Raw genomic sequence first — 71,031 nt, 5'->3', positions numbered from 1 at the left:
CCCTTGTATCTAGTCCAGCCCACCAGGGGCCCTTTCTAAGTTAGGGTTTACACCCCCCACGCCTCTTGGCTGCTTCCCCACCTATATAAACCACCAGCAGCCATCATTTGAGACTTGGGTTTTGCTTTGTTGTAAGTTTAGCTTCTGCTAATTCCTGGTGAGCGCGTGTGTTGATTAGACCACCCGTTTGCTTGATTCAGAACCCCAAACTTGTGTGTATCATATTCATCCTTTGGGCAAGGTCTATATGTTGTTTGCTTGTTCACTTGTTCTTACTTGTTATTCGATTTGCTTGCAGGTTCAAGGTTGATCTTGGCACAGCAAGAACAACACAAATTGGAGGCGGTGTAACTGTCGCTAAGGCGCAGCGCAGCCCTTGTGGTGTTGTAGTCGGGCAGCAAAACGTCAATCCTCCTCAAATCGAGTTATCTCCCCACTCTCATCGAAAGATCGGGAACAAACCCCAGTGGGTTCCATCACATGGCAAGGGGACATGACAAACATATGTGGCTCTACTGTATAGTCAGCTTTCTAAACAAACATCAGTACCGAAAGATCGGTGTTAATTTGACAAAAATGATAGGTTTCTCCCTCTGTATATTCAGCTTTCTGAACAAACATGAGTACTGCATTATTCAGCCCATGCTATAGAACTAGACATCCTTTGACATTCAGACGACAATCTACTATCCATTTGGCCTTTGTAGTTTTTTTTCAAAAGGACTGCTCTTCACTCTTCAGTTCACAGAATGCCAAAAAGATAGACAAAAAGTTGTTCAGCTCCTTATTATAGCCCAGACAACAATAATTGAGATCATATTATAACAGTTCAACTTCTTCAAATTTGTGTAGTTCTTCTTTGTACTTCCGGCCATCACTGTATTACGTACACAGAATCACAATCCTGCAATTTAGTATGCGTATTCACATGAACATATGCTTCTTCTCTAAAGATTGGATGGTACATGCTTCTTTCATTTCTCTCTCCCATGATTGATTCATAATCCTGCAAATTTCCAGGATATTTGCTCACATCCAAACATGCTGCTTCGCTGAAAATTCAAATTGCACTCTCTTGTCATTTCTCTCTTCCAAAAATCAGATTCAGGGTGCACTGCTTTCTGCAGAGCAGAATGACTGTACCATTTATTCTTGACTAGCTCTGTCAGACTTATCCTTGGTCTTCAACACAACAACGACTGTGGTTTTCTTGATTAACAAATAGACATGAATTTGAACGAAACTGCTCTCAAATTTTGCTCCTGCATGCGATGGCCGCCGTCGAAGTCGAAGCTTGCCAACCGCCGGGGCGTCTCCCCAGGCCAGCAGACGCTTTCGCCCAGAACGGATCGTGATAGCTCCGGCAAGGTTCTCGGGGTCCTCGACGCCCGGCGGGCGCTCGCCGACGAGCCCGAGCGACGCCGCGTCGAGCTCCCTCATCCGCTTGACGAGGAGTCGAGGACGAATGAGCCGCTGACCAATGTCCACGACCGATCTGGACCGCTCGTGCTTGATCTAACGGACGACAGGGCCACCAGGGGTGGACGGTGTTTCAAATAGCGTCCACCCCTGGTGCTTGTTCCGCTCGCCGTCCGCTCCTGGTCTGCGGATCGTCCGCCTCCGCTGCACGCCGGAGCTCCGCGGCACCCCAGGACCGCCGCCTCTTCCGTCCAGGTCTCCTCTCCCGTGACCTTGTGACGAAACTCGCATCTTCTTTCATGGCCACGGGCAGTAGGCACTACTACAAAAAATCATTAATCGAGGCGGGCGAAAACAATTAACCGAGGTGGTTTTCGCAACCGTCTCGGAGGCGCCGTCACGGTTAATCGGGTTTTAACCGAGGCGGTTTTGCTACCCGCCTCGGTTAATGAAAAAAATTAAAAAAAAGGAAAAAGCCCGGCAGGCCCATTCTGGGCCCGCCAAGCCCGTCGTCGTCGTGCCCCCACCGGGGAGCCCTGCTGCCGCCACCCACCCGCCGTCGTGCCGGAGGTCCGCCATTGCCGTGGAGGCCCCGTGCCGCCGTCCCACCGCCGCCGGAAGGGAGCCGGACCTGCCCCCCCCCCCCCCCCCCCCCGCCGCGCCATCCGGCGCGACGGATCCGCAGCTCTAGGCCGCCGCCCAGGCTGGCCGGTGTCTGGATGCGCCCCCCGCTGCTGTGCCAGGCTCGCCGACGCCTTGATCCGCAAGCCTGACGTCGCGCCGGGCTCGCTGGAGCCTCGATCCGCCCGCCCGCCGCCGCGTCGGGCTCGCCCGCGCCTAGATCCGCCCGCCGACCGCTGGAGCCTGGATCCGCCCCCCGCCGCCGCGCTCGAGGCCTTGCTCCGCCCTGGCTGCGGACGAGCGAGGGTGCCGCACAAGGACGGCCCACCATGCGGATCCGCTCGGAGGGACAGGAGAGGAGGGAGAGCGGTGCACATCCACTTAGGGAGGGAGAGGAGACCGGCGCGCAAAGGGAGGGGAGAGGAAAGCGGCGCGGCAGGGAGGGGAGGCTGAGGGTGAGGGAGAGTGAGGAAACCCTAAGTTACCGTATATATATTTAGTAGGAGGTACCAGGCTGAGATGGGCTCTCTGGCCTCTGACATGGGCCAATATTATTCGAGGCGGGCCTTATATTGTACCCATCTATGTTAATTGATTTTACAAGGCGGTTTTTTGTAATCACCTCCGTTAATAAAAAATGACCGCTTTGGTTAATCGCGGGCATTAACTGAGGCGGTTAAAAGCTCTGCCCGCCTCTAAGGCAAGTTTGAAGTGCCTCGCAAAATATAATTTTGTAGTAGTGAGGCAAGGAGCAAGGAGCAAGGAGCGGAGTTCATGCCGGCCGGGTTCAGCAGCAGCTGCGGCAGGCGCTCGGCACCGTGCATGGCCGCGCGCGGCGACGGCCTCCGCTGCTTAGTAACAAGCTTGCTATTTCCAGGGGCGTCGACGGCCGGCGGGCCCGAGCAAAGCCGCGTCGAGCTCCCGCGCCTGCCTGCCTGACGAGGGACGAGGACAAACCGAGTCGTTGACCAAAGTCCACGCCCCATCTGGGCCGCTCGTGATCAATCCGACGGACGGCAGGGGCCGGACGGTAATTGAAATACCGTCCACCCCTGGACCCTGGACCCTGGTCGGTGTTTGCTTCGCCGTCCACCATGACCGTCCCGTCCGCCTTCGCTGCGTGCCGGCGATCTCGCCGGCCATGCGATTACGCTGACGTCGTCCGCGGTGACGCAGGAGCAGGACGGCGCCGACGTCGCGCCACCGCTGCCTGGAGAAGCTGGACGGTGTGAGCCAGGCGGGAGTTGTCGGCGGGGCTAAGAGATGGAGGGGTGGCACTCGGAGCGCACAGCGGATGCGAACTGCCACCTGCCAATTGCGGCGGCGGCGGCGCGGTGTGCAGGACAACAGGAGAAAAGACGCCATAGGCGGTGGTCTCTGGGAATCGCCGGCGCTCGGGCGAGCCATGGCGTGCCTCGGAGACGGCATCCTCGCGACCCCGCGGGGTGGACGGTGTTTGGGATACCGTCCGGGTGGACGGTATTTGAAACACCGTCCACCCCTTGAGTGCCTAGTAGCCGTCCGTTCGAGCATATGGCCCAGATCAAGAGAGTCTCTTCCTCTTCATCTTCCTCATCAGCCTTGGACTCTGACGGGTCCATGCCGCTCGAGTTCCCCGCCGGGTCAGAGCTCCGCCGCCGGCCGGCCCCGCTCCTTTATCTGCGGCTCCTCGCTGCCTTTTGCCCAGGCAGAAGGGAGGAGCTGAGACGGCGGCCGCATGCCCATGTGCAGGCGCTGACCTCGCCGGAAGGCCGCCAATATGGAGAGTTAAATTTGTCATATCCTAAAATTAGCCTTTTATTTTGCCATGTCCTGTTCACCAATGGCATGTGTGTCCGAGTCCGGGAGAATCGAGTAAAGACGGTGGCGAGCTGGTACAGCTGAGTTAAATGGAAGGTTGACAGTAACAGCAACAGCACCCTTCCTTGCTCTCTTGTTAAGGTTCATTGGTTACACCATACTTCAGAGCTAGTAACAGTGCAGGGCAACACTAGTGAGTCTGCAGACAGGTCAGTTGGCATCATATCTTACGAATTTATGCAAGATTCCATTTTCTCGCTGGATGATGCTTCAGTTGGAAGTGCTCCCTGGGACTATATTTCAGCCGGATCCTCTGTTTCTGAATCCTTTCAGTTTGGTAAGCAAAAAGTTCAGTATCCTGTTCATAATGGGCTCAGATGTCTTGTTTCCCCCTCCCTCTTCTCTTTAGTAATTCTTGATTTACATGTCTTGGTGATGCACGCATTTGCCGTTTCATGGACAGCTAAGTGAAAAGATCTTGTTCAGAGCAAAGTAATTTTGCCACCGCGCATACTGACATCATTTTGTATGGACGACGTTTTGCATCCTTCGGCTCTGCTCCGCTCAGTTCATCCTTTCTGTTTGGTAACCAGAAAGTTCAGTAGTATCTAGTCTATAAAGGGATCAGATCCTGCTCGGAGCAAAATAATTTGGTAAATGTTTCTTGTTATCTGCTAAGCCATTCTGGCCGTGCTTCAGTTCACTTGTATGTTGGTTTCCTTCTCTTGGTCATTGACAGATAGTCCTTTAAACAATTCTGTAGATTTGTTTCTCCAAGCAGTTGCTTCTAATCTCCTTGGCCTCACTCAGTCAAGACAACCAATGGAGGATTGATTAATATGAATAAACTGTTTCTGAAAGATGATTACTATCCATCCTTGTTATCAATTGCTTTTCTTTGTTGGGTAATACGATTTCTAAGGTAGGACTTCCAGCTGTGGTTCAGATAGTGCATCCCTGTTTACTTGGTCCCATGATGTTGCTGCTGTGAAATATGATAGCATGACACAGAGCAGAATCAACAAGGATTCACACGCTGCGCCCTGATTAGAAATATTTTGTTTGAGCAAAAATTCAGATAATATCACCACTTCACCAGTACCTCTCTCTCTTCTGTTTTGGATTTTGGCCACTCTTAAAAGATCGCAATTTTTCTTTCAAAAAAATAGATCGCAATTTGGTTTTGTACCACTGAATCTTTTTTTTAGTTCCCTATATTAATACGGCTGTTGTCACTATTTTTTCATTGGTCTTACCTTTGATTCTTTTGACAAACAACAACAACAACAATCTTTTGTCCCAAGCGAGTTTGGGTAGACTAGAGATGAAACCCAAAAGACACAAAGATCATGGTTCAGGCACGTTGATAGCTAGTCTCCAAGCGGTCCTATCCAAAGCTAACTCCTCAGAGATATCCCAATCTTTAAGGTCTCTCTTAACCGACTCGTCCCAAGTCAGTTTAGGTCTACTCCTAGCCCTCTTTACCTTATCAACACGCTTTAGCACCCCACTACGCACCGGCGCCTCCGGAGGCCTCCGTTGGACATGTCCAAACCATCTCAACCGATGTTGAGTAAGTTTCTACTCAATTAGTGCCACCCCTACCCTTTTACGAATAGCTTCGTTCCGAACTCTATCCCTCCTTGTGTGCCTGCAAAACCACCGTAACATCCGCATCTCTGCTACACTCAGTTGCTGGACATGTCGCCTTTTGTAGGCCAACATTCAGCACCGTATAACATCGCCGAGCGAATCACTGTCCTATAGAACTTATCTTTTAGCTTTTGTGGCACCCTCCTGTTACAGAGGACACCAGAAGCTTGAGCTACCACAAAATTTGGTAACTCCCTAATTATAATTTTCCGGTCTCAGTAGTACCTTTTGATACATACCAAGGAGTAAAAAAACTCAAATTAGTATGCTATACCACTAATGAAGTAAGCAGTTCCATGTCCTTGTGGCATATGCATTAAGCATTGGAGATGGTAAAAAAAACTCAAATTAATTAGTATTCATGGGCAACCGTGTCAAGGCGTTGAGACTGGACCTGCCGGAGTTCAAATCATACAGCAGTAAGCACCGAAGACGGTAGAAAGGCAATATTCTGGTACTTGTCATGGAGAAAGGACAGGGTTTTTTTTCGCGATCGTGTCTGAGCACGTTTTTCATTACAGAGTAAAAGAAAGGAAAGTTTTGTTACAAAAGAGTTGGTTTCAGAGATATTCATTACGGAGTAAAAGAAAGGAAAGTTTTGTTACAAAAGAGTTGGTTTCAGAGATAAAACACCAACCCTTGAGTTAAGTTTTTTTTTTCAATAGGAGGGCTGCAGAGGTGCCCCCGGTGCCAGCCCTGGGGATCGAACCCGGGCTGCCGGCGTGGGAGGGGGCTCTAGGAGCCACTCGGGCTCAACCCCCTCCTCAACCCTTGAGTTAAGTTAGCAGACTATTACATGGTACCGAATGCGCAACCTGTAAACCTACCAAAAGCAGCTACCGCCGGCTACAGCCGTCTGAAACCGGCATGGAACCAAGCCAGAATCTCATTGCCCGCCCAAGCTAAGACATCATCTACCGTGCGCATGCGGCGATCAAATGTTCTATCGTTCCTCTCCTTCCAGAGCAGCCAGCAAGTCAAGACGACAAGTGTGACAGTCCCCGTTTTAAATATAAACCTAAGTCGGGAAAACAGTTTAAAATGCAAACCTCAATTCAAACCCAGGTGAAACTTCCCGAACATACCCCAAATTGATGGCACAACTAAGTCATAACAAAACAATGGAGACAAGGTGAATTTATGCACATGAAATGACAAGTTAAACCCCCAAATTTTCAAATACTTAAATGCCAAAAATCTGTTTAATTAGACCGAAAAGTCAACTCTCACACCTTAGCTCAAATGAACTTTTTCCCAAAACAAAAGTTGTAGAGTTTTACAAGACAAACAACTTTCGTATTCAAAGTTTTTCAAGTTACAACATGAAATTTGGAGAAAAACCCGAGAACAGTAGGTTTAGGGGGTTTTCATTTATACTTGAATTCGAATTTTTAACTTTCAAACCGAGCCTCAAATGGGAAAACGTCTGAAACCAAAGTTGTATATTTTGACACGAGGAACAACTTTGGTATTCAAAACTTTTCAAGTTTAGTTCAAAATTTTTGAGTTTTCCTCAGTCAAACCACGCTAGGCACTGTTTGCTTCTTTTCTCTTTCTTTCTCTCTCTTCTCTCTCCCCTCACTCTGCTCCTCTGCTTCGGCCATGGCAGAGCAGCTCGCTGCGCCCTGCCGCTGCCACCACGCTGCGACCACCGCCCGGCCATGAGTGCCTTCGCCAGCTGCCCAGCTCGCCCCGTCCCGTCACCACTGCGAAACCACCTCCCTCCTTGCTGCGCTCTGCCCCGGCTTCAATGCCGCACCACGACGCCGGCTCCGCGACACGCGCTCGCGGCCAACACTGCGCACGCCCTTGATACGGCCGTGCCCGGGCCGCTGCCCGCCTGCCCGGGCTGCCCGGCCTCCCCAGCACCACCTATATAAGGCCGAGCTCGGACCCTGCTCGCGCGTAGCCCGCCATTGCCGCGCCCTGGCCGCCGGCCCTCCATAACCCGCCGCGGAACCCCCTCCTCCGCCCCACCTCGCCCCCAACGGGCCCCCAGCCACCTTCCTCGTGCCTCGGTGAAGCTTCTCAGCCAGCTCGCCGCCGTCCAGACTCGACGGAGCGCCGCTGCCGCGGCCTGTTGTCGCCGCCGCCCACTGCTCGCCGCGGGGAGCACACCTCCGGGCATCCCCAACCTCGTTTGAGCCCACAAACGGGTAGAGCTCGGTCTCCTCTAGCTCCTCCCCCACTTCCCCCTCGCCGCCGGCGACAGGAGCCGCCGGATTTCTGCCGGGAAAGGCCGCCCCTACCCTCCCCTTCTTCAACCTCCGCCCAGGGACCTACCTGTGAATACTTTTAGGATTCCAGGGGGTTTTCCGCATGAATCCAGGGGCCTGTCTGCATTTCTTTTATTCCTTTTTGTTTTCCAAAGCAGTGAACTTGTAAAATCTATATAAATTCTCAGAAAAATAGGAAAAATTCAAACTCAATTGATCTGAGTTCCTTGTTACTAGATCTACAACTTTTGTTACATCCACTTTTGCTTTTGACCAATAGTTTTATCTCTAGATTAAATATTATTTTAATCCACATTTGTATGTATCTCAAGTTCTACCCATGATATTTGGCTTATTTTTATAAAGTGTACTGAAACATAGATGAGTAGCTTACTGTAAAAATTTGAGGACTTTTTGACAAATCTAGCTATGGGTTTCCTTAGATCTTGTTTTATGCCTATGATAAATAGAGTTAAATCCACAGGGTGATATACTAGTTTTATTGAGCTTACATTTTTAAAGAAGCCTTAACTTAGTTTCTAGATTCTATAGAAAATTTTTTGGGAATTTTTAGTAATGTATAACTAGTCCTTTTGATTTATTCATGAATAAATTTTGTAAATCGAAAGCCCTAGTTTACTTCATTAGAAAAATCTCATATTTTTAATAGAGCCTGATTTTCAGTACATGAATATGTCTGTAAAATTTTAGCCACTGAAACTAAGTAGTTTACTCTGTAGATTTTTAGTTAGATAAATGCCTAGGAAAGGAATCTAAATTCCTATGCTTTCTGTATAGCTCAATAAATTATAAAAACTTTACCACAAGCTCATATTAGGGAATATAACCTACTGGTAAAATTTCATTACCAGAACTTGCATTATCTACCCTAGAGATTTGTTTTTGTACACTAGTAGTAATAGATTCATGAGTTTTTCTGATTTATTTGTTACATCAAAGAACCTGAAAATTTTACTGCACCCTATTGACCCAGTAAAGCATCTCTCATAAAAATATCAGCACCATTCTATGCTTTTAGCTTTAGTTATAGTTTTCCCTTGTTTTCCATGTGTTAATATGATGAAAAACACTTTTTCTGCATTGTTCTAAAAGAAAAACAGCAAACCCAGCTCCTTTGTGAGTTAAGTATAAATAAAATACTACTCGATGAACGTTTTCCCAATAAATTATTTATGAAAGTGTTTCATTCTCCAATTCGGGTTTTGTTGGACTACAACTTTACAGTGAAAAATGAATAAATGAATAATATCACCAAAGTAACTCATATGTATGCATTTCATATAGATTCGACTACTCTCGCCGACAGTACGTACGAGCTGGTGCCGGAGTCCAAGAGTGAGTAGCGTGAAGCCCAAGCTAATCTAACTGAAGCCGCCGAAGACTCGAACCAAAGTTCGGAAGAGCCCAAAGCTAACTTTGCTTAGCAAGGCAAGTCCCGGAGCATGTTCTATCTATTTTAAATTTATGCAACTTATTATTTCTATCTACTTGCGCATTTAAGTTTAAAGGAGTTGCTTGGAACCTTAGCTGCATGATTCCTAGGTACCTATGCTTGAACACTAGTATGTGTAGGTCGCTAGATGGCTAGGCTAATGGTTCGGTAGAAGTCGAGTGATTTCCTGTCACTCGCGAGAATTATAGGAGTTGAATGTTTACTATATACTGCAACTATAAGGTTCACGGGCGGGATTGTGGTACTTGTGATACCCCGTCTGTTTAGTGAAAATGGATAAGGCCGCAGTGTGTGGTAGTGGTGGTTAAGCTTTTGAACGTACTAACCACATGCCGAGAAATATGGTAATCGGTAACCTTAAGTACTGGATTGCACCGAGGCCCGAACATACTCCCCACCGTCTTTGAACATTGTTCTCATGCGGCCACATGCGGGTGCAAGAAGGCTCACGACCCAGCGTCGTACCGTGACGGAGATTCTTGTTGTCGAGGGCGGTGGGCCTGTTCCGTGCAGCGGGAATTGAAGAGAAAAGTCGCGTGGGCAAAGCGAGACATCGATCCCCATGCGTGTGTGTTAGGTCTGCCTGGCCAGGTTAACAAATTCGATTCGAATCGTCCGCTTCTCACGGTTTGGGACTGCTTAACCCTTTTGCCACATAGAGTAAGAAGTGAAAGATGATGATGATGAATATGGTTGATTGGATGATAAAAGATAATTGTTTTCACCATATATGCTATTGGATAGATGCTTATCTAGAATGGTTAATTGAACTAGAACCTGCAAGCTAAAACCTGCAATTAAGAATCTACTCTTACTATTTTTCGACAAACCAAACCCCTCAAGCCAAAAGCCATGCATGTCTAGATAAAGGGCTAAGTATACCCTTAGTCGGATAAGCCTTGCTGAGTATCAGTATACTCAGCCTTGCTTGTGGCTTTGTTTTTCAGGTGGTACATCTGAGGATGTGATTGATGTCATGTACGGGCTTCATCATGACGTCTTCTATCGTCGCTAGACTATCATGTATTTTTTTTTCTGCTGCACTCGAACTCTGTTGTCTTTTTATAAATTCAAACTTGGTTTGTAATAATAATTCAATTTCATAATCTGTGCTGTAAAATTTGTGGAATGTTGCACACTCTGAACTGCTTTGTCGATCCTGGTTCAAGTGGTTTAATCGGGATTTTACCCGACAGCACTGCCGGATTACTCTGTTTTAAGTGCGTGTTAACCCTAGTTACCGTTTCGGTAATGGTTAGCGCACTTAAGCCGGATTAATTTGGGTGGTGCTGCCACAACAAGGGTGTCAAAGCACTGTCGCTCATCCTTCTTGATCTTCTTCCTCGCACTACTCCTCCAGACGACAAGTTCGCATTACTGGGGATCAGGGAAGATAGCTTCCCAACCGAGCTTACGTAGCAATATGAACCAAACTTCCTTGGAGAATGGGCTGTCAGATAAATTTTTAGGATCACTAGCTCAAGATAGAACCACAAAATTAGATGTAGAGTAGCACATACCTTAATTACTTGAGCTACCCACTTCTATTTAGAGCTTATAATCACGTCTAGGACTTGTGATTGTTCTTCCCATGGTTTCTTTGCAATAGCTGTGGTTGGGCAGCTTAGGGTAGAGGGAGATGGTGAAGAATTTCTTCTCACATTCATAAAGGACCTCTCCCTTATTTATAGGCAAAGCCCCATGGGGGGACAACACCAATTTGGAGTCTCTTAGAGCCCTCCAACAAAGGGCACAAGTTCAAATTGAACTTGTTCATTGACAGCTATTATTTAGCTGTCATTTATCTTAATATTGCTAGCACAATGACAATTATTATTTAGCTGTCACTTATTTTGATATTGCTAGCATTACTGCTGATATGATCAACCCAACATTCTCCCCCTTGATCATAAAACTGAACTTATAAGCCTATTTATCAATGAAATAGTATGCCGAGACAAAATAATTGCAGCGGTCAATTCTGTGCCACAGAACCCAGTTACTACAGCATGTAATCTCATCTTAAAATAGACTTCTTTAACTTATGAGCTCCATAAACCTTAAAACTTAGTTAAAACATATGAGCCCAGTTTTTGTTGGAACTTGCATAGAGACAATAGATTACAACAGTCAATTAAGTACTGTTGAACCAATTATCTACAGTACTTCATTCCATCGCAAAATGGACTCTTCTTAGGCTTATGGGAAGATGGTGCTATAATAGTCCCAAAGTGCAGTTTAATTTATATCCTTATGAACCTTATGTGCGCACTACAAAATTGAAAATCAAATATGTTTCCAGAATCACACTTTTGTCCCTCCAAAAAAATTATAGGCTGTCATTTAATCTTTATGCCAGCAACGTCAGAAGGCAAGCCGCTTAAACTTAATATGATACTCAGCATTTATATCTTGACACTTAATGCTTATATACTGAGCATCAAACATCAACTTCAATGCTCAACACTTATGTCTTGCAATTTATACTTATTTGTTGAGCACTTAAACTTTAAAATATTAATACATTATTAAGGCCTTGAAACATATAATGTTTGATTCTGGAATCAATCTTTCACAATGTCTTGGGCCTGGCAATACCCTTTGACACGTTACTTGAATAGAACTGCACTCTTTACATAATAAGTTCCGGGATAAATTTCTTAAGAAATTCCTTATTCTCTTAAAATAATATGGATTAGGGACATAAATCCATGTCTAAACTTCTAGGATTAAACATGCCATAATTTAATCTTCATCTTTAATGATGTCTTGAGTTGGGTGAAACCATTCCATAATATGGCTCCCCAACAAAGGTGCAACTTTTGTGGACATTAATACACCTTTGATAAGAAACATTATTGTCTGGACACCCCATAATTTGGTGGTTATCAGACTTCCTCAAAAAATGAGCATGTAATCCCTTAGTGCTATATTTATAGCACAAAATTGCTTTAGCATTTATACCTACAAGGCAATACATTCCGAACAATTTTCCAGGGATCCAGTCCTGGACTTATGTTTGCCAGATATCCCAGTCATTAAAATTTTTAGGGCACATTATAATTTAAGTACATACATCACTTATGTTGCCACAACATAAGAAAACTTATTGCCCTTAATGGGAGTAAACATAATTTTGGGGATAAACTTAATACTCCCATTTTTCTGGATCAATCTTGGTGAATCTTAATATTCAACGAACATAAGGGATATCACCAAGAATAAACTTAATTCCCTGAGGATACATCTCATTCCTTATAATATATAATATCTCTATTGATTATTGTCAACAAGACGTTGACTAATCCAAATTTCTTATTGAACTTTATTTTATTATTCAAAATACTTATACCCTCAAAAACAACGAGCAGTAAATACAAAATACCACTCTTCTTTTATTTTGACCATTCTCAATGAGAAGTTCAACTCTCTCTCCCCCTCGAAATATGGACTAAGCAATAGAGTCATATTTCGATAAACTTCACAACAAATATTTCATTATTGGGATGGAGGATAAAAACTTAATTTTGTGCTAATGGAAAAGATTTCCAATAGCCTCACATTAACCTCCATTCCGCATTTTGCCTTATTTATAAGGCTTTACCTTAAATTTTCTCCTTTATGAGGTCATAATATCGTCATGCTCACAATATCATATGAGCATAAACTTATTTGAGCTTCAATCAAAATGCCTTATGATTGACAACATAGTAAAATGAAACCAGAAGGTTCCCATAATTCTTTATGTCTTAGTTTTATTCTTATGATCTTTAGGCTTTGAGAATTACTTCTCCATTATTGCCAGAGAAAATTATACATAATTGAACTAAGGGATTTACTCCCCCATTTTTTTTTTGCATTGATCATAAGTTAGCTTTCCTCAAGTTCCTCCCATTAATTAGATATTAATAGACAAGAAATCGATCAGATTTCTTATCAATTTCTTAAGCATCAAAACTTCTCTAACAGAAGCTCATTGTGTTTATTCACGCAACAAATATTTATGAACCCATAAAAACAATAATCTTAACTTATTTCATTTCGAGGGTTGTTAAAACAGCCAAGAAAACTTATGGCTTATTTCTTAATCATCATTAATAGGGATACTGATATCACAATAATTTCAATATTCACAAAAAAATGTGAATAGAATTTATCATGGCATAAACCCCACACTTATTATTTCCATGATAAATATAACCTCAATAAATCTACTTTGCATCACCTTTGGGCAGAAACAAAGTAGAACTTAATATCATGAGAAAGAAAATTGTGATTAAATATCATTTAATTCTTCTCATGAAAACATAAATATGTAGGGAATAACACAAGAATATAATCAACTTTGGTCAGAATATATTCGTGTGTTATATCTTATCCCAAAGACAACATCCAATCTCTAATCAAAGTCTTTTGACTTTATATTGATTAGAGACAACTCAACTTAATGTAACTTAGTGACCATAAAAGCCTGATACTCCACAAATTTATTGATCTGGGAAATTAGCCTTAAGTCACATATAAACTTATGAAGTCTCAAGACTACTTTAATCAGAGGCACTTAGTTGTAGAAGCGTAAATATTAGTTGCTAATATTCACTTATGGTTACTCAAACCTTTGCCTTTAACATAATTCCCCAATAATACATCAATCATTTTGCGGCCTTATAAAAAATAAATCCAAAAGCTATTCATGCATAAATTTTTTTTAGATATTAACTTCTTTTATTGATCCAATCCACATCAGCTTTGGCCCGAAGTAGATAGGAACAACAAAATTCTATGAACAAGTATTCATTGATCAGCTTTGGCCAGAATAACAAATACAAGTCACACTTTATTTGACTTTTGCCTTCTTTTACTGATCTAGCCCATATCAGCTTTGGCCAGAAATGGATAAGAGCAGCAAAATTTTGTGGTCAGATATTCATCAATCAGCTTTGGCCAAAATGATAAATATATAAGCCACACTTAATTGAAATCACATGTCATGTACTTCTTTTATTGAACTAGTCCACATCAGCTTTGGCCAGAAATGGATAAGAACAATAAAATTTTATGGATAAATATTTATCAATCGGCTTTGGCCAGAATGAAAAATACAAGCCACTCTTATTGAATTTGAGTCATGTTTAATGAAACAATCTAATTAAACATGTATGGCTTAAGGATATAGATTCATTATTAATGGGCAATGAAATTATAACAATCCATGATTATACAAAATTTTATATATAACCATGAAAAGTTAACATTAGGTATATTAAGCCCAATACTTTAGTCCAGAATTAAATTTCCCATTAGTTTAATCATAGTCTGGACACTTAATTAATCATAAAAGGCCACAACTTTATTTAACGATAAGTCAATCATTTAACAAAATTTGGGGAATAACATCATAATTCATATATAAATATTAGGCAATAAATAATAAAACTAACCAAAATATGGGCTAACGTTATCATTAATAAATAACATGAAATATTATTTATATATAAGAGGGATTAAAACTAAGAGTCCATGAAATAAGCTTTATTGCCCAACAAAAAAGGATATTCAAACTTAACAAAATTAATCATTATCCTTTTAAAAATTAGAAAACATATCATCATATGCTATAGTGGAGTTTCATATTACTGTGCATCTTTATGCAACCCAAAGAGAAAAAAAATATCTTATTGCTCAGCCCAGTAGTGAAGAATGGCCCATTATTGTTGCAGCCCAACATCTTATTTCTTAATTTCCAGAGAAAATTTGTTATAAAAATTGGCCCAAAGCAACTTATTTCGGCCCGGTCGATTTCGGCCTGGCCCATTTGGCCGAACCGCCTCTCTTCCCGGGCCCCAGGCCCAACAACCTAGGCCTGGGCCAGGAAAGAGGCAAGCCCCGCCGGCCTGCCACGGCCCGAGCGACGGTCGACGCGCGAGGGGCAGCACAGCGGCGTCAGATCTGGCTGGCGGCCGGCCACCGCGGCCTCGTGGCGCGCGCGTGGGGTCGGCGCCGACCGGTGCGGGGCCCCGCGAGGCCGCTCGGGACCAAGTCCCGAGCGCGCGCTCGCCGTCAGATATGGCCATGGAGGCCACCATGGCGACAGCGGTGGCCATGATGGCCCTCGGGTAAGCCCCCTCGCCCTTCTCTTAGATAGGGTTAGGGTTCTTAGGATTGGGGGGAAATTTGGGGATTTTTCCTGTAGCTAGGGTTCCTGATTTGGGGATTTGGGGAATTTCTTAGGATTAGTACTTAATTGCTTCAATTCCCCTCCTTTCTATCATGATGCTTCGTACCACTGAAAACCTAGGAGTACTAGGATCTTACTTCAATCTTGTATGAACTAAGATGAATCTAATGTACTTGGAATGAATTACAACATGAACAGGGGCATATTCATGAACAACAGCAAGAACCCTAGCTTTTGATGTTCACTGATGTGGCATGATTACATGATTTGGGCATGAACTTTATGAAATTTAAAGCATGAACTCATGAATCTTGATGCACAGGTCAAAGATATACATAAAACTGATCATGATTTGCCTCTTCAGATATGAACTAGGGCTTATTCCTAGGAAGAACTTGAACATAAGTATGAACATCATGATGATGAACATGAAATTGAGCTCTTAAAGTGTTCAATCTTAGAGCTAGATGGCTCTGGTGCCACTGTCAGATAAATATTTAGGATCACTAGCTCAAGATAGAACCACAAAATTAGATGTAGAGTAGCACATACCTTAATTACTTGAGCTACCCACTTCTCTTTAGAGCTTATAATCACGTCTAGGACTTGTGATTGTTCTTCCCATGGTTTCTTTGCATTAGCTGTGGTTGGGCAGCTTAGGGTAGAGGGAGATGGTGAAGAATTTCTTCTCACATTCATAAAGGACATCTCCCTTATTTATAGGCAAAGCCCCATGGGGGGACAACACCAATTTGGAGTCTCTTAGAGCCCTCCAACAAAGGGCACAAGTTCAAATTGAACTTGTTCATTGACGGCTATTATTTAGCTGTCGTTTATCTTAATATTGCTAGCACAATGACAGTTATTATTTAGCTGTCACTTATTTTGATATTGCTAGCATTACTGCTGATATGATCAACCCAACATGGGCAACATAGGAGCAAAATTGATCAATTGTTTCTGGGAGCTGAGCACAGAGTGCACAGGAGTTATTGTCTTGCAGCCCATGTCTTTTCCTATGATCAGCGGTCCAGCATCTGCCATGTAAGACCAGCCAGATGAAAATTTTGCATTTGGCCGGCACACGCACTTTGCAAAGTAATTTTGCTCCCTCAATCGGGTGCTGACCAATGAAAAAAGATAAATAAGCTGAGGAGGTCGAGAAGACCTTGTTAGCCGACCATTTCCAGCAGATTTTATCCTTATGGCCAACCGTAAGCTGGATCTCCCGTGTCAGGTCCCAAACACGTAAGTACTTGACAAGGACCTGTAGTTAGCGCCCCCTTAATATCAGTAATCCAGCAATTACTTTCAGCAGAGTTGGACAGGGTGGTCAGGGATGAACTAATAATGCACCAGAGTTGGACAAGGGACTTCAGGCTTGTGGAGGATGGACTCAGTTCAGCAGATGGCTAGCTTTGTACAATTATGGGATTTGGTGCAGCAGGTGGTGCTATCAGATGAGCAAGATCAGACTGCCTGAAAATGGATCAACCCATGGCATCCAATTTTTAGGCTACAGTACTACTGTTCCGGGTACGACAATATGGCAAGGTCAAGCAGAAGGGAAGCACAAATTCTCATGATCTTGTTCTTCGACTGGTTTCAGTGCCACAAAGACTGCACGCGTATTACTACTTTCTCATGGTTCTTCTCTTCTTCTCTTGCAAACAAGCGCGAACTGTTCCCGACAGCAGCAGAATCTGTTGTGATCACGTCGTCTGTTCAAGAATTCAGAAGTTAAGAACTGATGCAATGCCCAATGCATTATGCATAGTAAAGTTGAAGCACCTCTCCGAATTTAATCATGTATGGATTCCCTTGCCCTTGAGTGCTCGGTACAATGGCTGCTATTATGAACTAACAGCTGAAGATCGATTCGCCTGATTGTGTCATCAGGTGTAGCGATAAGCATCTGGAGCTTGATGTCTGATTGGACTGGCATTTGATCGATGTTCTGTCGAACGAAATCCATCCAAAAGTGGCCGACTGAAATCAGCGATAGACTGCAAAATCCACGCTACTGGCTCGCCGCTGCAGAGCGAGATGGTGGTGCCGGGCCGTGCGTGAGTGCAGTGGGAGAGCACGACGGACGCCAGCGCACGGCGGACGCGAGCGGCGGCGGCGGCGGCGCGGTCTTCAGGAGCAAAGACGCCATAGGCACTGGACTGGTCTCCGGGAGTCGCCGGCGCTCGGGCGAGCCATGGCGTGCGGCGGAGACGGCGTTCTAGCGCCCCCACGGGGGTGGACGGTGTTTGAGATACCGTCCGGGTGGACGGTATTTCAAATACCGTCCACCCCCTGGGTGCCTAGCAGTCGTCCGATTGAGCATGTGCGGCTCGGATCGGCGCTTTGTCAGAGAGTCCTCCCCTTCCTCGCGAGACTTGGAGTTGGAGGCTTGGAGTTCGATCGGGCCGCTCGCTCCGTCGCCGTCCCCCGGCCGGCCCGGCTCGGCTCATGACGCTCCTCGCTGCTGCCAAGCACGACGCCATGTCTGCCGGCCGCGTTCATCGTCCGCCCCCGGCTTCCGATCTGCCCCATGTTGTCGATCGCCGTCAGCGTGCTGCGCGGGCGCCGCAGGTGATGGCCACAAACAGGATCAGCATGTCCACGCTCACCAGAGCCTGTGGGATGGGGTAGTCCGGCCGGCCTCCTCCCCGTGCACCGGCGGCTTGAATGTGCTTGTGTCAACCAGGAGCCGGGGCGACAAGACGGCGGCGGCGTAATCGCAGGTGGCGTCATCCTCATCACTCGTCAGGGGCAGCAGCCCGTGGCCATGGCGAGCTTCCCCTCCCTCTGCCGGCGATGGTCTCCGCGGATTTTGTCGGGGTTTCGTCTCCGTCGCCGTCGCCAGTGGGCTGCCATGGACGACGGTCAGTCTCCGTGCCCGAGCAGAAACCTGATGCGGCTGTTATGGACAGTCCAACCCGGCCGCAGTCCTGCACTGGGAGCGCACGACGCCAGCGCACGGTGGATGCGAACTGCGGCGGCGGCGGCACGGTGTGCACGAGCAGAGAAGCAATAGGCGGTGGCCTTCGGGAGTCGCCGGAGCTCCGGCGAGCCAAGGCGTGCGGCGGAGATGGCGTTCTCGCGACCCCGCGGGGTGGACGGTGTTTGGGATAGTGGCCGTCCGTTGGAGCATGTGCGGCCCAGATCAAGAGAGTCTCCTCTTCATCTTCCTCCTCAGACTGGGACTCTGACGATCAAGCCAGCGCCCAGGTGAGTTGCTCGCCGGATCGGAGCTACGCCGGCGGCGGCCCCGCTCCTTTATCTGGGCCTCCTCGCTGCTGACCACCGCTGTCTGGTCTGGTCTCTGCGGCGTCTGTGCCCAAAGCCCCGTACCGTCCTACCTATTGGCGTGTGTGTCCGGGGGAATCGAATGAAGATGGTGGCGAGCTGGATACGAGGGGGAGCTGAGATGATGCTTCATCACCCGGATCATCTGTTTCTTTTTTGTGTGTGAAACCCGGGTCCTCTGTTACTACAACATTTCAGTAAGCAAAAAGTTCAGTTATATCTAGTCTGAATTGTTCTGCACCCTCTCTTCTCTACATGGGGTTTTGTGCTGCTCATGTAAAACTAATTGGTTGGTGTAATGTCCAATCTTTTTTCTTCCATCTCCCCTAAGACTACTAATTTTCATTTGACCATTCAGGGGATACATGTCTGCAGTCCTGCAGAATATATCATGGAAGGCATTGTGTCCAAAATGTATGATGCTTACAGTTTCTGTGTCATCCTCCTTGAGACCACAGCGGAGGGAGCAAGAGCAAATTTGCTCCCTCCTCGTTTCCCACGTCCTCTCTGTCTACAGTGCCAAACAGTGCGTCTACAGTGTCAAACAGTGTATTTGCTCCTTCATTTGCTCCCTCCACTGTGGACGGTCTTAGCGGTATGTGCAGATCTGAACCAGCTCGTCACCAAGCTTCATTGAATGGGCATGTAACTACAACAATTAATTTCGTCATGTAACTAAATATATGAACTTCTGTGCAAGCTTGATTGTGCTATATCTATACTAGAATGGCCAGATGAGGATATGTCAACCTCTGTACAGCAACCTTGATCGTGTTACATCTATACTAGAATAATTTTCGTCATGTTTCGTCCATCCAAATTTTTAGCTAAAGTAACTTCCCTGCATTCTCATGATTGAGTTCTTCCCTTTTAAACCATAACAAAAAAGGTTCTTCCCTTTCATGTAATCTGAAGAGGAATCTTTATTTTTGAATTTTGACAGCAGTATGAATCATATTGTTTGTTAACAAATTTGCACTGTTATAAATTTATTATGCATACTAATGTTGGCTATAGTAGTACTAGTTTTATGGCATTTTGAGTTTGGCAAAAGCTGTCTAAAAAGATTGGAAAGTGTTTTTCGGTTTGCAAGTGTCACCACTATTATGTTACTATCATGCAGAAATTATTATCCAATCGACAATTTGGTAAGTGAAGTCGTAATTGTATCTTATTTCAATTATGTATTGCTTGTCTTGCATATTTGTATCACAAATTCACAAAGAAAATATGTATGCTTATGTTTGTTTTTCTTAAATTGTTTGAGTTTTTCTTAAACTAGTTGAGATGTATGTGCCGTAGACACATTTTCAAAATAAAATAGGCAAAAAAAAATATTTACAGTAAATTAATAAATATTGGACATCTTAAATTAATAAAAAACTTATGATGCTTTATATTTAATTGCACCAAACAACATTTGAATCAATAGTTTCTGAACCTTATATTTATGAGCGAATCCTTAATTCTCAAATTTAGAGTTAAGAAAAAACAAAATCATTTGATGATATTATACATGTCAATATAAAAAAAACACAGAAACAACACTTGAATAAAGTCACTGCAAATGCAACAAGAAATGAAAAAATACAACCGAAAGGTTATCATGCAAATCAATTGACCAGTTGATATACGGTCGCTTGCATGATCATTTTTACAATAATGAACAAATAATTGAGCATCCTTAATCATTGTAAATGCAATGAATGAAAAAAATGTAAGTGAAAGGGAATTGCACAGCAAACAATTAATTAGTCGATTGGACAGCTGCTTGCACAATCAATTTTTCATCAGAAGGTTTTTGGTGGCAATCAGATAACTTTATTTAATAAAATAAATCTACACACTAAATTAGCATAGATGGTAACTGAAAACACATGTAAAATAATTCCATTAAAAACATTTATGAATGCGTGCATACATAGCTAGTACCTACTTTTAAGTCAAACTGTTCTAAGTTTGGCCAAGTTTATAGAAAAGAGTAATAATATTTTGAATGTCAAATGAGAATAATTAGATTTATTATGAAATATATTTTTATAACTTACTTATTTAATGTGTTAGATGCTAATATTTTTTCTATAAATTTGGTCAAATTTAGACTATTTTGACTTAGAACAAAACAAAATGTCTCACATTTCAGGACGGAGAGTGCATGTCTAGATTGGTTTCGGAGCTATACTCTCCTAACACCTATGGATGGGATGGAGATGTCGGAACAACTACAATAGAGAAGAAGATATGTTATGTATTTATGTGTCTGTTTAGGTAGAGCTACGACCTCCTTAGCTTATATAGGCTCGAGGAGAGGAGTCAGCAGTATTGAAGGCAACTAACTGTGGAAGAAAAATAATAAAAACAAGTATTATAGAAGGCTACAAAGCAGACTGAATTCTATGTGAAAGAAAGAGAAAAAAGAAAAGAGAAGAGAGCAGGCGTTTTGCTCGCCGCCGGCTCAAAAAGGCTCTCTGCTCCCTGCAAGTGGGCCCGTATGCACTGAACCGCTGGTATGTGGGCTCGTATGCACCGAACCGCTGGTATACAGGCAGTAGCGGGCGCAGAAACGGACGGATAGCCCCAAGCCGGTTGCATGTTGGGTATGCGCCAGCTCCTGTGCTTGGTGCAGGCTGCATGCCGTCTGTTGAGGGCATGCGGGCCCAATAGAGCGCCGGCTTTAGCTGGCGGCCAGTGGAGCACCAGTTTTTTCTTCTCTCTCTTCTTTCTTCTCTCCTCCAAATAGAATTCGGCTTGCTTGCAACCGGCTATAATACTTGCTCATTATCCCTGCTCTAAGAGCAAGACTAATAATACAGCTAGTTGTTAGCTGTAAAAAATTTTATATTCTATCTCTCAGCCAACTAGTATAGTAATTTAGTCTTTCATCATTAATATAAAGCCTACATGTCCCTCTCACAAGATTTCTTAATTATTATGTTCGAGCTGGCTGCAAATTTGAAGCCCACCTCTTCTCTCTTTTTTTCCTCCACCTCAGCATTTAGCATTTTTATCTATCATTGATTTGCATAAATTGCCGTCCAATCCTTGAGGCGGTCAACACTCCAAGAATATTCCGCCAAGTCTGAACGGAGCGAAGAATAGGAGGAGCGATCGAGGCGGACTGCGAGTGACGCGCCGGCATCTATGGCCACGAATCCATCCATCCAATCATCCTGGCCGGCCTGCCTCATGGGTCCTGTTTGGTTCTCATTAGCACATAATTTTCGAGAAAAGAATTTCGCATATATGGAGTACTAAATGAAGTTTATTTACAAAATTTTTTTAGAGATAAGTGTAACTTTTTACGACGAATCTAATGACGATAATTAATCGATAATTGGCTACAGTGATGCTACAGTAACCATCCTCTAATTATACGGTCAAATGTTTCATTAGATTCTTCAGGGTTCCTAGTGCAGAGATTCTGAAGTTGGTTTTGGAAACTGCCTTAATTTAATATATATATATATATAATTAGCGGTCAAAGTTAATACAATTTCTAGCATAGGACAACCATCCGGCCACAGTTGCACGTTGACCGGCGCCCGTGTACCCACCACCTCACTGGATCCTCATCTCACCTGAGTACCTGACGCTAGCCTTCTGTTCTGCTGCCGCTTCTGATTCACTTACCACTGCATGCCCCTGTCACTGCATTTGCCAATTTGCCATGCCGAATGCAACTGCATGATGTAATGATAACCGCAAAACTGCGAACATAGATTTGAATTTGAATTTGAAAGAGAGAAAAGATGGATCTGAATATTCAAAATCAAATGATTCGAAAACATGCGTGCGGAGGCAGAACTGCAGAAGCAGGTGATCATCACTTGGACAGTTGACCCGCCAAGCCTTTTCTCACTACTTGGGTTCCACAGCTTCAGACTTCAGAGTTCAGACTAGCACCGTAGCACGAGCCATGCCTTCCTCACCGCACCGCCGGCGCCTCCTCCTACTGCCCTTGCTCGTCGCTGCCGCCGCGCTGCGGGGGCCGCTGCCGGCGGGCGCCGCCACCTGCAAGGCGTGGCTGGTGCAGTCCATCCCCACCGACATGCCGCACCTCCGCCGCGTCCCCGGGGTCCTCTCCACCGGTATACCGCACTCTCTCTCTCTCTATCCCCCGCTTGGCGCCAGCGCGCGCGTGTTGGTTACTTCAATACTTCGTGCTCAGCAGGCGTTGATGGATCATGGATGTGGGCTGCTGCCGTCGATTGGGGATTAGGCGCTCGGACGGCGTATGCTGGAATGTGTAGGAAAAAAAATCGCTTTTGATGTCATATTTCTGGCTAGCTCCCCTACCGGATAGTTCAGATGCTCCAATTTGATAGGATAGGTGATGTGGAATGGTGAAAAACGTCTGATGATTGTATTCTGTGTGGCGCTCAATCTGGTTACCAATTATTCGGCTGATGGAGTGATAGGGACACAAATGTGGTGTGTCTCGTTTACCAGTTAGGGAATGTGAACTTGTGGGAGGATGGGATTTCTAGTTTTGTACGAAAACATTTTTTCTGTAGTCTGTGGTTCCGGTGAAGGATAGAAGATTTCTGTAACTTCGGTTTAGGTCATGCTCATGCTGCAGGGAAATTTGAAATGCACACACATTAAATGGTCGGATATTTATTTTGTTGTTCATTGGCGGTGTTGGTATATGAGTTTACTTTTTAACTAATGATTTGCGAGTTTGTGAAATTAGTAAATTACAAATATTTTTTGCAAGGGATGCAATTTGGTTATGCGCATTCTGCAGTGGCTGCATTTGCATAAGTTTGTTGATTTCTGTTTGTTCTTCGGATCTACAGGAGATGTACTGCAGTGGCTCTCGGGTAATGCAACCAAGAGCCTGGACATCCTTGCACAGTACTGGCAGTTCTTAGCGCAGCCAAACAATCCAAAATCAGGGGATTATGGGTACTCCGATAGTGACATGAAGAGATTTGGGGCTGATGAGGGGCACCGGGTTTACAAGGCATTGGAGAATGCTGCAGATCGTAAGATCAAAATCAGGCAAGAATTGAGTCTGATACTTGAATTATCAGTTTTTATCATGATAGTGATTACTTAATTATAAGAAGTGGATGTTGCCTAAAAATATGGAATGCCAACAGAAGCTGGCGTCACAATGGAGCTTCATATAAGTTATCAAGCAAATGACTGAACATTTATGAATAATAAAATAGTGTGTGCGTGGCGAAATTTATTTTTTCTATAATGACTGCAGCACCATTTCAGGATTGTGCAACACTCAGGATTTGCTCCTGATTTTGACAAAGAGAGCGCCGATCTGGCTGCAGGAAGACCAAATGTTCAGAATGTAACCCTTCTTTTTGAGAAGTGGTGGGGATCTGGCGTTTTGCATGCAAAAGTCTGGATATCGGATAAAAAAGACATGTATATAGGGTCAGCAAACAACGATTGGAAATCTCTTACCCAGGTATATTGGACAGAAAGGAAGTTGTATTACATATTTTATTTGCAGTCTAGTGTGGACTGTGGAGAAACAAAGGGGTTAATCTGTTGGCACTACTTTTACTTACATTGCAGGTCAAGGAGCTTGGGATTTATTTTGCTGATTGTCCACAAATAACAAAAGCTGTGGAAGTATATTTTCAAAATCTTTGGTCGCTTTCAGCCCTCAACTCAACTACTTATACCAAAGTAGCTTGGGATAAGCAGTGGCAAGTTTCTAGAAAGGTTCCATGCTGGTCACATTTCCTACAGCCAAAAGAAAGATGCAGGTTTATATCTTTCTCTGTAGTTTGCACTTATTTAGGACTTTGTGCACAAATTCTTAGAAAAATTGACTGGTATGTAAATAGGAATATATAATATCAAAAATCTATCAGTTAATCTATCTTTTCTGATTTTATCAGAATTTTGATCTAGCTTCTGACAATGCTCTTTACATATCCTTTATACCTTGTCCTTCCTCTTTAAAGGATTCAGTAGCTGGTATTTATTTACTTGAATCCTATCTTTAGCATCAAGCGCCCTAAAAACTCTCAGGCGTAGCATTTTTCTATATGCCTAAATAATACATTTCTTTTTCATTCTTTGATCAGGTCACCAATACCACCTTCTGTTGACATCTCATATACAGATGGATATCCGGCACTTGCCAATCCTGAAATGATTGATGTGCCACTTGAAACCCCTGGGTACAAGAAATCCACTCAGGAGCACTACTTGAGCTACCTTTCCTTTGCTCCACCTGAGGTAATAACACATATGCTCCACTTTTTGAAGAAAAATAGCCTCTGATCCATAAATTCTTTGGTCAATGGGTGCTTTGGTTACCTATGTCTCAGTATAAATCATACCTGGCATGCATGGTGATATATAAATGAGTCCATGAAAAATGAAAGTTTTTTTTTTAATTTTTCCTGCATCCTCTAGTTTGCCTAAGGGAAAAAAAAGGCTATTTCGATTTGTTTGATTCATGGTATCTCATGATAAACCTTTCTTTCAGTACATATTTATTATGTATATAAATAGGTCATTTTTCACTATCTTGACCTATTTCTCACCCTGTATTCTGCAAAAGTATAATTAATACAGACAATTAAACAAAAGAATAACTGACCTATCCAAGGACTACTTTGCGTTTCAGGAAGTTAACTTCATATTTCTTGTTTCACAGGTGACATTTGGCAAATTCCAAGCAGATGAGCAGGGTTGGGTTGACACCATTAAATCTGTTAAGGTTGGGGGAATTGTAAGAATGAATACTATGGATTGGCTTGGACAGTCACAGTATGGTACTCAAACAGTCTACTGGCCATCCTTGTCATCAGCAATCTCAGAGGTATTTACACTTCGGATCCAGCATGGTTCTAGCAAAATCTAAACCCACTTTTTTTCAAAAAGATTTTTCTTCGTTTTATCTCTAATGAGCAGCAAGGCAGTGATCTAACCAAGGTATAACTGATTCTTGACAGGTAGTGTTCTCAAAGAATGCAACTGTGAGGCTTCTCGTTGCCTACTGGACACACTTCATCCCAAACACAGAAAACTACTTGAAGAGCCTTCTATACTCCAACATCCTCTGTGCATCTTCAAAGTATAATCACTGTGGTGGCAAGGTCGAGATCAAATACTACATGGTTCCTGGGTACAACGAGACCGGACCTGCAATGTCTCCGGGTGGCGCTGCGACAGGGAACCGTTACCCTGACTTCACTCGGGTGAACCATGGCAAGTACGCTGTCAGCGACGTGCGGGCAAACATTGGCACCAGCAACCTCATCTGGGATTACTTCTACACGACAGCGGGAGTGAGCTTCGGAACATACAGCCCATCCATTGTCTCGCAGCTGCAGGATATCTTTGAAGCAGATTGGTACTCTCCTTATACAGTACCGGTTGAACCACTGGAAGCGTCAGTGTAGGATCAGCTCAGTTCCAGTTCAGCATTGTCTTCTTCTTCTTCTTTTCTTCCTCACACATAGCCAATAAAGAAAATCAGAGTCCCGGGATGGACTGTGGAGTAGCAAAGAATCATCCAAGAGGGATTCACACACGACACCACCAAGATTTTTGCGCTTGTTTCGTGTAGTCTGCAAAGTTGTTTTTCACGGAGAATAAGCTGTCTCAGTGATAACTGTACCTCCAAATGTACAAATGTAAATACTTTACAGTTCCACTGAAATTTTTGGGTCCGATTGACTTTGGAATATACAACCATTTGTGAGGACCAGTTTGGTCACAATTGTCTCCTGTTTATGCCTTCGCTATAATTTTCCTTCTCGTCAGTTAACACTGCTTCTCTCTGGATGCATACACTTGCCATGCTGAAAAAAGGTCTGAAACCACATGACAAGAGTTTGCTCAGGGACGTTTCATCATCTATCCCTGAACCAGTGGTCAGTGGAACCAATGGCAACATCCAACGGACCCTAACCAAATCCACTGACGACAGCAAGTCGGCAACCAGCGATCTGATGACGCCCAAAAATAAGGGAGCTGTGACGAGCCGACGACGACGAAGCTAGCCGACCTCTCGTTCATGGAGGGAAAAAGGTGTGTCGTCGCCGCCATCGCCGTCGTTCTCCCGGAGACGGCGGGAGCGGCTGGTTGGCCGGGCGGAGCACTCGCGAGTCGCGATCTCAGGTGACGCGACGCGACGCTTACAGATGGGGCCAATGCAAAGCCGCGTTATGGCCTGCTCCTGGGCTGATTAATGCCCCTAACCACCTCCAACGGCCAGGTCCCTCGCGGCGAGGATCGCGAAGAGCCACTTGCGACTTGTGCAGGCGGCCGCTAGCTTTGCGCGTCCACCGATCGAGCTCGCCGCGGCCATGGCAGTACTGGCTGGTTGCGAGCTGCAAGTTGCAACCTGCTCACAGTCACATGACCAGATAACCTTCATGTAGCTGTCGCCATTGCTGACGAGGCAAGCAACGCGTGCTGAAACAAGAAAAACACTGGGGAGCCGCCCGGCACGACGACGGCGGGTTGAAGAAGACGAGACCTGCAGGCTGCCGCACGCAGTGGACTTTCTCTTGCGTGGCGTGGCCGTGAGACCAACTAACCCGGTTGTGTACGTGCGCCGGCTGTTATGTCGCGCACCGTGACTCTGTGAGCTGACAGTCACTGGGAAAGGATGCTTGCTCGCTGCCGGCGCCGTCCATGCTTCCGTGCGCGTCCTGTGTGGTCGTTTGGGCCGGGCCGGGCCGGGCTGCCACAGTTACTTCTCCTTTACAGTAGCACTCCAAACTTGCTGACGAAAGCTAGCAGAAAAAAAACAAAACAAGTCGTATAGGGATTCTACCAAAAAAAATCAACAAAATGATTTCCGTAGGCGCTGAATGTTTTGCCTTCGACTCTGGGGTGGTGGGTTACCGTACAGTCCCGTCCGTGCTCGTGGCCCACCGTTGCCGTCCGAGAGGCAGACGCCGTGCGGGCCGGGAGCCCGGGACGGCGGAAGGCTCGAGAAGAAACGGGGGCCCCGTCCGCGGGTCACGGGAAACGAACGGAACGGCCCGGCGGTTGCTGCCTCCCCGGCTGGCTTTACCCAACGGCTCCCTGCCGCCCAGCTACCACTGCCGCCGTACTCCCGCGCCGGGGCCGTACGCCCCTCGAGCCGGGCCCGACCGCGTCCACCTCACACCCGCGGGGCAGCGGGCACGACGCGCGCGCGTGCGGGGCCCCGGGTCCGCCGGGTTTTGTCCTGTCGCCCTGGACCGCCCGCCCGCCGGTAATAACCGCCGGCGAGCAACGCAGCAGCCTGCGTGGGGGCTGAATGAGTGGAATCATCGTAAATGGAAGAAGTTACTCTGTGAAAGAGGGGCTAGCGCTGCAGGTAATACGTAGGTGGGTAGATGCGTGTGGAGGTGTGAGTATCTCAGTATGGTGCGTCTCACAAACTACAGGGGCAGTCTTTCTCGTATATGTTCGGTCAGCGTGGATGTCTAATCTCTTGCATGATGAGTTAGTGTTCTTGGTTATTTTTTTTAAAAAAAACTTTACGAAAGAGAGAGAAAGAATAGATTTAGACTGAATAAAGAAATGGAGTAGGACATCTGCCATTCTTGTGAGGGAAGCAACGAGTAAAAATATAAGCAGTAAAATGTTTTCTTATTTTATATATCCTCATTGCAGGAGAGAGAAAATATAGGTTCACCACTGCTGGTGCTTTAACAGCGACATTTGTAGTTAGTATTAACAAGATTCTTAAATAAAAATTGACTCCATACGTTATACGTTATCTTTCCGTATATTGTTTTCTTGCATAATACAGCTACTACAAAATGACCATTGCAGGTTATTTTCTAGCACATCACCAAATCTAAAACGAGTCATTAAGGTAAAAAAAATGAGATACACCATGACCAAAAGTTAAAACGCGAACGCGTGTGTAGCGTAATAGCGGTTGGGTTGCCGCTGTGCTACTAACCGGCCGGGGGGCTTGAGCCACCGATATGGCACCTTGCAGCATTATATAATTGCACGATGGATATGTCCAGTTGTGGCTGGATTATTTTTGAATGCTGCATAACAAAAAAAAACTCTCTTGCTAACATGCTTAGGGTTCCGGAAATTTTGCCGACCAGAAGAAGGCTGAGCTTCTTCTTAATATAATACTGTGAGAGCGTTCTTTTCCTCACCAGTCGAGTTTTTTATGATCAAAACTTAAAACGCTCGGTGCTCTATGGTACCATGAAATGTCCACTAGTGTGTATTCATTTGAATTTTCATTTATTAACCGTATTGCAACTGATGAGACTTTACCTTGATTTAAAGAAAAGCCACTCAAACATTTCGAAACTAAAAAAGTTATATTGAACGATGCATGGACACGTGGAAAAACCACCTTCTTAGTGTATACCAGTGCCATAAAAGAAATCAAATAATGCTATGACTCAGACGTCTATTCATCATCGAATGCTCGATATATGTTGGAAGAGATAAGCACCAATATTGTAATTATTGTTTTTTATGTTTCGCAGTGGATGTCGTATGAAACATGATGTTAATGTTGCTATGTGAATTTTCTATCTTCGAATCGGATATTAGAGCCATCTATATACACTTGTATACATTTTTTTAACGTTACAAGTGTTCATTTTGTATATTACAACTATTATTTATCAATATTGCGATGGACAGTCCGATAAAAAAATTACAATCGGATGTCCGGCCGTTAAGAGTGCGGGAAGAAATCAGACCAGCGGGCCGTTATACAGCATTTTCGATGACAAATGTGCGAAACAGGTGGGCCATCCCGGAAAAGTGCACCGTCAGACCGCAAGAAGCTCCCCTAGCCCTAAGGATGGAAACGGATCGGATTCGCATAGAATCGGATTTGGATAGCACTTTTTACCACATTTTAAATCGAATACGGATACGGATTCGGATATTCTCGGATACGAATACAAAACGGATGTCTCAGATTCGGATTTGAATTCGGATATTGACTTGATATATGAGCTAACATTTAGTTAATTTCTTTATTAGTAGTTTTAGATTATAAAATTATTTTACAGGTACAAAATAAAGTATAATAATATAACAAAGATATCTAGTTAAAAAAATTTATTTATCATTAATAAATAAATACATAAAAATAAAATTAGAACTAAAATATATTGCAATAAACATATAAATAATTTTATTATATATAAATAAAAAATATAGAAGTAATTTTGAGATAAAATAAGAATATTTAAAGTAAATTTAATCTTTTTTTGTTATATCTTTATTATAAAATTAAGAGTAAATTTCACCAGCGGTCCCTGAACTTGTCCCGAGTTCTCATCCCGGTCCCGGTACTCTCAAAATGCACGTCTAGGTCCCTGAACTTGTCCCGAGTTCTCATCCCGGTCCCGGTACTCTCAAAATGCACGTCTAGGTCCTTGAACTTGTCCCGAGTTCTCATCTCGGTCCATAAACTTGCTAATCTGTTTCATATAGGTCAAAAACTCCATAACATGCGCTCCAAACAGTACGATTAAGTGAACTGATAGGTGGGGCCCATATGGCAGTCACACCTCTCCCTTCTCCCTCCTCTCTTGCTGTGCGGGCCCGCGGGCGCTAGACCGGGGCCAGGACCGGAGCGGGGCTCGCCCGCCAGGGCGCGCCGGCGGTGGTGGCCATGGAGGGCGCCGCCCTCGGGGTGGCACGACATCCACAGGGAGCGGGGTAGCCGAGGGTCGCGTGGGACGACGGCCTTGACGGCAGCGCGGCTGGGTAGGGAGGGCGTGGGGCCGGTGGAGGGGCGGCGGGGATGCGGGGTCCGCCGTCGGCGTGGCCAAGCGGCGGTTGCGGCATGAACGAGGATCGGGGCGGCGCGGAGCTGAGGTCCATCGTGGCAGCGCAGGCGCACGGGTGGCGACAGATGCTAGGGGTGGGGTCCGGCGGCGCCCATACAGAGGGAGGAGGGAGAAGGGAGAGGTGTGACTGCCATATGGGCCCCACCTATCAGTTCACTTAATCGTACTGTTTGGAACACATGTTATGAATGTTTTGACCTATATGAAACAGATTAGAAAGTTCATGGACCGGGATGAGAACTCGGGACAAGTTCAGGGACCTAGACGTGCATTTTGATAGTACCGGGACCAGGATGAGAACTCGGGACAAATTCAGGGACCTAAACGTGCATTTTGAGAGTACCGAGACCGGGATGAGAACTCGGGACAAGTTCAGGGACCGCTGGTGAAATTTATTCTAAAATTAATAATATGGGTGGTAAGAAAAAGATATAATGTCTTTAATAGTTTGAATGAAAACGGATACGGATAGTGTCGGATATTATCGAATATAAATCTGGAATCGGATAGAGAAAATCAATGAAAATCGGATTCGGATGTATCCACTTTACTACCACATTAAATTCGAATACGGATACAGATATCTATATTGATGTTTAAACGAATACGAATATCGAATAATTCGAATATCTGGTATGCGTTTCCCATCCTTACCGAGCCCACCCGCAGCGGTCCAGGGGCATAGACACAGATACGACCAACTCTTTCCCTCCCCGCAAGCACAAAAGTTAAAAAAAATTCGCAATCCACCCCCTCCCGGTCCCGGAAATAAAAACAGGTGTCAAGGAGTAAACGGCAGAGGCAGAGCCCCAGCTAGCGAGCTAGTGCAAGGTCCCCCTCCCTCACTACCAACCGCTCCCCCCCCCCCCCCCCCCCCCTCCCTGCTCTCTCCTTGGATTCCACTCCTCCCTCCTCGGAGTCCCGTGCGGCGTGCGCCTCTCCATCTCCGCCGCTGCCGCCTGGGGCTTCCCGATTCCCCACTGCGCCTTGCCTGCCCCGGATTTCACTGTGCGCCGCCGCCCGGGCGGCTTTCCTCTGAGCGCCGGCCGCGGCGGTGGCCGGGCATCTGGCTTTGCTGGGGTTCTTGAGCTCGTCCGCGCAATGCCGTAGTTAACCCTGGCTGGGGTTTGGGTTCTTGGCCCGGAGCTCTCGTTTGTTTGAATTCTTGAAGGTTGAAGGAGGGAAAAAGGGCCCGGATTTCGAGGAGTTCTTGGTTCCGTGCTTGTCTCGGGGAAAGGGAATCTTGCGTTCGTGGAGTTATTATTATTTTATTTTTTGCGAGGGTTCGTGGAGGGTTTTTATATCTACGAGGGGCGATTTTCTTTGGTTGATTTTTTTTTTATTCTGCGCGGTTCTTGAAGAGCTCGAGCGGAGTTGAGAACCCGGTAAAGTTTGAAATTTTGGGCGGTAAAAGCTCCGGGGCCTGGGCGGAATGGCTTCCATGGCCGGGGCGCCGAGGGTCCGGTCCCTCAACATCGCGACGCCGGAGGTGGAGGCGAGGCCGGTGCTGGTGCCGGGGGGCAACAAGGCCAGGTCGGGCCCGGCGAACGCCCGGAAACCGTCGCCGAAGCCGCTGCGGAAGGCGGAGCCGGCGGCGGCGGGGACGCCGGAGAAGCCGGCGGCCACCGCGGTCAAGGAGGAGGAGGGCGCCAAGACGAATGCCGTCGGTGGGGGCGGAGCTGGCGCGCCCAAGGGTGCGACCCCTGTGCCTTCGCCGCGGCGCACGCCGCCGGGGCCGCCGCCGAGGAGGAACGACGCGCCGCCGCTGCAGCCGAGCTTACCGCTCAGCGCGCCTTGCTCCTCGGACGCCTCCGCGGAGTCGGTCCGCGCCCGGGCTTTCGCTGGGAAGGTGGAGAAGGGCCGGTCTTGGACGAAGGCTGTGCCCAAGCTAGGGAAGGCTGTTGGTAAGGTGGCGGAGAGCAAGCCAGCCGGTGTGAATTTTGTTGCTCCAGTGACGCCAGAGGCTGGGGAAGGTAAGAGGAGGTGCGCGTGGGCGACACCAACCACAGGTGAGCTTCATCCGTTCTTTAAATTGTTCTTTGTTAAAATCCGAGTTCGTTATAAGAATTATTATCCCTGTTTCTTGATGTTTTAGTAACCAAATATGGGTTGGGTGCGTAATTTATGCTTACTTGGATTATTGGCTGATCAAGCCATTCATGTGTTAGTGTTACAATTCATAATAACTTACACATTGTATATCCTTAGCCAGGCAGGCACTTTTTGCCATACTTGTTCATATGCTGTAGTTAATCCTGGTCAAGAATATATTCCCCTGTAGCCTTTTCCTCAAGAGCAGCTAGTATATTGCTGGTGTTGGTAACCATGATGATAACTCGTCCATCGTAGTCATAGCTTGTTAAACTCTAGCTGTTCCAGTTTGTCATGGGGTTGGAACCAACTGAGATGGTAATTCTGCCTACATGGGATAAAGTTAGCATTCCTTCTTTAAGATCACCTATATAAAGTGCAAAGAGCATATTCTCCTTTTTTTAAATTTCCCTTTCATTCTTATTTCCTACATATGATGGATTGGTTAAACCCTCGCCATTTCATGTTAACATCTGTAATTGACTATAGTAATTTTAACTCACCAACTTAACAGCCGCCTCATAGATCAATCTGTGCTATTCTGTACCATGTGTCCTTTGATTTTGATCCTGCTACAGAAACCCACTTTAACTGCTCTGAAACTAAATTTGGCAAAAGGAATGGTTATTTTGCCAACTAGAAACAAACAGACAAGCAGTGTTAAGCTGTCAATAGCTCCATCTATACAGTCAAGAAAACCAAGCAACCAAAGTGTAAGGTACAGAGCCTGCTTTATTTGACACCATCACATGCTATGGTTGTCCTGTGCCTTTTCTAGGAATGACTGGTGAAGTGTTTCTCAAGTTACGCATTATTTTTACGGCAAAGCTGATTTTTCATGTTTTCTACTGATCAGATCCTTGCTATGTCGCTTTTCATGATGAGGAATGGGGGGTTCCCGTACACAATGACAGGTATGTGAACAGAAAATTTCTATATCCATCTTTGCTATTTATCTTCTGTTAAAAGGAAAATTGAACTGTTAGAGGATATTTGATCGTGACCATTTTACAGGAGATTGTTTGAGCTACTTGTACTATCTTGTGCATTGGCTGAGCTTACATGGCCTGAAATTCTCAAGAGGAGACAACTTTTTAGGTATTGGTTTTGTAATGTTGAAAAGAAAAAAAGTGTTCTGCTTGGTTTCTTTCATAACATTCATGCTGAATCATCCAGGGAAATTTTCATGGATTTTGACCCTGCTGCTGTCTCTAAAATAAATGAGAAGAAGATTGTGGCATCTGGCAGTGTTGCCCATTCTCTTTTGTCAGAGCAAAAGCTCCGAGCTGTCCTTGAGAATGCTCGCCAGATAATAAAGGTTTGTTGTGCCTGTTTGTTCACACCACAAATTTGGTGCCTCTGTTGGAATGTCTTTTGCCTGAAACTACAACTTTGTGCAAATTGATGCAGATTGCTGATGAATTTGGATCCTTTGATCGATACTGCTGGGGTTTTCTGAACCACAAGCCTATAGTAAGCAAGTTTCGCTATCAAAGGCAAGTTCCTGTGAAGAGTCCCAAGGCGGATATAATCAGCAAAGACATGATGCGAAGGGGATTCCGTAGTGTGGGCCCAACGGTCATATATTCCTTCATGCAGGCTGCAGGGCTAACAAATGATCACCTGGTCAGTTGCTTCCGGTTTGAAGAATGCAATGCCACTCCAACTCTTTGCACAAGTGGCATCGACAGGGTAAACATGAAGGCAGATCTGAAAAAAGATGAGATGGCAACGAAGATTCGTTGTGAGGTGATTGCCACTAATGCAGAGATGCCAAGGACGATCGATGCACTTATCGTTTCATAGCACAATGTAGAAATTGGAATAGCAGCGTGGCTACTGAACTTGTGTTATCTTTATGTAGACAGTGCCAGTTATCCCTGAATTCAGTAGGAATCAAAATGCTTGTGTAAAAATCATTTCTGTTGGTAATGCTACTCTATTGTACATCTAATGGTTAGCAAAGCAAGGATGGTGACCTTTTTATTACTGATCCAGAAACTGAAATTTTCGCCGTGAATCATTCAGCAGTTTTATCCAGATCATTGCTGTTTATCAGAAATTGTCTGGTGGCTTAGAGGGATTTCTTTGGTGGCTTAATATGATATGGGGTTGCATTCTTCACAATTGGATTCCCTGCGGCTGCTTGATGTGGGGCACATTTAAGCAGGTGGACCAGAGATTATTGATATGGGATTGATTTCTGGGGGGCTCAGGAACCTAACTATGGAGTATGGAGACAGTTATATGCATTCAGAACTGCAGGATGCCATGTGAGGAGTGACGACAAACCTCGGAGATTGGTCTGCTTCATGCCAAAGTTTTAGGCTGCCTATCCATTTTAGGCCCCGTTCAGTTCGTGAATTTGGGGGTGAAAAGTTACTGTAGCACATTTCGTTGTTATTTGACAAATAATGTCAAATCATAAACTAATTAGGCTTAAAAGATTCATCTCGTGCTAATCAGTTAGACTGTGTAATTAGTTATTTTTTCATCTACATTTAATATTTCATGCATGTGTCCGAAAATTTAATGTGATGGTTAATGTAGCAATTTTTTTGGGAACTGGATGGGCCTTAAAAACATGAAAGGTTTACTTGTGCAGTAGAACTCAGAAGTAACAAGCTGAGATTCTGGGAAAACAAGCTCAGATTCTAGAACATAGCTCACAAGCGGCCTACACTGAAACTGTCTGCTGAACTTGCACATATTGTGTTGTCGTCTGTTTGATGTGTCGTTATCGTGCTACTGTCCTCGCACTAGCAGACAAATCCTATTATAATCCGGTCGTACTTCAGTTTGCAATTTTGCAGAGCATGCTTGCAGGGTATGCATTCAGGTACAACCTCATCGCACTTTCTTAATTAAATCAAAAGATCATATCAACTATGGACAGTATTTGAACGAATGGGTATAAGCATAGGCAGGCTCTCCTCACCATATATGCCGGGTGCATCAGGTTGCCAGGTCCACAGATCATGCACCATGTTGGCAATGCGTTGCAGGGACCATCTCCATCAAATGAGGCAGCGGGCCGGAGTGGACTCAGCAATCATGGCAGTGGAGGAGATGATGGTTCAGACTTCAGACATCAGACAAACTGAAATGCAGGTCCGTTTCGTCAGCAAAAGTCAGGTTCGGTAGAAAACATGACTGGGTAAAAAGTGCTCGGGATGGGCCCCGTCCAGCAACGTCTTGGCCTTGTTTGATTCCGTAAGGATTCTAGCGTGCATGCTTCCCGAAAACAGAATCTCGCATGCATGGTGTACTAAATAAAGTCTATTTGCAAAAAATTTTTAAGGATGGGTGTAACTTTTCGCAATGAATCTAATGACGGTAATTAATCGATGATCGACTACAGTGATGCTACAGTACCATCCTCTAATCGCGCAGTCAAAGACCTCATTAGATTATTCAGGGTCACTAGCGCGGAGGTTTTGAAGTTGGTTTTGTAAACTGGGTTTGTTTGACACCATAATTAGCGGTCAAAGTAACACAGGGACAAAACCAATCAAGCCCCTTAGATCTGGGGCAGGCTATCCATTTTGCGACTCCAGTTCAGAAATGAATCTCGTACTACAATGCTACAGTCAGGATGCAGGAGAAGCAAAGCTGACATGGCAGGAGCTATTATGATTCTTATCATCTGCAGTTCACATATACATTTTACAGCTGTCAGGGTAAAACATTACAGCATATCCTAGAAAATAAGATTTCAGAGTCTCTTGGCTTTCTATGTCTGAAACAACCTACTGTGATTTCCTTTAGGAATTATGTACCACTACTAGATCCTAAAACACACATGCACATTTGCCCTTCCTTGAACCATGGCTAAAACTGATTCCAGATTTGAAATGTGTTGCTGCCACTGGTTCCAGGCGCTGACATATAGAGCACAGTATTGTTGTTGAAGCATGGAAGCCCATCAGAGGATAGCCTCCCTTTATCTGGTCCAGTCCTTCCGAGGCTAAGCCTGGGCTTTGTTTCTCTAGTAATGCTATCAACAGTTTAGAGGCCAGAAACCCAAACTCCAGAACAGCATATGCATCCACTTGAACCAGAAGAACTTTCCCGTTCGTTGTTGGGCCATAAAAAAAACTCAGCAATGCCTGGACTTGTGGCGGTTTTTTTATTTTTATATTTTTTATTTTTGTTTTTTACAAAAATATATTTTCGTTTTCGAAATTTACATGAATATACCCCCGCCGCCGCGCTGCCGGGCAACCGGGACCTGGTCGCCCCGCTGCGGGGCGGCAGGGACTTTTGTGCAAAAACTTTTGCGAAAATATTTGCCCGCAGGTCCCTGGGGCCCCAGGCCGCCCGGCTGCGGGGCGACCGGCTCTCGCACCCTTATATAAGGGTTGGCTGGTCCCCCACCCCTCATTTGCATCACTAAAATTCCAAAAACCAATAAAAAAGAGGGAGGGAGGGAGAGAGGCGAAGCTCTGCCGGATTTTCAAGCCGGTTGCCGGATTTTCAAGCCGGCGACTGCAGATAACCAAAATTCTTCTACGCTTTACAAATAGATTATGTTGTAATTATTTTTGTTGAAACAGTAGATTAGCAATCAATTTAATTATTGTTAGGAGTGATTAGTGGTATATTTAGGTGCAGTTACTTGTAATGATTAGCGTTGATACAGTACATTTAGTGTTAGATTAAATATTAGAAAGTACTAGAAAATTGTTAGAGAAGTATTAGAATGTCTTAAAAATTGGAAGATAATATTAAAATTTTTTAGAAAATGTTAGAAAATTGTAGAAAGTATTTTGTTGAAACAGTAGTTTAGCAATCAATTTAATTATTATTATGAGTGATTAGTGGTACATTTAGGTGTAGTTATTGATAATGATTAGCGTTGATATAGTATATTAGCAATCTGATTTCTCACTTGTGATTGCCAGGGCTCAACACCATGGCATCCTCAGGATCCACCTACATTCCATGGAGTAAGGTGACGGAAACAGTCCCCCAAGGAGTCCTGGTGCCTATGTGTTTTTGCGGATCCTTGTGCAAACTAATGAAATCAAGGGTTTTGGGGGACGACTTTGGGAAGAGGTTCTTCATGTGCGAGAATTACGAGTACGACCCGCCCAAGCATTACGGCAAGGACCGAGCAAAGGTACTACAAAACACTATCAGAGTTTGTCACTTTCAGATCTAGTAATGACTTCTAAAATGATTTGGGGAAAGACTCCACCGCCTCTATGTGATTTCGTGCAGTGGTTAGACACCGAGCAATCTCAGCAGGATAAGGACCACGTGGAGCGTCAAGCAAGGTGGGCTGCACAAAGATGGCAACGAATGCTGCATGAAGAACAGATGGAGGAGAAGCGCAAGAAAAACTAGAAAGAGATTCAGAAAAGGATTGCAGAAGTGGAACGTCAGAAGGCAGAGGAACGTGAAGCTGATTGGGAGAGGAAGCGAGAGAGGGCCGGCCGTGCTAAGGAAGCAGGGTCTGAAGCTATTAGGAAGGGAAAATATCCCCGGTGCACTCAGTAAAGCATCACCATGTAATCCCGTCATTTTATATTTCCTAAGGCATGTTAGATTTACTCACAACACGAGGTTATTGTGTTGCACATGCCATGTTTTTCATTGTTCAAGTACCTAGTAGTACGAACGCCTTAGGCCTCTACTTTGTAATCGTAGCATTATTTACGAAACTGTATTGCAAACCGAAAATTTATGATTCGTAACTATCCTTCTATTTTCAGTACACTACATTCAGTGAGCAATCTAATTGAACCAATCTACACATTTAGAACTGCAACCAAGAAATCTTACTACACAAATACCTTCGTAATATTACATGCTACAATCTGGTGCAAATACATATCCATACATAATGAAATGTAATTATCACATACAGGTAGGAATACATATCCATACATCTGGTTCAAATACATATGCACACATAACGAAATCTAGACGCAACGGGCTCCAAAATCCGGAGGCAATCCATCGATGGGATTTTCAGAAGGTTCAATCTCAGTACCAGCATTATCTTCTTGCATTTTAGGGCACTTCTTGTAAGTGTGACCATCTGCTCCACACAGGTTGCATCGTTTTTTCTTCTTTCCTGCCTCAGACTCATCCATTCCGTTACGGATACGAAGTGTCTGTCGTCGACCTACCCCTCTCCTAGCATCTGGATTGGGAATGTACATTGGAGAGATATTTGGTGTAGTGAATGATCACAGACTGCCTATGCCATATATCTCATGGCCCCAAGTGTGCACAGCAGTTTCTTTTCTGTAATATTCTGAAACAAAAACCCCTGGATCCAACCCAGATTCTGAACATGCCGCAATGACATGGGAGCATGGTAAGTGAAGAAGCTGTGGCTTCTTGCATCTGCAAAAAACCTTGCCTTCCGGCGTTATCAAGCAATCCTGAACGACCCTTTGTCTGCGTACACCCTGCCCTGTCCTGTCCTTGCATGAAACCTCAAACCTTTGATCCTTTGTGCCCATGGAGACCACTCTGTGATATTGAGCCTTTTCAATATTTTCTTTCATGTAGTTAGTGACCCTATTACAAAAAATCACTCCTGGATCATTAAGTAAGACAGCAGCTGCCTGGTACCGCTCTCTGAAGTACCTTGTGCATCCGTACATGATGAACTCAACTATGCCAACAAGAGGAAATCCACGAACATGACGCATTACCATATTGTAACACTCTGCGTGGTTGGTTGTCTCGATCCCATATCGACGACCTCTAGTGTCGTATAGAATTGACCACTTCTCCTTAGGTGCATCCTTAATCCACTGTGTGAAAGGTCCGCCGCCGGAATGTCTCCGGCTGGAGGTTGAGGCATGTTCCTTTAGCAGCTCGGCGCACATGTTATCTAGCACCTGCCACAATGCATCAAACTTCCGCTGCTGATTCTGAGTGCACAACCTCTTGAACAAATTCATAAGTTCCTTATTCTTGAAGCGCTCATAAAAGTTTGTACCCATATGCCTTATGCACCACCTACTCACAACATCTGGCCATAGAAGAGGTTGTCCTCGACTTCCTTCATGTAGTTGCCTTTTTGCTGCTAGAAGACCTGCATGTCTGTCACTGATGAGGCAAACATCAGGCCTTCCAGTAACAACGTGAAACTTCACACGTTCAAGGAACTAGTACCAGCTCTCTGTGTTCTCATTCTCAACAAAAACAAAGGCGATGGGAACCACCTGCTTGTTGCAATTAACTCCAATCGCTGTCAGTATTGTCCCTTTATATCTTCCTGTCAAGAATGTGCCGTCAATACATAGAACATGAAGACAATACATAAATGCCCTCACACATGCACCAAGGCAGAAGAAAGCACGAAGCAGAAACCCAGGTCCCCCATATAAACTCGGTACAATGTAGGTATAAGTCGCGCTTCCAGGATTTCTCTGCACAATTGCTGACAGCATGTGAGGCAGATTATCATATGATGCCTCATATGTGCCGAATCTCATCGCAAACACCTTTTGTTTTGCCCGCCAAGCCTTTGCATAGCTGATTTTGTATTGAAAACGCTCGTCGATGTCCCTAATCATCAATTTTGGCTCATAATCAATTTTGTCCAGAATCATCCCATACATCTTCTTGGCCACGAAAGTGGATGTGATGTTACGGTGATTTTGCGCAACAGCAGTTAATCTACATGTATATGATGTAACAATTGAACACTCCCAGTGTATCTTGTACTTGCACTTGTAGGCATGTACTCGCCATGTACAATCGCCATTGACACACTTCACCTCATATTATTTGCTGCTAGACTTCACAACTCTGAATTCCTTCCTCAACGACATAGTCCAAAGATTCACAGCATCTTTCACAGCTTCAATGCTAGGATACTTTGCCCCCTGCATAACCTCATTCTCTCTGTATTCGTACTCATTACTCCTAATATCCTGTATCACTGGATTTCCAAAACCCTTGTCTCGCCATTCACCTAGCAACGGGTAGTCCTCATCGTCTGATGAGTCCCCACATTCTTCCATCATTCGAGTCTCTTGGTCTTCATTCTGTACAGCTTCCACTATTCCAGGTATCCGCTCCCCCTCATCAGGTAAACCTTGCGGCTCAGGTTGAATGGCATGCACGTTCTGATCTTCTTTTTCTCCTACCTGATCAGCTATACCTTGCGGCTCAGGTTCTGTGACATGCATGTTCTGATCTTCATTTTCTTGTTCCACTGCTTGGTTCATATGAGATGATGTACTTGTTGACCCTTCACCGAAATGGACTGCCTTCTGGTGAATCTGAATTATCATTGCAAGAGGCCACCCGCGGTCAAGAGCTGCTTGCATGTAAGTCCGCCATTATTCGGTGTTTGTTATATGCATCAACTCCCAGAAATCCCCTTCAGTTCCCCAATTCGTCACAGTCTGAACGGTTAGGAAATGAGTCTTTGGATTCACATTGAATATCTCGTGAAGCCATTTGCGTATGGAACCAAAACTCCTCTCTAAGGGTTTATCTATTCCGCACTCTCTTCGTTCAAAAGCTGATAGATCTACTTCATACGCATCATGAGAAATATAGTAGTCACCATAATGAACTTGAAAACGAAGCTTGCTCGACATATCTGGACACACAATCATGATATTAAATTGATTGCTAATCTACTGTTTCAACAAAAATAATTACAACATAATCTATTTGTAAAGCGTAGAAGAATTTTGGTTACCTGCAGTCGCCGGCTCGAAAATCCGGCAGGGCTTCGCCTCTCTCCCTCTTTTTTCTTGGTTTCTAGAATTTTACTGATGCAAATGAGGGGTGGGGGGACCAGCCAACCCTTATATAAGAGTGTGAGAGTTGGTTGCCCTGCAGCCGGGCGGCCAGGGCCGGCCGCCCCGCTGCCGGGTGACCGGCCCCCAGGGACCTGCGCGCAAATATTTTCATAAAAGTTTTTGCACAAAAGCCCCTGCCGCCCCGCAGCGGGGCGACCAGGTCCCGGCCACCCGGTAGCGGGGCGGCCGAGGTATATTCCTGTAAATTTCGAAAACGAAAAAATATTTTTGTAAAAAACAAAAATAAAAAATAAAAAAACCGCTTGACTTGTGTAACTGCAACATGTTGGCCACTAGGCTTCATGACAAAGACAAGACCAGAGACCCTTCACGGCAAAGGACAAAGGGACTCATGTAACGTGCTGCTGATTTTGCCCCTTCACCAGACATCACCTAACCCTGGTTTCTTAACAAGGTGGCAAGCCAACCAACAAGGGATCCAGATCTGACCAAGTGCCAACACCTAACTGAAACAATATGGACCTAACATGCAGGTTGACGTCGATATCACTGAACACGATATAATACGAGGGTAACAGCTAAAGGGAGAATAGTAAGTAGCGTACCTGCTCTGTTTTCCTTGAAGAAGATTGGAGCCAACTCATCGTTGTAGTGGACGATCTTCAGGGTCAACAACCTGCAGCACGTTAGTGGAATTGCAAGATTAGTGGACAACCACTTTCAAACAGACCTGGTTGTCAGGGCAGCAAAAGGGAAATCCGTGTTTGGCTGATAAGGATGAGTACGAGTATGGATGTAAATGCATTTCTGGTATTTGGGATGACATATCACAGAATCACTAAATAGGTATAGTATCATCAGCCTAACATTTGGCCAATTTGAACAGGAAGCAAAAATGCACCAAAGCATCAGGTTGGCGTATATTGCCATGAACCTTATGATTAAAAATGTGAAAAATAGCACAACAGAGAACTGTAGCCACAGATAAATTGTGGGTCACAAGTTCCACTACAGGACGGGCGCTGCAATTCCATTGGATGGTTATTTTTAGTTCCAAGTAACAGACAAATCACAATATCATCTAAAAGATGTCAGAAAATCAATCTACAGAAATGGTTCACAAAATTCTCAGGATCTTTCAAAAATAATTGTATCCTCTTTCAGTCTCAACTATATCAAAATTGTACAGATATACATACATGGTCGCTAAGAAGTTAGGAGATTAAAGACAAGAGGGCCTAATAAGCTCCAAAAGACAAGAAAAATCTATTCTACACCATGTGGTAAATACCTCTCAAGAAGTCAAAGATGGGAACCTCACCATTTCCTTATATAAAAAATAATATGAACTGAACCCTCTTTTATACTGAGACGTATATCAGCTGCTTGTTCTACCTATAAAGAATTTGAACTAAAATCCTTTTTTTTTATCGACATGTATACTGAAAAGAGTATCTCATCCTTTAAGTGGCTCAAGCTGTACTTCCATCGGCCCAGATGATGAATTAGACTCCATTTTACTGACTACCCTGTCTGATTGCAAAAGATCAACTGTATCATCTTCCTCGGCGTTGCCAAGCACCCATTTTCCTGAAAGGCCATCAGCACCATCTCTTCTCCGCTTAATTGCCAAGTACTCGAAATAAGCCGTTACCAACGCAATGCTTAAAAACCATAAGATTAGCCCACATGTAAGCCCCTTGATGTTCTTACTGCCATACCTGTGCCCAAGATGCTGTAAGCCGGTAAAGAGAGCCACGATACCAGCGATGGCAGCAGACCTCCCGGTAAAAGGATGCAAATACTCCCAAGCGATCCTATTTCTTGATGATGATTCTCTATTCTCCGTTTTATGCGGTCTAAGATACGCATTTATTGGCTGCGCACACGCGAATGTAAACGCTACTGCACCAATTCTAGCATGTCTGGATTTGAAAGAGAAACCTCGGAGCTCAGCAACTGCAAACAGAACGCCCAAGAGCATTACTGCTATGCCTGAATACTGCAGATAGATGTGGGCCTGGAACCAGAGATCGCCTTTCAGATGTTTCAGGTATCTCGCAGCCATGATCCCCCCTGGGAACAAAATAGCCCATGCCACAAACATCATAAACCCATGAACAGCAAGCACTGGACGCAGATCCTCCACTGCCTCAGCCAAACCGCTCAACAGAAGAATCCTGATAGGACGATTGCTTGTGTCCGAGTGCATGTTCTTCAAACTCAGGGGGCCCGATGACCACTGAGCACCCATTGCCCAAATGACCTTCAGAGGAGTGGTCGGGTCGATCAAGTTCTTGCATTCCACCCTTCCACTGCACGAAGGTGTTAAGGGACGAGTGAACTCAAATATGATGGCGCCATTTTCCAATCGGCATCTCTTGTGTGTAACATTCTCGTGTGTTTCGTGCACACTCATCCCGTCCTTCCCGTCGATCCAGTAAGATTTAACATGCCCCTTGCCATTGCCATCGACCCACCCGACATAAGCATAGCTGTTCACCATTGCGCTACCGAAGCCGATCGCAAGGTAGCCACTCTTCTTCTCACCTCGGGCAGCAATGTTAATGGAGTCACCAGAGAGAGTCCAGAAGAATGTCACCTGCTGATCGTCCAGTAGCACACTGTTGTTGTACATGTCGCTGAGTCCTCCATCAACCACCTGGATTTTCCAGCCCATTTTCTGATCATACAAGGATTGGTAGTACACCAGGTCCGGCGTGTTCCGGTCGGGCAACCAGACGAGCTCCGTCGGTGTTGCCCGCACGTCCTCCGCCTTCGGTCCGCCGGCGTAGATGACCTCGGGCGTGTTCCTGGACGTGGCGTTGCCGCCGACAGGGTCAGACGTGATGTACAACGGCACGTCGTGCCCGGCCTCGATGGAGAAGGTGGCCGGCACACCACGCTCCACCTTGAGCAGGGGCGCCTCCTTCTTGTTGATGTAGAGCACCTTGTCGGGGTTGGGCGGGTTGGGGTAGTGCAGCGCCGGCCCCACCGTCACGATCAGTGGCGTCTTGCGCTCCGACGTGATCCTTGCCTGGTCCTCCTTGTCGTCGGCGTCCAACGGCCCGACGCACCCGCTGCCGGCTTCCGACAAGTTGAGCTTGGCGAAGGCGAACGCCGTGCCCGCGGACGCGCCGTGGCTCACCAGCGGCAGGTAGTAGGGCCGGAGCGAGTCCGGCGGCCGCAGCAGCCCGATCGCCCAGACGACGGTCATGTTCCGGGTGGCGTTCACGGCGACGTCGTGCTTGCTGTCCTGGGACACCAGCGGGCGCGAGAAGCGCACGAAGGAGACGCCGTCGCGGCGGTGGCCGTAGACGAGGCGCGTGTCGTTGACGAGGCCGGCGGAGTCGTTGCGGCCGTAGATCGTGTCCGGGCAGACGCCTTCGGCCGAGCCGTCCCCGCGCAGCAGGCACTCGCTGTTCTTGGTGACGTAGTAGTCGTCGGCGAACGGGCGGCCGTCCTCGGTGAAGCCGGCGACGACGAGGTCGGCGCCGATCACGGACGGCTTGGCCACGCCGGGCTGCGCCCACCCGAACGCCATGTAGTACTCGGACCCGACGGCCGCCTCGAGGCCGATGTCGACGGAGTTGTTCGCCTCGTGGAGCGTCCACCGCAAGCGGAAGCGCGGGGAGAGCTGCGCGCAGGAGTCGAGCATGGTGGGCGCCGCGGACGCGGCGGAGGATGAGGGATCGGAGGAGGCGTTGGCACCGGAGAGGCGCACGAAGCCGAAGAGGGAGGAGGTGAGGGGGTCGTAGGCGGCGAGGATGGGGACGCGCGGCCAGGAGACGCCCGGGAGGAGGCGGAAGACGAGGGACTCGAACCGGAAGGTGCGGTCCAGCGGGTCGGCGGCCGCGGGCTCGCCGCGCGCGAGGGCGTCGAGGTCGGTCCCGTCCGCGCGCCACCACCGCGCGGAGGCCGATCCCGGGAGGAGGTCGAGCGCGGCGACGCGGAACGAGCAGCCGTCGAGCACCTCCACGCGGCCGCGGAGCTGGTGCTGCGACATGCGCAGGTCCGCGTGGTACCCCGCCAGGCTCGTGTTCACGCCGCACTCCGCCGCCGCCCCGGCGATGCGCGTCGACGCGAGGCAGAGGATCGCGAGGAGGTGGAGGGCCGCGGGCGCCATGGCGGGCGCGGCGCGGCGCGGCGCGATCGGCGTGGAAACGCGCGCTCTCAGGGGAAGGGTGCGGCGAGGCGGGGCGGCGGCATGGGAGGCGGGGCGATCACGCGGCGGTGGGGAGGCGGCTGCGAGTTCGTCGGGGCGGGGGAGGTTAGACGTGATGGGGGAAGGGGAAGGGGAAGGGGAAGGGGAAGCGGTTCCTTCCGGGCGGGTTCGATTTTTTTTTTAAATAAAGCCAGTAGCACTGCCACATCATATAAGAAGAAGCATTCGTACATAACACGATAAAGCGTACATCATCATCACACAAACAACGCACGCAAATAACACACCCAACAAAACACTACACCACCACAAACTGGGAGAGGAAGCGAAAGAAGCCGCCGCGAACTGCACCGTCATCGCCAACGCTGTGCCACGCCAAAAGCCGCGGCCCGCTGCAAGCCAGAGCGACAACTCGAACTCCTCCACCAAGGGACTATCACCCTCAAGCTGCATACACACGACCGTCGATCCCCTGTTCCAGTGGTGCTTCAACGGGACACTCCCGTCGCATCGCCGATGAAAAACACTGATCCAGGCCACTCTGCGTGGGGGCCTCGCCTCTCCCACCACCTCACACTCCTCTGCCAAGGACTCAGATAACTGAGACCGCTCTGAAAGCACCAACATCCGCTCAGCCGTCACTGGGATCACCACTGCACCATGTGCGCCAGCTTAAGACCTCTAGCACCCATGGGTCCTCTGCACCTCTCTGTCAACACGGATCAAGCGCACATCCTCTGCCGCTGCGCGCGGGCAACACCACCAACCAACCACCACCACTACCTAGCCAAGGCGAGTCTCCAAATGCGACGCCTCCAACGAGGGCACGACGCCAAAGACGCCGCCGTCGCACGTCCAAAGATGGACTGGGTTTTCACCCTAAAGAGCCCCGTGCAGTAGGAACATGATGTCTCACAATGGTGCCCCCAAAAGGGAAAACGGCGCCACAAGGGCGCCGCCACCATTGCCACCGACAAAAGCGTCAGTGAAGGCTTTCGCCCGACTCAGCACCATGCCTGCCGCAAGTTCTTGGCCAAGCCCGCAGCCCACTCCTTCCCGCCTCCGCAATGCCTCCACCGGAAGAAGCCCGGCACAGCCCGAAGCACCACCTCGGCGCCACCAGCATGCACCAGCGACCCCCCAACCCCACCACCAAGACGGCGCTGGACCAGCAACACCGCCGAGGAGGAGAAGGAGAGCCCCAACCCCCACACCACGTCGCCCATCGCCCGTGTGTAGCATGCCTCCGCCCCCCACCATCTCCAGGTCGCAAGACCCAGATCTGGTCAAAGGCAGAGGCACCCAAACGCAGCCATCGCGAGCCACCGTCGCCGCTAGCCACTGCCGCGGCCAACAGCGGCCAGCCAGGGCCCTTGCCTGGCCAACCACGGCCACCGGCCGGCTGCGGCCACAGCCCGCGCGGCCACGGTCGGCACCGCCGCGCCAGCCACGGCCGGCACAGGCCCGCGCCAGCCAAGGCCGTGCGCGGTGGGACCAACCCGCATTCTGGTGGGTGCGAGTGCGAGCATGTGGCTGGTGGCCTCGTTCTTTTTGTGGGAAAAAAATGGTAGTCCAACCGCAAAAATAATTGTGATAAAAAAGGTAGGCTGCGTGGACAGGTATCTTCTTGGGTCGCTCTTGGGTTTGCAAGGAAGGAAGAGGGAATGTTTGATTCGAGTTTTCAAGTTATTATTTTGCTAAAAAAAGGTTTTCAGGTTATTGATATGTTTCCAAAATCGATCATCAAATCTATGCGATTTAAACATGTTTGGCTCCGAGTTACCAAGAGTGGTTGTATGAACTGTTTCACATAAATGAACAGCAGCTAAATGACTTGAACATTTTGAAGCAACTAAATGACTTGGACATTTTGATCTCCCTGCTTGGAACAGAATTATACTTGTATGTATACAAGTGAGTTGTATACTTGTATGTATAGCAGTGCTCACTCGATAACCCTCTGCTCCTACTAATAAGAAGGCCATTCGTTATGAAGAGATGGGAGATGAACACCACCCTGGTTATGTCTGGTAGTTTCTTCCTAAGGTTGAGAAAATTGTTGGAATAACGACCACCAAGCAATAAACTGGATCATGTACATAGTTACCGAAGTTCCCGGAACCATGGATCAAGAAATAAAGAACGACACTTGGGATATATTTTTACACTGCAGGGACAAAAATGTTCCGAGACGTGAAGCACCCTCTCTGGTTTCCATGATCATGTACAGTACCAGCACCAGTACCTCAGTACATTCACTACACCTGTGCTAGAAACTAGTACAACTCGTGTAATTTCTTTAGGCAGCCAGTCGTCAGAATGACGGATTGGCGGGGAACCGTCCAGCTCGTTTGAACCTTGCAATAAATGCAATAATGTTTAGTCTCAAGGCGTCAACTGATCTGGAGCGCGATGTCTCTCTCCAACAAGGCTGAAAGTCAGTCGCAAGTTGTAACTGATCGTACAGCAACATTTCATAGTTCAGTAGGTAACCATCCTGAACGCGACACTTGAATAGTCAATCTGGGATGAGGAGGAAGCGAAATTGTGTGACTCGGACCCTTCAGTGGTTGGATTCACGCTGACGGGCACTGAACGCCTTGCTCTGGCTGAAACAGAAGATAATGGCAATTCACTGATTCACCAGTAGCAAAACTTTGACCTTCACTTCGTGTCCAATGGCGCTGGAGAAACAAGAAGAACCGATCAAAAAAAAAAGAACCGACCAATACCGTGGACACGGTGACAGCCAGTTTTAGTATCAGTTACTGAAAATTTTCATAAGATTAATACATGGGCAAACAGTGGCGGACTCAGAAATTGAGCGGAGCCTGGGCCAAGTATACACCCATGCACAGAGTATTTGCCTTGCCTCACTCTGGCGGTGGTCAACTCACAGCAATTCTCTTCCTACAGACAGGTATATGCATGGAACTAACACATGCGACTCTTGCAGCTACTAAGGTATGGCGACGGGAGCCCGGGCCGGTGCCCAGGGTCGCCGGGCCCTGGGTCCGCCGGCGTGGGCAAAGGCATTACCTCCAAAATTCAGTTCCACGTTCACCACTGCCGTTTAGCTTCTTGTTTGTGGTTCCTCTCAGAAGCTGGCAGATTCATTTGGCAACCTGATGGCTAAAGAAAGAAACTAAGCAATCAATGGATCGGAATCGAGTATGTGGTAATGCATAACCGACTTCCTGGTCCACAAGGGAACAAAGTAGGTCACGATACCTGGTCTGTAGCAATTCACGTTTCTCTATCCCTCTAGAAGTATTGCGCATGTATCCTGTTGCGTCAACAATCAACCTCTTCAACATTGGGAATGCATAGCCAGCTTCATTGAATGTAGCAGTTCCTGAGATATTTGCAATACTGCAATGATCATTCTCTTAGCATGGAAATATATATGGTATTTTCTCCCAGATTATAAGCAACCTTTTGCCTATTCAGGAACAAGGAATAAAAATCATGTATGCAATATTATATTAATGGCAGAATATGGAGGTAAATAGTGGCAACAATGAAGCAGTACTGTAGTGCTTCCAGCAAAAATCGACAACAGGGTGGTCAGCAAAGAGGCAACACTACTAGACATCCACTCAGATCTCTGATTTCATATATACACCAATACAAAGCACGAGCAGCCATTATATTTGTTTTTTCATCGACTAATGCAGATGGCCAAGAATCAATAGCTATTCTGCATTTTATACTTCATCCAACTAGCGAGTAGTTGCCTTCTGCTGTGTTTGCATAGTTCGCCCTTGGTTGCGTGCTATACCGTATGTAATTCAGCCAAGCAAGTTTGCCTTGATTTGGCGTTGGTTGCTTCTAAACAATTTCCTTTTAATGAAATACTTGCTTCCTCATGTTCTCAAAAAGAAAGTAGGAGGAGAAGTAGATAAATCTGCAGAAAATTAGTTATAAGTCACTGCCATATGAAGGTGGTAAAATCATAAGTAGATGGACTCCTGAACTTTGATACCAAAACGCCTATATCATTCTGAAAACAGCTCATGTTTTCTACATTTTGTACTTCATCCAACTAGAACACTTCTATTTCGTGCATTTTAATTCAGGTTTTTCTAAGAAAGGAGAAAGGGCGGCCATAATAGCAATGAGTAACTTAACTCCATTTGTATGTCTAAAATTGCAAAAGATTTCTTGAATACCTCTTTGGATGGAAGGAGAAGGGATAGGAAAATTATAGTAATGAGTCATTCATTTTGATTCTTGGGGAAAAAAACAAAGCAGCTGCTACAGTACGCTTGAAAACATGGCGCACCCGTTCATTCATTTTGATTTTTTTGGTGGGGAGGGGGACAAGCAGCTGCTACAGTCACCTGAAAACATGGCGCACTCGTGATTACGGTCATTCTTGTGGCGAGATAGGTATTCAGCTGAAATAAATTCCAGAAGGTACTTCAAAGATGGCTTATCTTTGAAGTACCTCCTGGAACGCCGCTGCGTAGCCCCGCGTAGGCGACTTGGGCGCCCCCTGAAGGCCCCACCGCTGCCCCTCTACCATTGTATCCTCTTGCCGCGCCACTGCCTGAACGGGCCACCGGAAGCCTGCGTGGCTCACAACGAGGGTGGCGGCAGGGCTCCCTCCCCTTCCCCAAGGCGAATCTAGGCGGGCGCAGCCGCCACCGCTGCCAGTGAGTGCACGCTGGCGTGGGCTATCTCTAACGGCGACGGAGCCTGAGGGCCACGGATCCAGCATGGCGACAGCAGGAACCAGTGGCTACACGCGCGGCGTTGGAGTTTTTGGCCAGTGGCGGAATGTCGCAGCAGCCAAGGATGGCAGGCAGGTGAGCGCGACACAGCGTGGAAGGTGCAGTGGCGGTTTCAGTCGCGAATCTGGCGGCAGGCAAAGGCTCGGCGTGTGGTGGATGTGGAGGGCTGGCCGCGCGCGGAGGCGCGGTGATGACTACAAAGCGTGGTCCAGCGCGGGGCGGGGCGAGCGCGTCGGCGGTCGGTTCTGGGTGAGAAGGCTGTGCGGGGTCATGAAGGAGACAGTGCAGGCGATGGTGAAGGAGACCGGCCGCGCCATCTCGTTACATCGGGCCGCTGCGGGCGATGATGACCATGGGCAACAACAGCCGTGTGCGTGCCACAAAACGGTTAGGCGTCGTGGTGTCACAACAGAGGGGGTCTACGTGCAACTAGCTCTGCCCTAGGAGGGCTTCCTTGGTCGTGGTCCTGGAATGCCGGGCGGGAGACGTGCAGTAGGTACGAGATGCTCCGGGTGAAAGCCTTGCCGGCAATCCTGCTGGTGGCGATTGCGGCGGCGCCCTAGAGCGTCGCTTCCCTGTTGGGGGCGTCATCTTGGAGCTGCATCCCTGTTGCATGGGTTCTCAAGGTGAAACCCGGGTCCAGATTCTGGATGAGCGACGGCGGCGCCACTGGCATCGTTCCCTCCTTGGAGGCGTCGTCTCTAGAGATCCAACTCAGCTTGTGGCATTGCTGGTGTTGACGACCATGGGAGGCCCCCGCCGATGGCAACACATGGTGGCACGATGCATGATGGGGAGCTTGACGGGGGTTGCTGAGCTCACGTGGAGGCGATCGCAACTTTGGTGTTGGCCAAGCGCCATCTCATTGTTGTTGGGTTGCTTGCTTACAGCAAACCGCGGCGGCTGGCACTGCTTCGAAATTGTCAATGCAGCGTGGTACTGCATCGGAGGACGGCGCTTGCAGCAACGGCAGCAATAGATGACTTGGCTTGCAGCAGACTGCGGCAGATGGCTCAACTTTGCTGAGCTAGTCCGGTGTGCTACATCGTCGAAAGACGGCACAAGCGTCTTCTTCGACTACTACCTCGGCGGCGATGGCTATGTGCATAGGTGGAGCAATGCGGCAAAGTCAGCCTGCGGCGGCAGTTCGGCTATTCGATGGGAACCTTGGAAGCGGGGTAGCTTTGCCCCCCATTCTGATGGCGATAATAGAGACGGATCCGTGACATGGAGTACTGTAGCGGACGTGGTGAGGTCCCCCCGCGTGCAGTGTTTCTTCAAGGCTACAAGAGCGAGGTGGAGTCTAACGGCAAGCATGGTGAGGCCCCCACGCGTTGTGTTATCATGGTCAGCCTGCGAGGGCTCCAGAGCTGGTGGTTTCACTTTGTCAGATGGAGTGTGGTGTTGCAGCTGCACTACGACGAAGGGTCCTGCATGACGGTGGTCTTCTTGGTGCGGTGCGCTCTGTTTTCTTATGGGTCCTTGTTGTCGCAGGATCTCGCCGGGAGGTTTTCGATGACTACAAGAGAGTATGATTGTTGGTGGATGTTGCGTTGAGGCTTTTGTTTCGGCTGCCGTTGTCGAGTAGTGTTGTGCGGCCACATTGAGGTCCCAATCCTACCAGTCGGCTTTGTCGGTTTTGAGTTGAGTGCTACTTGAGTTGATGTCCCAATCCCGAGGATAGTTTTTTCTTTTCTTTCTATTTTTCCTGCCAATGGCCTCCCTTGACTGTAGTCTTGTATCTTTCTGCTATATCAATAGAAACTCGCACTGTCTTGTGCAGTTCGTTCAAAAAAAAAGATGGCTTATGGCTATCTTTCTTGTCTTGCGAACTGTACCTAATCCGCACTCATAACGAATTTAGTTGTATTACTTTTCTAACCCAGTAAAAAGGAATCTCTTAAGTGTTTAATCACTTGTATTCTTGGGAGGAAAATCCTAATCACTCAAAACAAAAGGGAACAAAACCACCTCATTGCTCAATTTGTACAAATTTTGTTCAGAGTGAGGATTAGAAAAAACACTTGGGAATTTCACAACATGAATTACTCTGTTCAGTTAAAATTGTGGCAAATTTCTATTCTTGTATACTTGTTAAAGCAAGTCATATTACTAAGTGCAAAGGCCGACCTCCCAAGTTGAGTTGAATCATTAATCCCTTATAAAAACATCAACTACAGCATTGTTGAGTTAAATCATTAATTCACTGTCTCAATATCACAAATAGTGGAAGTGGAAGAGAAAACCTGCAACTTCAGAAATGCCTTTCTTTCCAATAAATCAATCTGCAGATGGTACAACCTTGTCAATGTAATCTGCAGGTACCAGGCAGTACAACTTAGAAGAGTACCCCTGAAAGGACAATAGGACCTCAATGACTTTTATAAACAAAACTTACTAATTTTCATAAACACATGCACAAGTACAAGCATGTATGTCAGATTTGAGGCCACGGGATACCTGACGTGGTTTGGATCTGTACGAGATGGGATGGGGCAAGTCTATACCCATACGCCATGTAACTAGTCATGTAATTACTCGTATAGATTTAAAACTAGTCGATATAGATAGAAACCACCTGAGTAGTACTCAGAAGGGACTCTTAGACTCGTACCGATCTAGGGTTTCATGCAACCTTGTCCTCCCAGGCTATATAAGGGCGGGTAGGGACCCCTCCAACACATAGACCCTGTCATTCATTAAACCTCAAGCAATACAAATCACCAGACAAGACATAGGGTATTATGTAACTCGCGGTCCGAACCTGTCTAAACCCTTGTGTTGCTTGCACCATCGTGTTTTTGATCTCGACGATCCCCTACAAGCAATCTACTACCTTAGGGTATCCCTAGATAGGCTAGCCGGTAAAACACCGACAATATACGCCTGACTGTTGTTCATTTTTTTTTAAAAAAGAACATACAATAGTTTTGAGATTCATGAATAAGTAGGAAAATGTTCTGATAGCGAAATGTGTCCTCACTTATTTGAAAACAGAATGATGTGAGAAAAATTGCAGAAAACAACCCTAGAATAAACAATTGATTTCAAAGTCCATGATGTAACCCTACATGTCCTAGGAAAATTGGTCACCATTTCAAGTGAAGCAAGAACAAGTCCACATGCTGTTGAAGATTTGAAGTACAACTGAGTTGAACAGAAAACGTCCAGTGAGGTGAAATTGCCACAATCCAGCTTCAGTTTTAACAAAAGCCGCTTGCATGCTTAATTCCAATTGTCAGAAACACACACAAAATTGACAAGAGACTGCACCGTACAAATAGTCACTTCAATAATGTACATTAACAAATCAACTTTAAGAGATCTCCAACAAATGCAAGTGGAAAAGGACAGTAATTCTATAAGAATGGCTAAACAGTTCATGCATCTGATGGATGGAGGAATTAGTTGGATGGAGGAATTAGTTCCAGTAAAGAAGCAAGTATATGACACTATATAGATAAGCACAAAACATAACAACTGAGCAGAACATGTGATATACTTAAGAACTTACATGTGCGTCTAGGTCCCTAATTTGGATTTTGTTATTGATGGACAAACAATTCCATTTGATAAATAATATAGGTTACTCTCGGCGGTGAAATTTGAGCTACATGGATGATGTAGTGTGAGCATGGATGAAGACTTGATTGGCAGAGGATGGGAAATGAGCAGATTAAAAACCTAAATAGTTATTCTATTAATACTGGTCAACGTTCATTTATTTGACGAATCTATAGTTGCCACTTTGCTCAAACTAAAATTTCATGCATGAGGTATAACTTAGTTTGACATGGAAGGATGAGTAAACTCTGAAAATGCTGACATGATGCAGGTGATGGTTAAACAGATCTTTGGCGTGGTTTAACTTGCCTCAACTCAAATAAGTTTATATGTTCTGGTGAGTGGCCACTTTGTGATGCATCTTAACCATCCATAGTGGTGGTTAAACCAGTGAAATGGACTTGAAAAATCCAGACCGGTTGATGCTTTTGTTTCCTAAAAAAATTGAACAATGATTAAACCACTAGTGGTGTCAGTAAACTGGGTATGTGCTTAAACATTCAACTTTGGTAAGAATTAATGCAAAATTAGTCATTTGTTTTGAATGATAATCAAACAGGAGTTAAAAATGTTGTTAGACTGAAAAACCTCCATTGAGCAAGCAGTAAAATCCTTGTTTAGATGTTCCACAAAGAAAGATTGGCAACTTAATTTCTAGTACCTTGGGACAAGTTATCATCTCTATAGACCCTTTTATAATCCACATTCATTTAATTCACTTATGATGGTTTGTAATTTATCTCTCAAAGAATTTACATGCCTCGTTTCTAGTGAAAAACTAATGTTGCAGTAAAGCAGAAACCCCTAGAGTACATTTTTGATATAGATTGGTTGGGTTTCATGTCACACCCTGAAATTTTTGAATTTCAGGATGTGATTAAAATTAAAAATAAAACAACAATTTTCTCACAATTTTAAAATTTTCTCAACATTTATTTTTCTTCACAGAGAATTTAGTGTAAAATAAAATAAATATTGGTTATTTTTCAAATTAAATGAAGTTGTTCTTCGGGTGATGCATTAATGTCACATGCAAAGTGTTGTTGAGTGTGAAAACTTTTCAAAACGTGTTCTATCATCAAAAGTTCTTCCTGGGAATTTTCCGGATTTTTCTGGATTCTTTTCCCATTTTTCCCTAGAGCAAACTCTAATTTTTAGAGGCCCTTCCAAATCTTCTCATGAGCTCCAAATATTTTATTTGAGTTCGTTAGGTCCCAATATATTTCTAGGATTTTTCCTAAAATTTTCGGGCCATTTGGAATATTTTTCAGACTTTAAATATGAATTCTAGATTTTTCTAGAATTATTTTAATTTCGAAAATAATTAATTCCGAATTTTAAATGGGCTAAGTCTATCAAAAGTACATAAATCTCTAATGGACCTCAAGGGCCCCTTCGTGTGTTCCCTAATGGCCTAAAGGCACGTAAAGCCCATTAGCATGGGATGGAGGTTTAGTACCACATTGCTAGTAGATGTGGGATGGTGAGACTTTTCTCCCTATATATTAAACTAACCTCTCATGGAACTCCACACAAAAATATAGGCCCTGTTTGGAATCGCTTATGCTCAGATTATGAGCGAAAAAAGCAAAATAATCCCGCCAAACGGTCTGCTTATCAACTTGATTATTTGGAACGCCACCGCCAAAAAATCGTCCCCAGCACTGCGTTTCGTAACGCGGCTCGGACCTCGCTTTTCTCGAAACGCGACGCTTATCCCTCTCGGTCCTCTCCTTCTCGACCCGACCGCCGGGCGCGTGCTCTCTCTTCCTCCCTGCAGCCGCGGCCGCGGCCACCGCCGCCGGTCATCTCCTCCTGGCTGCGCCCGCCGCGCCTGCCACTGCCGCCGGTCATCTCCTCCTGGCCGCGCCCACCATCCCTCTCCTCCATCGAGCAGGCAAGTCCGCCAGGAAGCGCCGCCCTCGCCCCTCTCCTCCCCGCCCGCCGCCGGCCCTCTCCTCCATCGAGCAAGTAGGTGCAGGTAGGCCCGCCAGGAAGTGCCGCTGCACCCTCCTCCTCCGAATCCGGCGCCGCCGGCCAAGATCCGTCGCTGCCGCACCCTCCTCCGAATCCGGCACCGCCTGGGCTCCACGCAGACCTTCGGCGGCTGCGGCAGAGTGCCCCTCGCCAGCGCGCCAGGGCCTGGGCGGTGCTCGCTGCCCCTCCTCTCGCCGACGTGGTCCATGTTCCTTCTGCTAGAAATAATTAGATAGCCAAACGTCTAGCTTATATTTGGATAGCAGATTTTTGAGATCGCGGCTTATCAAAAAATCTTGTTTAGCTTATAAGCGAGTTTGAGAAAAGCTGAACCAAACAGGGCCATAGACTACCCATAGGGAGGCTCCTTGTTTGGGAATCCCTAAAATAATCTTTTCCACAGAATCCCACCATCCTCCGCATCCGTGCATCTCCGGTGAAATCCGACACAACCCTAGTGCTCAGCTCGTCGTCCTCTTCGTCGTGGTGTCTTCCTTCTCGCGAGTCATCGCCATTTCATCGTCGACCCCGTGCCTTCTCCTCGACAAGTTCACCGCCCCAGAGTTTCGCAAGGTAGCAAGGGAGCTCTCCGACCCCTTATTCCCCTCCCCTTCTCGCTCCGGCGCGCGCGCCCGCGCCCGCCGGCTCTGCTCCGCCGCCGCACGCCACAGAGCCGCCTCGCCGCCGCCGATCCGCCCTGTAGAGGCCGCAATCGTGTTCCTGGCGTCGCGCGCTACCTCCCCGTGCAAAACCCGCGTTGAACCGAGCCGGAATCACGTTATCGCGAAACGCCGGCGAGCCCCCGCCGCGGTTTGCTCGCCGCCGGCGCCCACGCTGCCGCTCCGTGTGCCACCGCGAGCTCCGCTCCGGCCACTCTAGCTCTGCGCCGCCGCCCTAGATGACTTGCTCGCACTGCGCGCTTGCCCCTAGTGCAAACCACGCTCGAATCGAGCACCGGACGGCCGTTTCGGCCAAGTCCGGCGATGTGCCGCCGCCCCTAGCTCACCGCCGGTCGCTTGCGCCGCCGCCAGCCGCCCCAACCCATCCTGACTGTTAGATCGCGATCAGACGGCCATGATTAGGTCCAATCCAAGTCAACTAAACCTATACCGGTCAACCAGGTTGCGTTTTGCAAAAGAGCCCCTCCGTTTTGTTTAAATAAACCTGTAGTTTTCCGTGTTTCTTGCGCTCTCGTAACCGTAGCAGCGAGCTCTATCCTTTAGTACGCTCTTTTTAAGCCTTTCTTTTGTTTTGGTGTATTGTTCTTAGATGTATCTTGTTGTTTGCTTTGTATGTTTGCTCGTTGATTGCTCCGAGTAGATGGATCGTTGTTTGAAGATTGAAGATCAAGTTTTTCATGCGAGCAAGAGCTGAAGAGCAATAAGAGTAGCTTTTCGTTGGAGAAAGTCAAGTGACCCTAACCATCTTTCTGTCTATGCTTATTTACAAGAGTATCATGATGATTTAATTGAAATATGGAGAACCACCCAAGAAAACAGTACAACCACAATACTATATGTCTCTGGTCTTGGTTGATTAATTAGAGACTCTAGCTTGTGACAATTTTACCGAAAGGGCAAGAGGGGATGCATCGACGGGGTATAGCTCTGTCCTCTTGGGGCAATTGGTATTGTTTAATGGTCCTTTGGCAAGGTACCACCTCATTAGGACAGTGTTATGACCGCTTTGACTTGAAACCTTAGCGGATTGTCATAGGTTAGGGAATCTTTGTAAAGGCCTCGTAGCGTCCCTATGCAATCACACCTCGGAAGTGTGGTATTGTGCCTAGCTAGCACATTGCGTGGTTGGGTTCAAAGTTCTTTGGAACTTTTACGCGAATTGTGGTGAAAGTGTACAACCTCTGCATAGTGTAAAACTGATATATCAGCCGTGCTCACGGTCAAGAGCGGCTTGGACCCTCACATGATTAATAAACTTAAAGATTGATTTAAATCACTTTCTGGTTATTTCTTGTGGCCTTGCTGAGTACCAACCATAAGTGTACTCACCCTTGCTTACTGGTGCTCAGAAGGAGAAAGTTGTGGTGAAGTCTTTTGAAGATGTTGCTGAGTTCTAGGCGTACGCAACCCCCAGTCGATTGCCTGTGAAGTTTGGAGCCTTCGTTTCCAGGACAAGCTGTATAACTCTGATAGTCTTTTAATTGTTTTATTTTCTCTTTTACGTGATACTGTTACTGATTATTCACTTATGATGTCTCTATATGTATGAAACTTGATCCTGGCATACATATAGTTATGCATTCGGTTTTGTCCTTAAAACCGGGTGTGACAGAGGTGGTATCAGAGCTGTATCGACTGTAGGACGTAAGCCTAGGTAGCAATGGTCGTTTCCTAAGGTTTCTTTTGATATAAAATCCATTCATACTTATTCCTTGACCCCCTCCATTGAATATTCTCACTCCTTAGCTTTTTCTTCTCTCAATCTGCTTTGATAACTCACCTTTCTCGTCTGACCCCTTCTCATTTGCACCTTATTATTTCGCAAATGTTAGACCCTCAATTCTGGTCGGTCTAATATCTCCTTCTGGATCACTCCTTGATTTTAATCCTCCTTGATGTATGATTATACAAATTCCCTCCTTGGATTTCTTTTAACTTATCTTTCTTGAGCCTATTTTCTTTTAATTTGTTTACAATGTGCTCAGTTTTCACATTGTGCCTCTTCTTTCCAAAATAATAATAATAATAATAACAATACCGCTCTGGAATCATCCCTTGATTTTTGATTCCAAAGTATCCTTCCTGATTCAAGAAAATTAGATGATCTGTACCACGTACCCTAAGCCTGTCCAAATTGATTGAAGAATGGAGCTGACAGTTCATCCATGCCATCAATACCGAAGCTAAAAGAGATAACCTGCTTAGGAATACCCATGCAACCCTTTTAACAACGTTTAGCATCGTCTGTGACTCTGTTGATCTGGTGAAATTCCGTGTTTGCGTGATGATGCTTGTCTTTATGACCTTGTTTGATTCACTTCTTTGTAATGATTGTTGGTGTATTGTGGGTCTTCTACCTATGATGATATCAGTTGCCTAGATGAGTTCTTCTTATGTATATCCCACATCCTTGTTATCTTCTATCTTTCTACCTAATCCTTTAGAGGATGTCAAGAAAGGAGTTCATGGCAACACTGACAGTAATAGTAGAAACCTCCAAGTGCCTACAATGATCGACAAATGAAAGAAGCTGCAGACAAGAATGCACTCTTTTCCCTTTCTGTTACCCCCATGTCTTTCCCCCCTCCACCTTGATTTATTTAAGTTGCGACCACCAAGAGTTGGTGAAAAGGAGGATGATGATCAACCCAAGAACCGAAGCTCCAATAGCCATACACTCGGTCAGACGTCATCAGTTGATCCCCTTGCCAAGACGGATGATCAGGACACCTCTGCCAAATGAGAATGCCGTCAATCTCCAATTCTCATGCCACCACGAGTCGCCAAGATAATAAACCAAGAAAATCATGTTTCTACAACACAGTGGCTGCCTGAGGATGTATGAAAAGATCTGAACTTTACGGTTGGCTTATCTTCGTCACTTTACTTGAAGGTTATGAGATGTGTTTGTGGACTTGAGAAATGATACCATATACTCAAGCCAGAAGAAGCAACTAAGCTCTATTCAAATCACTTTATCAAGGTATGAAGGATGTTCTTCGAAAGATGTGTCAACAAAGCTGTGGAAAGAATGAAAGTTAAAGGAGGAATTAGATTGAGTATCCGCAAAGTGTTTTGTGTGAGTTATCAGGAATTAAGAAGAATACATTGCAAGAAGGAATAACTGAGAAGAAAGTTAATGTGTGTTGGATGGTACCCACCTAAACATTTGTCTCTTGCTAACCTTGTGAAACCGAATGCATAACTATATGTATGCCAGGATCAAGTTTCATACATATAGAGACATCATAAGTGAATAATCAGTAACAATATCACGTAAAAGAGAAAATAAAACAATTAAAAGACTATCAGAGTTATACAGCTTATCCTGGAAATGAATGCTCCAAACTTCACAGGCAATCGACTAGGGGTTGCGTACGCCTAGAACTCAGCAACATCTTCAAAAGACTTCACCACAACTTTCTCCTTCTGAGCAGCAGTAAGCAAGGGTGAGTACACTTATGGTTGGTACTCAGCAAGACCACAAGAAATAACCAGAAAGTGATTTAAATCAATCTTTAAGTTTATTAATCATGTGAGGGTCCAAGCCGCTCTTGACCATGAGCACGGCTGATATATTAGTTTTACACTCTGCAGAGGTTGTACACTTTCACCACAATTCGCGTAAAAGTTCCAAAGAACTTTGAACCCAACCACGCAATGTGCTAGCTAGGCACAATACCACACTTCCGAGGTGTGATTGCATAGGGACGCTACGAGGCCTTTACAAAGATTCCCTAACCTATGACAATCCGCTAAGGTTTCAAGTCAAAGCGGTCATAACACTGTCCTAATGAGGTGGTACCTTGCCAAAGGACCATTAAACAATACCAATTGCCCCAAGAGGACCGAGCTATACCCCGTCGATGCATCCCCTCTTGCCCTTTCGGTAAAATTGTCACAAGCTAGAGTCTCTAATTAATCAGCCAAGACCAGAGCCATATAGTATTGTGGTTGTACTGTTTTCTTGGGTGGTTCTCCATGTTCCAATTAAATCATCATGATACTCTTGTAAATAAGCATAGACAGAAAGATGGTTAGGGTCACTTGACTTTCTCCAACGAAAAGCTACTCTTACTGCTCTTCAGCTCTTGCTCACATGAAAAACTTGATCTTCAATCTTCAAACAACGATCCTTCTACTCGGAGCAATCAACGAGCAAACATACAAAGCAAACAAGAAGATACATCTAAGAACAATACACCAAAACAAAAGAAAGACTTAAAAAGAGCGTACTAAAGGATAGAGCTCGCTGCTACGGTTACGAGAGCGCAATAAACACGGAAAACGGAGCTAGGACATGGAAACTATGGGATAAACAATGAGTAAGGATTTAGTCGCGATTAACCAAAAGGTTAAGGACTAATGGAAAAAAAATATTTGTGAGACACAACAAAGTGTGCTCACAGAGGATAAAAAGGTCATAAAGCTATTGCACACATCACAAGGATCACGTGAGCGCAAGAATCGATGAAAACGGAGCTAAAACGAAGAAGTTATAGCCAAAACAAGGTTCTAAGGACTTATTTGTAAGAGAACAGAGCTTCTAGGGGCTAGATCTGAAGAAACCAGGGACTAAAATGAGATTAAACCTAAACTATAGGGACTAGCTTGCAAAACTACGCACTAAGGATGGCGGGTTCTATATTAGAAAAGTTCGAGGGGTTTTCTAAAAAGTTTTGGATTAAAACAGAAATACTTTTGAACTCAGGAGGACTGCAAGTTTATTTAAACAAAACGGAGGGGCCCTCTTGCAAAACGCTCCCTGGTTGACCGGTATAGGTTTAGTTGACTTGGATTGGACCTAATCGTGGCCGTCCGATCGCGATCTAACGGTCAGGACGGGTTGGGGCGGCTGGCGGCGGCGCAAGCGACCGGCGGCGAGCTAGGGGCGGCGGCGCATCGCCGGACTTGGCCGAAACGGCCGTCCGGTGCTCGATTCTAGCGCGGTTTGCATTAGGGGCAAGCGCGCGGCGCGTTCAACTCATCTAGGGCGGCGGCGCAGAGCTATAGCGGGTGGAGCGAAGCTCGCGGCGGCGCACGGAGCGGCAGCGTGGGCGCCGGCGGCGAGCAGACCGCGGCAGGGGCTCGCCGGCGTGTCGCGATAACGCGATTCCGGCTCGGTTCAATGCGGGTTTTGCACGGGGAGGTAGCGCGCGACGCCAGGAACGCGATTGCAGCCTCTAAATGGCGGATCGGCGGCGGCGAGGCGGCTCTGTGGCGAGCGGCAGCAGAGCAGAGCCGGCGGGCGCGGGCGCGCGCGCCGGAGCGAGAAGGAGAGGGGAATAAGGGGTCGAAGAGCTCCCTTGCTACCTTGCGAAACTCTGGGGCGGTGAACTTGTCGAGAAGGAAGACACCACGACGAAGAAGACGACGAGCTGAGCACTAGGGTGGTGTCGGATTTCACCGGAGATGCACGGATGCGGAGGATGGTGGGATTCTGGGGAAAAGATTATTTTAGGGATTCCCAAACAAAGAGCCTCCCTATGGGTAGTCTATATTTTTGTGTGGAGTTGCCATGAGAGGTTGGTTTAATATATAGGGAGAAAGGTCTCACCATCCCACATCAACTAGCAATGTGGTACTAAACCTCCCTCCCATACTAATGGGCTTTACGTGCGTTTAGCCCATTAGGGAACACACGAATGGACCCTTGAGGTCCATTAGAGATTTATGTACTTTTGATAGACTTAGCCCATTTAAAATTCGGAATTAATTATTTTCGAAATTAAAATAATTCTAGAAAAAATCTAGAATTCATATTTAAAGTCCGAAAAATATTCCAAATGGCCCGAAAATTCTAGGAAAAATCCTAGAAATATATTGGGACCTAACGAACTCAAATAAAATATTTGGAGCTCATGAGAAGATTTGGAAGAGCCTCTAAAAATTAGAGTTTGCTCTAGGGAAAAATGGGAAAAGAATCCAGAAAATTCCGGAAAATTCCCAGTAAGAACTTTTGATGATAGAACACGTTTTGAAAAGTTTTCACACTCAACAACACTTTGCATGTGACATTAATGCATCACCCGAAGAACAACTTCATTTAATTTGAAAAACAACCAATATTTATTTTCTTTTACACTAAATTCTCTGTGAAGAAAAATAAATGTTGAGAAAATTTTAAAATTGTGAGAAAATTGTTGTTTTATTTTTAATTTTAATCACATCCTGAAATTCAAAAATTTCAGGGTGTGACATTTCAATATGTGTTGATCAACTTTGTTTCAGAAATCCTAATATAAATCCTTGATGCCATGTGAGATTTCAACAATATCTTCGCCTGATTAATCATGTGAGAGGTGAGACTCAACTTAGATCGGTTAAACACATCAACTCTATTGCGATCAAACCTAGAAATAGTAATAGTGAAATTATCCTCATATAACTGCTCAACCTAAGACAATGATCCCCTTACTATAATTATAAAGCACCCCTCTAGGAGGCGGCACCAAATTTTTGTCCAAATGCCCTCAACTATGAATTACTAGTCTGACCTACTCCTCACCTGAATTCCCCTTTCTGAAAATCCTTGCAGCTGGGGTTCCTTGCCATGAACTACTCTATACAATTAGGATAAATACTTGAAAATAATTCAGTGCAAAGGAATGGACTTACTAAATGACGCATCCAATTCAACAATCAGATTCATTTCAACAATACACAAGTCACTACGAAGTAACAATATGTAATCACTGTGATGTTTCTAGGTTATTTATTAACTAGTAAAGCTAGTGGGTGATTCAAGTAAATGAACACACACATCTTAACCCCTCATATAAAGCTATTGCAACTCATATTTGCTCCATAAATATCACTCACCATGCTGGTATATTTAGGTTAGGCTACATATAGAGAGCATAGGGGCTACATATAGAAAACATGCATGTAGACAAAAATTAGAAGAAACAAAAATAAATTTTACAAAGAGACTAAAGAGAACATTTCATTATTCAAAGACAAGAAGCTAGAGTGCATGTATGGTTGCATAACAGTTTTTTCCTCCATATTTTTTTCTCTCAGAAGAGAAGTCTGCCTTTCTTTGTGACTGAGTTTTAAAAAATAAACGGCCTGACTTGATACTAAAACCAGCATTCTACAGAAAAAACATGAAACTATAAATTAGCTTGCATGGTCTAACATTCAATTTTTAATATAATCATCTACCAGACCTAATCCAACACATTTAATTTCAACCACAAACAAACTGCAATGCACTCATATAATGGTTCATTCTATATGCATATACCATGTATCCTCTCTCTTGCGGTGGAGAAAGGCATCAAAAAGGTGCTCCACTATCTTGGACAAAGATTAAGTTATTGCCACTTAACCTTGATTATATGCTCCAATTACCTTGATTTCTGAAGATACGGTTAATAGATGTACCACCAGAAAACCGAATATTCTACAAACCCAATTGATTGTAACTTAACAGCTACCCCAGATGACATTAATTACTTCTAACGCAGCCAATCCGCTTTGCATTCAACAAGGGATGCAGATAAAATGTCGGTTCATCTCATGAAATGGTCTTTGCATTCCAAGTTCCCATCAAATCTACTCCTACCTAGTTTTTGCAGTAGCACATAAACTTTCAAATGAAACGTCGTTGGAACATATCAAAACTACTTGAAAGGTCCAAATATCAACAACATTTACACAAAACGCGCCACAACTTTTCTTTTAGACCGCAAATGATACATTTATAGCCTGAAAGAAAGCATTATTAGGCTCAATCAGCTACTAGAAAGAAATGGTTTGTGCGTACCTCGGTCATAAGCAAAATATGCAAATTGTGTGGCCCGTTAATTCATGACGCCCAAATCCTGAAAGAAGGAAAGAAATAAAAGGGAAGAAAGCAGCAACAGCAGCGAATGGGTCAACAGAACATCCATGATGAAGGACCACAAGATAATGCATGGTAAAGCAGGACACGCTGAAGCCATGAAAATAATGAAACGAAAGAGCAGTGGCTCTTACCAAATACCAAACATCTTCATCAGCTAGCAAGAGCCTGTAAAAATTAGCAGCTTCTTCTCTACTCTCCCTGCGTGTCTCTAAGAGACCGAGGTAGAGAGACGAGGACATGATGATATAAGAGTAGAGAGAGGAGATGAAAAATCATGAAGGCCGATCGAGGAGGGGGGCAGCAGCAACCATATAGGGGCTATATGTGCGTGGCTTGTGTAGCTGACTAGTTGTGTGATTGTAGAGAGAGATACAAACAAGGAAGCAAACCAGATCTGGCAAAAGCAAGGTGAGTCCACTGCCTTTGCCAAATATGGATCATCACATGGTGCCCTCCATACCCCATTTTTGAGCCAACAGGAGCTCCGATCGACAGCAGCACAGCCACCTGCATCACCATGGCCGCAGGAGAACTCCAAGAACTCCAGGCCAAGAAGAGGGGGCCTCAGCAAGAAAGAGCAGAAACAGCGCATGGGTAGTGGCTACAGTGCCCATGGGAGACGATGAGCTGCACCACGAGAAAGGGAGAGGGAGAGAGATGATGATGCAGCTGCAGTTTTTGTTCTGTTAAATCCTTACAGCGCCTCAGTGTACTGTCAGCACCTCCCCGATTCAGCTCCCAAGGCAGCAAGTCTGGAGAGTGAGGGAGAGGGAAATCCTCAAAAAAATGTACTGCAAAACCTACCGCAAACTCGCTCGCTCCCTGCGAGGCGGGGCCGCGGGGAAGCAAGTACTCTTTGAACTCCCTGGCCTCCATGCCGTGTGGCCGTGCCATCAGTATCAGCAATTCAGCGGCAGCGGCAGCCTCCAATCCTCACCCTCTTCCTCGGGAGTAGCCCCGCGACAGCCTGACCGGAAGGGATCAGATCGAGAGCAAAAAATATGAGAAATCTATGCGTATCTCTAGAAGATAATGAGGTGACATGTCCTTGCTGCCTGCAAAAGCAGCCGTCCTCGCGCAGCATGCGTGCCGTCCATCTCCGCGTGGCACGGTTCCCGATCCCCCCTCTTCCAGTATTGGTGGTGGTGGTGGCGGCGTCTGTCTCGCCTGCCTCGCTGCGCGTGGCCGTCGGCCCGGTCAGGACGAGAGAGAGGCTGACAGAAAGAGGAGCGAGCACGCGGCGGGGACGGCATGCGCTCCATGCCGTCCGCGGCGCCGGGTGCTCGCTCTCTTCTGTCAATCTCTTCCAGGCCTCCTAATCTCACGCCTCTTTCCCTGTAATAATCACCAGATAATAGCGAACACAAAAGGAACATGCCTTCTAATCTCACGCCTCTTTCCCTGCTGGAGCAATCGACAGGGAGACGAATCGTTCGGCCGTTCTTCTCGGATCCGGTGAGCGGCGGCGGCCGTACTTGGAGCAGGAGAAGCAAGAACGGATGGAGTGGAGGTGGGTGACGGTCTGGTGGCTGGGAGTGGAGCAGGTAGTACTACTACTACCTGGGCTCGCTTAAGAAGCTATGCTCCTGAGCTTGGGGGGAGTGAGGCCGCTAGCTCCGGGAGTGGAGGTGGGCTCGCTTAAGTACGCTGAGCTGAGACACCGTGTTCGTCAGCAGCTCCAGCCTCCAGCCCTCTCCAGCCCTACAGTATTTCTCTCTCATATTACTCCAACACTAGCCTCTAGATACCAATCAGATAACAGTATTTTTCTCTCACATCACTTCAGATCCAGCCTCCAGCTCCAGGCTGCCGAACATGGAGTAGCGGCCGTCAGTGTCAGCACCAGCGGCAGCCGGAGCTTGGAGCAGTGCTAGCTAATGGAGGAGTGGGTTGGAGCAGTGACAGCGTGCTAGCTAATCGAGCTGCCAGGGGATCAGTAGCACGCCCATCCATCTAATGATCCATGGATCCATCCCCCCGAGCACCCAGTGCTCCAAGGACGGCGAGAGGGGCAGGGGCATCGTCCTCTCGGCCCGGGCCGATGACGTTTCGGCCGTTGGTTTGCCTGCCGCCGCTGCGGCATCGATCTGTGGCCTTGCTGCACGTCGGCCTTGGCCGTGTTGGTCGGTCCGGGCAGCAACTCATGCCTATAGGTGGGAGAGGGGATTTTATAAAGTAACTTTCTTCGTTTCTGTCAAATCTCATCTTTGACTAAACATACTAGCTTTTGTCTTTTGACGTATGAAAATGAAAAAAATAATGGATTTGACACCAAAGTGATAGTGCTCCGGTCGCGAGTACTATATAAGTAACGGTTTATATTTTTCTTAGAGTAAAATGCACTAGAGATCCTTCAACTTGTAAGAGGGTATCACTTAAGTCCATCAACTTCGAAATTGCATTTCTGGGTCCATAAACTTGTAATCTCTGTCACTTAGGTCCACAAACTCTGAAAGTCCATTCTTAGGTCCATAAACTTGTAATTTGTGTCACCTAGGTCCATCCCTCCACCTAATCTTAATGCACTGATACTGCACCAACTTGAATCTACACGGTGCCCACACGTTGCTGGAGTTAAAAGGGTGAAATTTGAGCCTCGATTTTGAATCAAGAGCATAGGAAGAGGAGACAGGAGGGATGAAAGGCTTATTTTGGAGGTTATTGACATGTACTAGGATTCAAAGGGAAGCTTACAAACTGCCATTGATGAGTTATGGAGCTTAAATCTAGATATGACCCAATAATATGGGTGGAGAGGATGGGGTGATGACTTGGGAAAGGTGGAGGATGTCACATAGAGACTCAACAATATGGGTACTGTGGTTAGGGATATTGTATCCTCCATGGAGCTAGTAGCCGGATATGGTGGCACCAGATGTTGCGGCAAAAAATCTCATGACGACGTTAGACTTAGGTCAATCTAGAGTGGTTCTCGGTGGTTGAAAGATATTCGACAACGATATTGGGGCGACCTTTGTAGGCGCGTCTGTGGCCGCACGACTGCTCATGGATGGAGCTTATGGATCTAAAAATGCACTTTTAGAGTTTATGGACCTAAGTGGCACAAATTACAAGTTTATGGACCAAAAAATGCACCATTAGAGTTTATGGACCAATGTTTTCTAAGTTTATGGACCTAAGTGACATAAATTACAAGTTGATGGACCTAGAAATGCGTTTTTGGAGTTTGTGGACCTAAATGACACACCCTTACAAGTTGGTGGACCTCTGGTGCATTTTACTCTTTTTCTTAAGTCAAATTATTCCAAAGTGTAGTTACTAATTATATTTTATATAGATTTAAATTAATGTATGGAGATGATACAAGTTAGTTTTTAACTACATGTAATTCCGTAACGGTATAATCTTTTTATGCTTTATAAATAGTTTGTACCGATAGTACTGGTCAAAATTGTGTTTAGAAAAACCATGTTGATACCTCATTTAATTTAATTTGGGTGTAATATAAAATTATAAACACACTCTACTATCTAGTTTCCTTTTTCTGCCTGGCGCTTTGGATATGGCCTATCTGCTCAGATATCTTTTGACCACTACATTTCTCAAAATATTTGCTATTTCTGACTTAGATATGATGTGGCAAAACTTAATAGCTTTTCTTATCTTTGATCGCTTATACTTTAAGTTGCTAATAGTTTGGTCTCAAACCAGTTTCGATGGTTTGTTTTTCTATTTGGCATGTTTTAGTTCGGTGGAAAAATAGTTCGTGCCAGTATGGTTCAGTTTCGATTTGGTTTGGTTTGATTGTTTTCGTTTGCGTCCTTGTAGTTAACTATATCGCCTGTCTGTTGCGTCGGGGACGCTAGCTGCAGGTCTGCAGCACCACACGCGCCTTTTCTTCCGTCACACCTGACCTGAGCGCGCGGCTTCTTGTTGCCAGCTTGCCGCTGCTGCCGCTCTCATCCTTATCTCTTGCTGCATCATTCTAGTTTGAACATATGGTTATTGGAAGCGACTGGTTTGGTTTGGTCTCAAATTGTATCCAGATTAGTATTGGTTTGGGGTTTTGCACCTGGACTAGTAGTGGACTGGTCCGGATGGAAATGATGTGATCAATTGAAATGGTCGTCTGGAGTGGATTCGGTTCGGTTCTCAGACATTAGCAGCTTGACTTATACTTGTTTTATGGGATGGCTATTTGAAACTGTGGTTTGGTGGTAATCTATCGGGTAAGCTTTCCTCCTTGGAATTCAAGACATCTGATACAGGAGTATATGGCGTCCCACTTGTGCAGGGCAGCGATCCTCTCTGGCCGCCTGGCGTGTGTGCAGGACGACACTGGTGGACGACGAGCCTGTCAGTAGCATGATCAGCTACGAGCACTGTGGAGCACGAGAAGAGCCATGACACTGTGCTCGGCTTGGAAAGGCGTAAACATGACTGCATGCAGATGCAGGAGCCAAGGCTCTATTTAGTTCCCACCCCATAAATCTCGTAAACACAAAAAAAACTGTCACATCGAATATTTTGACACATGTATGGAGTACTAAATGAAGTCTATTTACAAAACTTTTTGTATAGATGGGCTGTAAATCGCGAGACGAATCTAATGAGCCTACTTAATCCATTATTTGCAACAGTGATGCTACAGTAACCATCCGCTAATTATTGATTAATCATGGATTAATTAGCATCATTAGATTCGTCTCGCGATTTACAACACATCTGTGCAAAAAGTTTTATAAATAGACTTCATTTAGTACTTTAAATTAGTAAGATTCCAACGCAAAAAAATTTTGCGCTGAAACTAAACAGGGCCCAAACAAGCCAAACCCTCGCCTGTCGAGGTCGGGCAGAGATTCCTTACATGGAAAACTACAACCACCCTGCATCGGTTGCTCCATGGCGTCCGTCGGCCTGCATGAATGGGTTTCCTTCTCACTTTCTTAGTGGTACCACATGACCAGATCGAAAAGGCCAGATTGCAGAATTAGTTTGCATCTTTCAGCCAAGCAAAAAAAAAGAAGCAAATCCATGATTGGTACAGTGTGGCTTTCATTATCTGCACTTCCACCCTCACCTTTTACTCTCAAATCCATGCTTGGTACAACTTACTGATGAACCTGACAGTATCGCTTGGCGTTGGACAGCGGATGGAACCTACACAGCAAGGTCTGCATATAATGCACAGTTCATAGGAGTTTACAGTCTATTCAGCGGGGACTCTATCTGGAAGGCCGAAACAGAGGGAAAATACAAATTTTCGCCTGGCTACTTGTGCAAAGTAAGATACTAACAGCGGACAAGCTTTTGGCCCGGCAATGGCCCTGCAACCCAAATTGTTCCTTGTGCAACCAGGAGCAAGAAACAGCCTCGCACCTCATACTGCACTGTCAGTTCGCCCAGCAGGTGTGGAGTTCAATGGCAAGCTGGACACAGAACTTAGTTCACACGCCACAACCCGGCTTGCAGATACTGGATTGGTGGGAGAGGGAACTTGCAAAGCTGCCCAAAAAGATAAGAAAACTGAAGGCTGCAATGATGATTTACACTTCTTGGAACATTTGGAGAGAGAGGAATCGCTGGGTTTTCGACCAACAGATCGGATCACCGGTCATGGTCTTGCAAGAGATCAAGCGGGAAATCAATGACAGGAAGTTGGCCTGTGGTGGCCTTGAGCTCTCGTTTGTTTCTAATGTTTAGTTATTGTATGATTCTTTTAGAGTTTGAGTACCACCTTATTTATGTAATATCACTATTGTAAGAATTTGGACTTTCTTCTCCTCTCTTAAATGATATAGCAGTGCTCCTGCTGGTTATTCAAAAAAAAAACCTCTCAAATCAGGATGTAAAACTCCCAAGCAACGTTCACCAGGTTATGTGAAGTGCCGTAACATTTGCCTTTAATTTAAATCCGCCTCAATAGCATTTCTCATTTGTTTGGTAATTGACTTGGGGAGTTGGAACCAAGTTAATTAAAGAGACAACTGCTGGTAGGAGCATCTGTTTTATGTTGATCCATTTGGCTTAGTATGTAGGAATGATGTGGTGATTTTTAAATCTCCAAATAAACTTATTTACAGGTACTATATCGAGACACTCATTGACTCAGATTCTGGGCACAGGTACAAAGGCGTGACGAAGACAAGGAGGTAGTATAGAAGGCATGTTAAACCATGTAGATTTTGGTCATGCGGTTTTTTGCCAACTATGTCTGGATGTTTAGTAATAAGATTGGTCCTTAATAAGCATCTTCATTAAACTTTTGGGTTGGCTATGTCGCCTTTTGTTTAATTTTGTCATAGTGTTCGCAGACAGAAGAGCTGTAAACTTTGAAATAATCGGCTGTAGCCTCTTTTGAGGTCAAAGCTGAATACTTTTTTTCCTATTATCTAAAAAAAATGTGAAGAACTAGTTTAAAGGAGTGTTTCGGCGCACTAGTATGACTGTGTATGAGTGTGTGAGAGAGATCAGTGTCCTTAATGGATCCCATTTCCAAAGCAGACTCCTCGCAAAAAAAAAAAATTTCCAAAGCAGAGATCAATGATCACCTTGGATATATCTATATGGTTGAGACTTTCAACAACAAAAAAAAGAAGAAGCTATTTTCGTTTATCTACATCCTAACCTTAGAGGGTTGGAGAGACCGTGACAACTAGGGGCGTGATTGGTTCTGGTTTGGGCGGAGCCTGGCCTGTACCAGCGAGCCAGGACTCGTCTGCCCAGGCTCAACGCATGCAACGCGACGCTGATTGGATGACTGCATTTAACTAGCCTAGCTGCTGCCGGATGCTAATTGGTTGCCTGTATTTGCACGCGCACAGGCTTTTTCACC

General features: G+C 45.8%; 3 protein-coding genes and 1 long non-coding RNA gene across 18 annotated transcripts; 2 read left to right on the top strand and 2 right to left on the bottom strand.

Moving 5' to 3' along the window:
* The first annotated feature begins 22,517 nt into the window (after positions 1-22,517).
* Positions 22,518-26,363, top strand: LOC120671370 (phospholipase D Z-like). Of its 3 annotated transcripts, XM_039951667.1 has the most exons (8): positions 22,618-22,746; positions 22,830-22,904; positions 23,458-23,662; positions 23,888-24,089; positions 24,200-24,393; positions 24,718-24,871; positions 25,296-25,460; positions 25,594-26,363. In XM_039951667.1, exons 3-8 carry the CDS (start codon positions 23,583-23,585, stop codon positions 26,041-26,043), a joined length of 1,245 nt encoding a protein of 414 aa, XP_039807601.1. In that variant the 5' UTR covers positions 22,618-22,746; positions 22,830-22,904; positions 23,458-23,582; the 3' UTR covers positions 26,044-26,363. The 3 variants fall into 3 exon arrangements, with proteins under 3 accessions (XP_039807600.1, XP_039807599.1, XP_039807601.1); XM_039951666.1 differs by lacking the exon at positions 22,830-22,904 and having other exon boundaries at positions 22,518-22,746; positions 24,718-24,832; XM_039951665.1 differs by lacking the exon at positions 22,830-22,904 and having other exon boundaries at positions 22,551-22,746.
* Positions 26,364-31,294: 4,931 nt separating this feature from the next.
* LOC120671369 lies at positions 31,295-34,514 on the top strand. The gene is made up of 5 exons (XM_039951664.1): positions 31,295-32,435; positions 33,374-33,431; positions 33,532-33,615; positions 33,694-33,835; positions 33,928-34,514. The coding sequence occupies exons 1-5, from the start codon at positions 31,859-31,861 to the stop codon at positions 34,321-34,323; spliced, it is 1,257 nt and encodes a 418-aa protein (XP_039807598.1). The 5' UTR covers positions 31,295-31,858; the 3' UTR covers positions 34,324-34,514.
* LOC120671368 (cytochrome b561, DM13 and DOMON domain-containing protein At5g54830-like) lies at positions 32,662-45,498 on the bottom strand. 3 transcript variants are annotated; one of them, XM_039951662.1, is made up of 4 exons: positions 42,583-45,434; positions 41,867-41,937; positions 33,021-33,086; positions 32,662-32,845 (listed from the first exon to the last, which is right to left on the bottom strand). In XM_039951662.1, exon 1 carries the CDS (start codon positions 45,385-45,387, stop codon positions 42,718-42,720), a length of 2,670 nt encoding a protein of 889 aa, XP_039807596.1. In that variant the 5' UTR covers positions 45,388-45,434; the 3' UTR covers positions 32,662-32,845; positions 33,021-33,086; positions 41,867-41,937; positions 42,583-42,717. The 3 variants fall into 3 exon arrangements, with proteins under 3 accessions (XP_039807596.1, XP_039807595.1, XP_039807597.1); XM_039951661.1 differs by having other exon boundaries at positions 41,867-45,498; XM_039951663.1 differs by lacking the exons at positions 32,662-32,845; positions 33,021-33,086 and adding an exon at positions 41,569-41,783.
* A 2,028-nt stretch (positions 45,499-47,526) lies between these two features.
* On the bottom strand, positions 47,527-65,838 carry LOC120671367. Of its 11 annotated transcripts, none has more exons than XR_005673621.1 (7): positions 64,367-65,838; positions 64,155-64,212; positions 52,409-52,514; positions 49,208-49,333; positions 48,658-48,781; positions 48,466-48,558; positions 47,527-48,110 (listed from the first exon to the last, which is right to left on the bottom strand). It is a non-coding gene; the product is annotated as an uncharacterized LOC120671367 (long non-coding RNA). The 11 variants fall into 11 exon arrangements; XR_005673618.1 differs by having other exon boundaries at positions 48,658-49,333; positions 64,367-64,918; positions 65,040-65,838; XR_005673622.1 differs by having other exon boundaries at positions 48,658-49,333; positions 64,367-64,862; positions 65,040-65,838.
* Between the last annotated feature and the right edge of the window lie 5,193 nt (positions 65,839-71,031).

Source organism: Panicum virgatum, chromosome 4N (genome assembly GCF_016808335.1).
Source record: "Panicum virgatum strain AP13 chromosome 4N, P.virgatum_v5, whole genome shotgun sequence".
NCBI classification, from domain to species: domain Eukaryota; kingdom Viridiplantae; phylum Streptophyta; class Magnoliopsida; order Poales; family Poaceae; genus Panicum; species Panicum virgatum.
This window is presented reverse-complemented; position numbering and strand designations above follow the sequence as displayed.

Excerpts from the sequence above, each read along its gene's own strand:
- LOC120671369 (XM_039951664.1), top strand. The coding sequence starts at position 31,859 with ATGGCTTCCATGGCCGGGGCGCCGAGGGTCCGGTCCCTCAACATCGCG. Across the intron at positions 32,436-33,373 it reads GTGGGCGACACCAACCACAG|ATCCTTGCTATGTCGCTTTT; the intron begins GTGAGCTTCATC and ends TCTACTGATCAG. Across the intron at positions 33,616-33,693 it reads AAGAGGAGACAACTTTTTAG|GGAAATTTTCATGGATTTTG; the intron begins GTATTGGTTTTG and ends TGAATCATCCAG.
- LOC120671370 (XM_039951665.1), top strand. The coding sequence starts at position 22,575 with ATGCCTTCCTCACCGCACCGCCGGCGCCTCCTCCTACTGCCCTTGCTC. Across the intron at positions 24,872-25,295 it reads TTTCCTTTGCTCCACCTGAG|GTGACATTTGGCAAATTCCA; the intron begins GTAATAACACAT and ends CTTGTTTCACAG. Across the intron at positions 25,461-25,593 it reads TGTCATCAGCAATCTCAGAG|GTAGTGTTCTCAAAGAATGC; the intron begins GTATTTACACTT and ends GATTCTTGACAG.
- LOC120671368 (XM_039951661.1), bottom strand. The coding sequence starts at position 45,387 with ATGGCGCCCGCGGCCCTCCACCTCCTCGCGATCCTCTGCCTCGCGTCG.